This window comes from Ochotona curzoniae, unplaced genomic scaffold (assembly GCF_017591425.1).
Source record: "Ochotona curzoniae isolate NIBS_2020 unplaced genomic scaffold, NIBS_Ocur_1.0 patch75, whole genome shotgun sequence".
In the NCBI taxonomy this organism is placed as follows: domain Eukaryota; kingdom Metazoa; phylum Chordata; class Mammalia; order Lagomorpha; family Ochotonidae; genus Ochotona; species Ochotona curzoniae.
In genome coordinates this window covers 556,501-615,202 of record NW_024467056.1, presented here as the reverse complement: position 1 = coordinate 615,202, position 58,702 = coordinate 556,501, and the positions used below count along the sequence as shown (strand labels likewise).

General features: G+C 50.0%; 1 protein-coding gene and 1 non-coding gene across 2 annotated transcripts; one reads left to right on the top strand and one right to left on the bottom strand.

Moving 5' to 3' along the window:
• Positions 1-2,038: 2,038 nt before the first annotated feature.
• Positions 2,039-57,432, top strand: LOC121168193 (cytosolic phospholipase A2 epsilon-like). The gene is made up of 20 exons (XM_040998077.1): positions 2,039-2,206; positions 33,946-34,018; positions 39,228-39,364; positions 40,894-41,025; positions 41,769-41,809; positions 42,989-43,031; positions 43,715-43,778; positions 44,263-44,423; positions 44,522-44,611; positions 44,933-44,970; positions 46,818-46,953; positions 48,488-48,624; positions 49,749-49,971; positions 51,884-51,998; positions 52,533-52,670; positions 53,903-54,010; positions 54,788-54,991; positions 56,137-56,303; positions 56,653-56,836; positions 57,103-57,432. The coding sequence occupies exons 1-20, from the start codon at positions 2,039-2,041 to the stop codon at positions 57,318-57,320; spliced, it is 2,577 nt and encodes an 858-aa protein (XP_040854011.1). The 3' UTR covers positions 57,321-57,432.
• On the bottom strand, positions 42,626-42,727 carry LOC121168210. Its single transcript, XR_005885705.1, has one exon. It is a non-coding gene; the product is annotated as a U6 spliceosomal RNA (small nuclear RNA).
• Positions 57,433-58,702: the final 1,270 nt, after the last annotated feature.

Sequence of the window (58,702 nt, the reverse complement as noted above, 5' to 3'; positions counted from 1 at the left end):
ATGGGGTTTTTGACAAGGCCAGTGGCCAGATGTCCTGGAGGTGGGGGCATTTCCAGGTTCATGGTGCCTAACCTAACAGCATTTGTTGGACATGCCATCCTGGCTGAGGTTGGACATTCTCTTGCTTGGTTTGTAATAGGCAAAAGAGAGATACTGTACAGATCACATTCCTAAAGCAGAAACTCAAGGCCTAGCAAAGGCCCGCCTCTTCTGCTCCCCCTCTGGATCTGGGGATGGGATCCTGCTTTCCAGCTCTGAGGCTCTCAGTCTGCATGGAAGGGGTCCTTCTTTTACCCCCATTGATCCTATCACTCAGGGACTGGCCTGGAGCAGCCCTGAAGTCTGGACCACAGGAAGAAAATGGTCCCAAATAGCAAGGGCACCTTTGGGGGTGGAAGAGAGAAGAGGAAGAAAGGACCCCCCAGGAGGCAGGGGAAGGCAGCCTAACTCCTCTCTGCCTGGCACCACTCCTGGCCCGTGACAAAACCGTCAGTGTTATATCCTGGGCCCTCAGCTCTGGACGCCACCAACTGGCACAAGGTTAGATTCTTGACTGAGGGTCTCTCTGGCCGGCTGCTCAGAACCAGCACCATCTGGTGCTCTCCTTGGTGGCCTTGGCACTCATAAGGAGCAGATGCTACCCCTTTCAGGTGCCCCCAACATGCTCTAGGCAAGCTGAGCGGGCTGGCATACCCAGCTCATCATGTAATTTGTCTTGATTATGCTCCCAAAATATTTCCCAAAAGAAATTGTAATCTTCTTTCTATATTCATTTTTTCAAAAATTGTAATCAGATTGCTTCTTGGCATTTTGGCTAAGATTAAGCATAAAATTACAATCAGGAGATTTGGAGAATGGAGAGCCCCTAAGTACAGTATTTAATTGACTTCAGATGTCGCCTATCAGTGCTGTAATTCAGGTTTCCCTCTTACATTCTGAAAGTTCACTTAGAATCAACTTTAAAAGTGTCATATGCATAATGTAAAGGAGGAATGTTTTTCTTGTGTTTTTTTTTTACTATAAAATTTTTTGAAGATTTATTTAATTCTTATTTGAAAGGCAGAGTTAAAGAAGAGTTATTTTTTTCTTTTTGCTGGTTCACTTCCCAAATGGCCATCATGGCCAGGACTGGGCTGGGGCTAGGAACCTGTAACTCATCCAGGTCTCTCATGTGGATGCAAGGACCCTAGGACTTGCACCGTCTTCCACTGCCTTCCTGGGCCATTAGCAGGAGGCTGGATCATAAGCAGAGCAGCCAGCACTCAAACTGGAGCTTATATGGGATTTGGGGAGTATATAGGCAGCAGTTTAATACAATCACAATGCCAGTGCTTAAATTTGTTTGTTTTAGCGTGAAGTTGTGGTGATGCACTCTCATTAAGCTGCTGGACACTACATCTCTTAAACCAAAGAAAGAGCTGGAATGACTGGTAGACTGAATCAGTAAGTTCTGTTCTTGCCCTTAGGCTGCCACTCTCAGCTTTAAACACAAGGCCGGATATCTATTTTCAGAGCCAAGTGGAGACTTGGGGGTGTCAGGCAAAAGCCAAGCGATTGGCTTCATGTTCCAGGAGAGTGAGTCTCCTGCAGGGCCCTAGTTGGCCTCAGCTCTCTCTACCACCTGTCCTGGTGGCATATTGAATTTCATCCTTTTAAAAATAACTCTCTCTGCAGTGCGGAGCAGCATCTGAGCCTGGGTCCCAGCTGTGTGGTGCAGACCTCCCTTGACCGAGAGCTGCCCCATGTGGGCGCAGTCTCGGCTCCCTGCTTACCCTCCATGCAGCTCAAGAGATGTCTCCCCTGACACATTCTCCCAAAGTTGCAATAGTCACAGCCTGGGGGCGCTCTCAGCCAGGCACTGCCTACTTTCTGTTCCCTGAATAATTCATCTGGCTTATCTCCCAGAGGCATCTCCTGCCCTGGCTTTTGGTTAGCTGTGAGACTCCCTCAGCATGCCCCCGCCACAACAGAGGCACCTGGCTTTGGAGGACCAACCCCAGCTGCACACAGCCTGCTGGGAGAGGGACAGGCCATTGCAATGAGTCTGCAGCGTTCAGAAGGCTGTGTTGACCTGGGCCCCCAGCGGCCACCAGGGGACCCAGAGGATGACAGGTCAGGAAGAATGTGCGGTCAGTCTGAGGATGCCCAGGATCTGGATGTTCCTTGTCTCCCACCTTTACATGCTGTGGCCGCTGGGGGTTCTCAGGTATGCCTGGGTTCCTCACCCCCGCCTCCTTACTGAGCCTGCCTATCCTCAGGGTGAGGAGGTTTCACTTGCTAATTGCTTTTTGTTCCAGAAAAACTCCCGCTCCTTATCCTCACTCAGATCCCATCACCTGCCAGCCCTTATGCCCTTCTCTAGGTGGTGATCTTTCATTGACTGCATTCTGTGTCCCTGATATTCTGCTAGGGAGGGATTGTGTCTGCATTTGAAAATGCAAGGTTGCAAGTGGAGGGTGTTTCTTTTAAATTATGATACCAAGAAGTGTGGCTGTGATCCTGTATGGGAGGGACCTAAGAAAGCACCTGCCACATTCCAGTTGCTACATCCTGTGTGACCCAGCATAGTGTCAGAGCAGGGTCTTGAATGTGATCTCATGCAGTCTGGAGGAAATGTCCTGATTCACCTTCTTCACAAACCCCACCTGAATGAAGAGATACCTTCACTTGACTGCACAGTGTCCTTAGGTACTTATCAATTTGCCCACATCTGCTTCTCCCAGCATTTTCTCTGGATGGGTGTGTGAGCGCCTGTGGGGAGGGGGCAGTGTTCTTACGCTTGTTGGCAAGCCTAGCCTGGCTGCTCCGGCTCACTGGGACCTCCCTCCCAGGGAGCAAAGCCCATGATCCCTTGGCCTCCTATGGACCCTGCTGGTCTCTGCCTCCCCCTCCATGGCCTCTGGCTTGGCAAGTCCATTCCAAGCTTCAACCACAGGCTCATCCTGTGCAGCCCCAAAGGTCAACCTGGCATCCACCATACAAAGCAACTGAGGGGGATGACCTAGTCCTCCACAAATCTGCTTTCCATTCCCCTATCCCTTGCTGTTCCCCCAGGATTTGTTGATGTATGTATTTCAAAGGTAAAGTGACAGAGGGAGTGGGAGAGATAAATCTTCAGTCCACTGGTTCACTCCCATTTGGCCTACTCAGGGCTGGGCCAGACCAAAGCCAGAAGCCAGGAGCCAGGAGCCAGGACCTCATCCAGGTTTCCCATATAGGTGACGGGAACCTACATCCTGGGGCCATCACGGGCTGCCTGTCGGGCACACTGGCAGGGAGCCAGATCAGAAGCATGGAGGTAACCAGGACTCACACTCCTGATTCGTGATACAGGCGTCCCAAATTGCACAGTGGCCACCCTGTTCCCTGCTCTACCAGGCTGGCCGCCGCAGGAAGGTGGTGACCGTCCCCAGAGTCTCACCTAGAGTGATGGAGAGCCCCTTCCTTGTGTTGTTTTCTTCCCCACTCTCTGCCCAGGGTATACCCTACCCTTCCCACAGAACTTCCTGCTCTCCCTCAAGTGCCAGGAAACAGGCTTTTCTCAGCTTCCTCTGCCTGCCATGGCCACCTTTGCAAGGGCGTGGCCCCTCCTCAGCCAGGCCTGCTCTCCCTGCGCTGCCAGGGGAAAGGGCCATTGGCAGAGCCTCACTCTGTGCTGTCTCGCTGTAGAGGGCCTGTCCTTGCCTGTCCTGGCATCCTCTGCTACCTGACTCACACTTCGAGGAGGTAGCTGGCAGGTTGTAAGAGTAATTAAAACACAATGGTTTAAGATGTGTAAAAGTGCTGGCCTTATTAGAGTGGTTGGGAGAGAGAGCTTTATCCCTGCTGTGTCATGCATCCAGCCCTGCTAACTCAGACGCCTTCCTTAACCTCTTCCGTCTTCAGTTCCTTCCTCTCAGGGGAGAGTGCTGAGGGAAATCCATGACATGCTTGACGTGTTGTCTGCAGAGTCACAGCCATGTGGGTCATTGTTATGACTTTATTACCTCTTCCCCTGGGCCCTGTCATCTCCAAGCCTGCCAGGGCACAGGAATGAGGCAGCACTCAGCCCTCCTTGCATGCTTCTAGCTCCTTGAAGGGAGGGCAGAAAGGCCATGTGGTGGGGGGTGTGGATAACCAACAGCCCCACCAAGATGTGCTTGATGGAATGCTTTTATCCTTCAAGTGTTTATGAAGCACAAATCAAAAGTCTACCCTGGTGGCACTAACCCAATCCTATAACTCTTTCCTTTCGGTGTGACTTCTCCTTAGATAGTGTTTATAGAGCTGTTGTATTTATGTATCCAAGCATGGGGAGAAGGCCGGTTGTTAGCTTAAAATGTTAGTCTTGGATGTTTTCTAGGTTGTTACGTGAAGTTCATCATTACTCAGTTCACGGCTGAATGATATTCCATGTGTGTTTGCAGGACATTCCTCAGATTCACAGTGAAATGTCAGAATTTCTGTAGGGGTTTTAGTTTTGTACATTTCTTTGGAATTTCTCAGAGTCTGGTTAGTCGGTCATTTTCTGAGAGCTTTGGGAAATGGCCGAATAAGCTGAAGAGTCCGAGTCAGGCATGCAAGAGGAAAGGAATGCTGTTTCCATTCACTGGGTCACTTCCCTGATGCCTTCAGCAGCCAGGACTAAGTTGGGCCAAAGCCAGGATCCCAGAATCCCATCTGGGTCTCTCCTGTGGGTGGCAGGGCCTAAGTACTTGAGTCATCATCAGCTGCCACCTCAAGGGTGCACATCTGCAGAACACTGGTTCAGAGGTAGAGTAGCCAGTGGTTGTGTGGGTTGGGTGTGTGGAGGAGGCACTGTGGTGGAATAGATGAAGCCTCCACCTGCAGCGCCGGTATCCAGTATGAGCACTGGTTTGAGTTCCTACTGCTCTGTTTCCTACCTAGCTTGCTGCTGTCATGCCTGGAAAAGCAGAAGGGATGACCCAAATGCTTGGGCCATTGTACTCATATGGGAGACCAAGAAGAAGCTTCTGGCTCCTGGCTTTGGACTGGCTTGGCTATAGCCATTGTGACCATTTAGGGAACTAGCAAGTGGATGAAAGATGTTTTTTCTCTCTTTCTCTATCCTGTTTCTTTTTCTTTCTGTAACTCTGCCAGGGTTTTTTTTTTTTTTCTGCAAATGGTAAAATTTTATTTATTTTTATAGCTGAATAAGATTCCATTGTATATTTTTACCACATTTTCTTTTTTATATAATTTAAACAACTATTTTATGATACTGTTTCATAGGTTATGGGATTGCCCCCCCCAATCCTGCCTTCCAAATAAGTAAGTAAATCTTTTTAATAAGGGGAGAAAAGAAGAAGAAATAGAGTAACTAAGACTCAAACCAGGCACTCCTGTGCAGGATTTGGGTGTCCCAATTGACCACCTCCAAGGCAGGTCTTAAAGGAACCCATCAATATCAAACAGGCTCTTGTTAGCTCTCCAGACTGATCCTTGAGCCTTCCCCTCTGGGACATCCCTGTGAATCCAATCTTTTTGGTCTTTGCAGGCTCAGTCAGAGGATCTCTTTCCTGGGTAGCATGTTGGCAGCCAGCAACCCTGGAGCAAACCTCGGCTGTCAGCTGAGCTGTGAGTCACTTTTCAGAGTTGCTGTGTCCTGCCCTGGACTCTTAGGTAATCAGGGTGGCTTACTACAACTGCCCCAGGAAGCCCAGGAACCACATCCCAGTCATGTTTCCATTCACGGAGCAGATATTGACTGAGCTCCCACTCTGAGACTAGCGTGGTTCTAGGAGTGGGAGAAAGAGGGCGGAGCAGGTCAGGCAGGATCCAGCTGGCACACAACTTATACTCCACTGCAGGAACCAGGCAGTTCAGAAACATTACTACCACTGATGTCAAAAGCAAAGTGTGTGATTGCAAGCAGCTGTGAGCAGGGTGAGACCATCAGACAGGGTGTAGGCATTTGAACTCAGCTCTGAGCCTTGAGAAGTTGGGTGGAAAAGAGCTCCAGAGAGAACAGATCCTGAATGCAGGGGCCTCGCGGTGCAACACAGGGAAGAGCAAGAGCTAGGAAGTGCGAGGACAGGCCACGTGCAGATGGGGTGTGAGCCTGCTGCTAGGCCAGGTGGGGCAGGAGGCAGCTTTAGCTTTGTTCTGCAACACAGCCAGGCCCGTGGAGGGTTTCAGACTGAGGCTGTGCCTGATCTATTCCGTGTCTTGCACAGGTCTCTGTGGGCTGGAGTTGAGAAAGAGATGAGTGAGGAAGCTTTCAGTATAGCTGAGATGAACAGAGGTGGCTTGATTTGGACTGGTAATACAATGGAGGGTAGGAGTAAATGGACTCCTACCATGAGCATAGCAGCCGGGCTGCCACATCATGCATCAGAGCACGTGGGCTCAAGTCCCAGCTCCAGCCCTGGCAGCTGGCTCTAGCTCGGAGTGGGTGACCCAGATTGGTCTGACCTAACCCCAGCCACTTTGGGCACTTGAAGAGTGAACCAAGGAATGAGAGGCCTCTCTCTCTCTTACTTTTCTGCTCTCTCTCTCCCTCTCAAATAAATACTTATTTTTAAAAGCAATAGACTGGATTTTTCTGGAGGTAGAATTTATAGGACTTGTGGATGAATTGAATATGAGATGAGAAATCATAGATACCTCCTAGATTTTTATCTTAATAGTTAGGAATTATCCCTTATACATTTGAGGAAACTCTAGTGTAAAAAAAGGGCTGAGGTGGGTAGGGCTTGAGTTTCTATCTGGGACATTTGAAATTGGAGTTCTGGGCCCAGCACAGTAGCCTAGCAGCTAAAATCCTCGCCTTACAAGTGCCAAGATCCCTTATGGGCGCTGGTTCTAGTCCTGGCAGCTCCATTTCCCATCCAGCTCCCTGCTTGTGGCCTGGGAAAGCAGTCGAGGACAGCCCAAATTCTTGGGAAGCTGCACCCATATGGAAGACCTGGAAGAGGCTCCTAGTTTTGGTTTGGTGCAGCTCCAGCCATTGAGACCTATGGAAAATCTTCTTTGTCTTTTTTTTGTATATCTCACTTTCCAATAAAAATAAAATAAATCTTTTTTAAAAATTGGAGTTCCTTGTCCATGTGGAGATGAACATACAATCCTGGAGCCCAGGAAACAGGTTATTTGAACACAGAAAGCAGAACATAGATGATTTCTAAAGTCATGGACCAGCTTTAAAAAAAAAAGATTTATTTTTGTTTAAAAGACAGATTTACAGAGAGGAGAGACAAATATATTCCATCCACTGGTTCACTGTCCAAGTAGCTATAATAGCCAGAGCTGAGCTGATCCAAAGCCAGGAGCCAGGAGCTTCTTCTGGGTCTCTCACAGGGTGCAGGGTCCCAAGACTTTGGGCCATCTTCTTCTTCTTTCCTGGACTACAAGCAGGGAGTTGGATGGGCAGTAGAGCAGCCAAGACATGAACTGGTGCACAAAAGGGATGCTGGCACCATAGATTGGAGGATTAGTAAATTGAACCATCACACCCACCCTTAAAACTATAGGGTAGGACCAGCCCCATGGTGCAATAGGTTAAGCTGCCGATTGCAATGCTAGCATCCCATTTGGGCTCAGGTTCAAGTCCTGACTGCTCCACTTCGGATCCATCTCTCTGCTAATGTTCTGGGGACACTCACTCACACGGAAGAACTGGAAGAAGCTGCTAGCTGCTAGTTTCAGACTGGCCTAGCTCTAGCTGTTGTGGCCATTTGGAGAGTGAACCAATGAATGGAAAATCTCTCTCTCCTCTGTAAATCTGCCTTTCAAATAATAGTAATAATGATAATATTAATGATAATGATACAGCAAAAAAGGAGCAGAACTCTGCACTCAGCTATTGTCTTCCTCTTAGTCACTTGGCCCAAGGAAGACCCATTCAAGAGAACCGAGAAGGAATAGCTGATGAGGTGGAAAGAAAGTGGGTATCTTAGCACAAAGTAGGTGATTGGTAAATACCGTTGGAAAGACAAGCACTGTGGCTGTTTGGATGTGTCTTTTTATCTACTGGCACACACCTGCTTAGGTCACAGGTGGCCACCTGGTTTGCTGGCTTTTGGCCTAAGCTGCCCACTGTGTCTGACAGCAAGGCAGAGGTCTTGACTGGGTACCACGGCCCCAGCCCGAGTCCAGCCTTCCCAGTTTCTTACTCTTACACCCTTCCCTCCTGGCAGGGCCTGCTCTCCCAGTGCCACCACAGGGCGTGAGGCCAGCTTGTCCTGCCTTGGTACCAGGAGCCTGCTGCCTCTGCTTCTGGAGCACTCTCTCTGCCATCCCTCTGCTGTCTCCGCAGACTTTTTCCTCATTTCCAGAACTATCTCAAGGCTCAACTTCCTAGAGCTGCCTTGTATGCCTGCAGGTTGTTCTTGACAATTTCCCTTCGGGCCCACCCTCTGACCATAGCACCCCAGAAGCCCTCCGCTTCTTATGCCTCACACTTCTATGGAGCCATCCCATATTGTGTGGGTTGTAGCCAGAAACACCCCGGCACCTGGCACTTCTCTCTGTCTGAGGCCCAGGCCATCATTTGCTTTCTGCCTGAGTCCCTGCAATTTGTCTTCCCATGTGTGCTGGCGTTTAGTCTGGTCTGTCCCTACCTGGCAGTCACAGTGATCTTATTCACTCATTCTCTGTTCCATACCCTTCAATGGCCTCCAGTCGCCTTAGAGAAGGCCAAATCTGGAGGCAGCCATTTGGATACCCACATCCCATAAATGAGTGTCTAGATTCTTGTCGCAACAGCTTCCTGTTAATGCACACCCCGAGAAGCAGCAGATGATAGCTCAAGCACTTTGAGTCCCTGCCACTCATTTGAAAGACCTGGGTTGAATTCCAGGCTTCTGGCTTCAGCCTGGCCCATTCCCAGCTGTTGTAGACTTTGAGGCATGAGCCAGTGGAATAGATATTTCTGTTTATCTATTTCTTTCAAGCACGCAAACAAAAGCCTTACCATTGTTTTCAAGGCGTCGTGGGACACTTGTCATCTCTTCCCTCATTTCCCTGACGCATGTGTTTGGGGCCTGGATGTGCCTATCAGTCTTGCAGCTGCTATACCCAGCAGCCCACACGTGGCTCACTCCTAATCTTCCTCTAGGTTTTAGGTCAGGGGCTCCCTCCCCTGAAGGTAATGCCTGAGTCCTTCCCCAACATCAGTGAGGTCACCTCCGTTTCTCCTGTTATCCACAACAGCACTCTGTTCTTGTCCTCATTCTGAGCATAGCTGGTGATTCTGAATTGTTTTCCTGTATTTGTTCATTGTGAGTCTGTTTTACTCGACGCTCCACAGAGCCGTCACCGTGGTTATTTTTGTCCATGACCCCTCTACCTTGTGTGTGTTTCACCTGCGTACCTCAGGTGCCCCCTCAATACCTGATATATGTAAGAGTGTGTCAGTCAGCAGATGAGAGCCACACAGGTCCCAAAGTCCCCTGTTTCCAGACATCAAAATGGCCTCAAGAAATGGATTCCAGGATTGGTTCTGAGGAAGAGGATGATCACCCACCAATCCTGATTTATGTGTGCTGCTGGCATCCTATATGGATACTGGTTCAAGTCCCAGCTGCTCCACATGAGAAAGGAGCAGAGGATGTCTCAAATGCTTAGCCTCTGCACCCATGTAGAAGGCTGGAAGGAAGCTTCTGGCTCCCAGCTTCAGATCAGCTCAGCTCAGCTCAGCTCCGGTTGTTACAGCCACTTGGCAAGTGAACCAGCAGATGGAAGACTCCTTTCTCTCCTTTTATCTCCTTAAAAGTCTGCCTTTCAAGTAAAAGTAATAACTCTGGGAAAAAACATCTTTGGCTTCCAATTCAATCCATTAAAGAAAATCCAAACATTTTTAAAAATAATGTTGTATTATTTTTTGTTGTGATGTAGAGACACTCAGTATGTATGGTCAGAATTACTCATTTATTTTCCTTTATTGCATCTCAGTTTTTTTTTTTTAATCTTCATCACTACTAATGATGAAGTAATACTCAGCTCGATTATATTTATCTGGAATTTATATCAACGTAACGAATGATAATATGGACCCAGCCTATTTTTCTCCAAGTGGAGGATAATCTTTTTCAGAGAAACATTACTTTTCAAAATAAAATGTGAAATAACTTCTTTCCCCTATTAATTTTTTAAGATAAGATTTTATCTTCTTTTTTAGATTTTTAAAAAAGATTTATTTATTTCTAAGTCAAAGTTCAATAGAGAAAGGCAGGAACAGGGAGAAGGAGATTTTGTGTCTGATTTTCTGTTCCTAGCCAGGGCTGGGCCAGGCCTAAGCCGGGAACTCACACACCCATCCTGAAAAGAAGCTGGGAGAGGCAGATATGGGTAAGCTGATAATCACTTCAGGATGAGTGAAGTACAGATAGGATCTTCATGATCTGAGAGGCGGAGTTTGTGAGGAAGGCAACTCTGGACATTTCCTCCAGTTCCCTGCTCTCTGACGTGGTGCTGGGTCACACGGATTGAGCAACTGTCATGTGCCAGGTGTCTCACTAGGTTTTCCACATTGACCATCGCAATCACGGTCACATCTCTTCTCATATTAAAGAAACACCTTCCATCTCGGATCGTACATTGAGACTGGCCACAACGGTAGCCCCCAGGTTTAAGTAATTTTTTGAAAAGCAAAGATACAGAGAGAGAAAGAGAGAGAGAATCCTCCATCTGCTGCTATACTCCTCAAATGGCCACGATGGCTGGGGTAGAGCAGAACATTGGAGTCAAGACTACACCTGATAGACTATTTTGCTACAAAACACTGGGGACAGTGGGGTGAAGGGAAGAGAAGGGGATGAGAAGCAGCGAGAGGGAGGAATCCCTATGCCTGAAAATTGCAAAATAGGAATAAAAAATAGAAACAAAAAGAGAGAACAGTTCAGTGTAGCATCCTTTGTACCTGTTGTCATTGAAGCAAATGGGATCATTCACTGGGGAAAAAGCTGCCAGTTAAAATGTAACCTAGGCCTGGTGCGATGGTTCAGTGGTTAAATCCTCACCTTGCAAGCACCAGGATCCCACATGGACATCAGTCCATGTCCTGGTTGCTCTACTTCCCATCTGCCTCCCTGTTTGTGGCCTGGAAAAGCAGAAGAGGCTGCCCAAAGCCTTAGAACTTTGCATCCATGTGGGAAATCCAGAAAAAGCTCCTGGCTCCTGGCTTCAGATGGGCCCAGCTCTAGCAGTTGCAGCCACTTGGGGAGTGAACCAGTGGATGGAAGATTTTTTCTTTCTGTCTGTCCTTCTCTCTATAAGTCTACTTTTCCAATAAAAATAAATAAATCCCCTTTTAAAAAATGTAACCTAGCATTTACATTTCTTAGTTTATTTTATTTGAAAGGCAGACAGAGATAGAGAGAAATCTCCCTTCCCTGGATTCAATCCCCCACATGCCCACAATAGCCAGAGCTGGGTGAGGCTGAAGCCAGGAGCCAGGAACTCAGTCTAGGTCTCCCAAGTGGGTGGCAGGGACCCAGCTGTGAAACATCACATGCTGTATCCCAGGTGCACATTAACAGGACACTGGAATGGAAAACAGAGCCAGGACTCTAACCCGGGTGCCTTTGTATGGGACGCAGACATGCCAAACAATGGTTTACCCACTGCACCAAATACCCACCCCTATATATTGTTCCTTCTAAAGTACTTGTTACTTCAGAGGTTTTTAAATGGGGGGCAAATCTGTGCCTTAAAATTGACTTCATGTAATAATAGCAAAAGCTTAGAAATAGTTTAAATGACCATCACCCAAAGACAGGTAAATCATTTACTGAATAGTTCACAGCTATGAAAACAAATCAACCAGATTTATACCTGTTAATATAAGTGATTCATAAGCATAATGTTGAGTGGAGAAAAGCCAGGTTTATAGAATATTCTTTGTATGATATGTCCTGCACAGAACTTTACAGCATGTCCAGTTGTATTGAATGTAGTTTAGGAATATGCACGTAAGTAGGGAAAAGAATAAGAAACAAGGGGGGATGATAGATGGGGATTCAGGTTAATTCCCCCCGGGGAAGAGGGAGAAGCAAAGTCAGTGAGTGAGGGGCAATCGAGGAGGGGTCTTCAGCTCGGTCACTAATGTCATTTTCTAAGTGTTCAGCAGATTATTCTCTGTACATATTGTATATTACCAGAATTACCTCTCACTTTGTAAAGGGGGAGGACATCCGATGAGAAAATAACCAAGGTATGCTTTTCTGGGGAGACTGCTGTGTTTGTTCAGGTAGTCTCTGCCCCTGGGTTGCCACCTTCCATTCCCTCCTTTGGCCTCTCCCTGGCCCCTCTGTGAGAGACACCCTTAAATTCCAAGCCCATGCTGAGGCCCACGGGTGGGGCTCACTTGCAGATTTATTTTCTGACTTGTCAGGGATCTTAGATTTCCTGTGGTTGGTCTGCCCTCTGCTTCTGCGTGGGTTTCCCCTCCTGGACCTGCCCTGTCCTGTCTGCCTTTCCATTCCTCCAGCTCAGCCTCACTCACTGAGACGGGGTGCTAGCCTCTCCCACTCCCAGCAGGGGAACGGAAGTGAGTTTCACCCTGTGAGATTCTAGGCAGAGGTGATAACCTAAGCCATCCCTCCATCTCCATTGGCCTGGGGTGTTGAAGCAGAATGATTCAGGTGTGGCTTGGAGGCTTTCCCTGTGCTGGGGATGTTACGGGCAGTAAGCTGTGAGGGTGGGTGTGGACATGTGATTGTTGATTTCCAGAGTCCAGGTCAAAAGAAAGTCCAAAACAGATCCTTTGAATGAGGAGAAGCAGTAGGGCAGATGAAAGAAGGGGCTTGGAAGAGTTTGTGTTTGGGCCTGGCGCAATGGCTCAATGGCTAAATCCTCATCTTGCATGTGCCAGGATCCCATATGAGTGCCAGTTCATGTCCCAACTGCTCTACTTCCCATCCAACTCCCTGCCTGTGGCCTGGGAAAGCAGTTGAGGATGGCCCAAAGCCTTGGGAGTCTGCATCTGTGTGGGAGACCTAGAGGAGGCTTCTGGCATCAGATGGGCTCAGCTCCAGCAGTTATGGCTACTTGGGGAATGAACAAGCAGATGGAAGATCTTTCTGTCTCTCCTCCTCTCCTTAAATCTGATCTGCCTTTCGAACTTTAATAACAACAACAACAATGATAATGATAAGTTTCTGCTCCACAGTTCCTGTGTACCCTTATTTAAAGGTGTGAGGGACCCAGTTCAGGGAAGTCCCCATATCCACAGAGCCCTGAGTGAGACCTGCAACAGGGTATGAGAACTTCTCCAGCAGCAAGTTAGCAAGAAACTTGTAGCAAAAGAAGTGCTTTTGTTGGGCTGTGTAACTGAGCTATCCAGGAGATATGTGGTATTTGAACATAGCTGAATCTAGTGGTTCAGATCAGAGCTTTTGAACTTTCTGTTCTCTTTAGCTCTCAATTTTGTGAGGCCAGTTCTTACACATGGGACAAAGATGACCACTGGGATCTCAAAGTTTATCTCTCTACAGTTCATCATCTAGAGCAAAGAGAATATTCTGTCTCCCTTACCTTTCTCCTCTCCTCTCCCCCCGCCCCAATGGAAAAAAGGTGTTCTCTTATTAGAGGAAGGTGAAAAGTATTTTGGGGAGTGGGTCATGTGTATGTTTTACTAGGATCCCAAACAGACTTAGTCACCCCCTTGACCACAGAAATGGTCTAAATATTTGTCCTATATAGATTTTGTCTTTATTCTCCAAAATGAAACCAGAACATACTTAAATGAATTCTGCCCCAAATAGTTGCAAAGGCTGGGAGTACCCCAGGTTGAGCATCCACCTATGCCTTTGCATTAGTAACAGACTCCAGGGACAGACGTTTGACCTAGGGGTTAAGGCACCTGTGTCCTGCATCAGTATGCAGGCTCAATACTAGCTCAGCTCCTGACTCCATCTTCCTGCTAAGGCCTGGGGGGCAGCAGGGGAGTGGAATGCTGATACTGCAGGTGAAATCTTCATGTACCATGCCACTGCACTAGTCCCTGCTCTGGGTTTCTTGATCATCACAAACAGGACCTGAACTCCCCACATGCCCGTGGCCAAACACAGGCACCGGGGAGACAGCATAAAGGAGGAATAAAGTGTATTTGTACCTTGGCAAGGAATCCTAGCAGGGCTGCCAGCTCCCATGCACAGGACAATAGGTTTGAGCCAGCCTGAGAGCCCAGTTGACATCTCCAGGCAGTTAGGGAAAAATGCTCCAGGCTGTAGCTCAGATCCTCTCCTGATACTGACCCAAGCCTCCCTCTTTCTGAGTTATTTTAGCCTCACCCAGATGCTGCCTGCTTTATATCAGCTTGTACTGTAGGTCCAGCCCCACCCACTACACCTGTCCCAGGATGCCCTCTGCCCCAGTGCCCTTTGCTTCTCATGCATCTGGGTATCCTAGTTTTGCAGGCCCTGATTGGCCTAGGCATTGGAGTCCACAGTCCTCAACCAGAGAAGGAAGAGCTGGCTGGAGTCAGGGAGGGTGCTAGGAGCCAGGGCAGGTACACCTTTTCCAGAAGCCCTCACTGTGTCATAAGTACAAACTCAGCCACTCCTCCAATTACTGGTGAAACCTCTCTAGCCCAAATCCTGAAACCAACTATATAGCATTTTTAAAAGTCCTTGGGACTCAAACCTGTCTCAAGTCCTGCAGGGCAGGCCAGGGATGCCTAGGCTTATTGGGCCAGTTAGCAGTGGACCTAGGGCACCCAGAGGTAGGTGACTCCAACTCAGTTTGGAGCAGCAGGAATATGTTCTCTAGGGTCTGAGCAGCCCCTCCCCATCATGAGACACAATGCATATTGTTCACACAAGCACACAGGCACATGATGGACCCTGTACCATCATGTCCTTCACATGTGTGCCATCCAGTCATATATACAACACATACCCATGTAGCTAGAGTGTATGCCCACATAGGGCAGGCCAGGACAGGGGAGTTGCCAGCCCGTTTTGTCTGCTGAGCATAGACCACAAGTTTTGTTGTCACACATGCCAGCTGTCCTCTCCATAAGGTCTCGGTCTTGAGTAAGAAATACCAACCACTCAAGTTGCCTCCAGTGCTTCCTTGGCCATGTTCTTAGCCATCCTCCCTGCTGGCCTGGAACTCGCTACATTCACAGCCTGGGACCCATGTCAGATCTCATCCCTTAGACCCTGTGAATCTTGCTCCCTCCCCAGTTGTATTTTCTTTTTCTTTTTTTTTTAAGATTTATTTAATTTGTATTGGAAAGTCAGATATACAGAGAGAAGAAGAGGCAGAGAGGAAGATCTTCCATCTGTTGGTTTACTCCCCAAGCGGCTGCAATGGCTAGACCTGAGCTGATCCAAAGCCAGGAGCCCTGAACCTCTTCTGGGTCACCCACGTAGGTGTAGGGTCCCAAGGCTTTGGGCCATCTTCGACTGCCTTCCTCGGCCACAAGCAGAGACATGGATGGGAAGCAGGACCACCAGGATTAGAACTGGCACCCATATGGGATGCTGGCATGTGCAAGGTGAGGACTTTAGCCACCAGGCTACTGCACTGGACCCCGTACCAACTGTATTTTCATTCTATGCTGTTGCATGGAAGCATGGTGGGGCCTTACCAGGCAGTGAGGGACTGACCAGACTCCTGATGTTAGCAGCAAGAAAGGGCCCTGTGGCCTCCTGATTTGATAGCCTGGTTGTTGGCTGCATCTCAGATGCTCATGAACTAATGGAAATAAATGCCCTCTGACTGTAGACCCTGCTCCAGATTCCTTTCCTCTTCCAGAGATCCAAGGGTTTGTCTTTTCTGAGCCCCATCCCCTTGGGCTTAGAGGTCCTGCCTGAGAATGTAGGCAAAGTGTGTCCTGGCCGGGAACCTGCAGTGAGCTTAGAGCCAGGGGAAAAGGCATTGAGCAGGGCCTTGTGCAGGCTGTGGCTTCCCCGCAGGAGCCACACCAGTGGATGCCAGGCTCACAGTCCCCTGCTCTCCCCAGAGGAGCAGGACTTGCTCATTCTCTCTCTTTTTTTTAAAAACTTTTACTTCTTTTTATTACTATCATTTTATGATACAGTTCCATAGGCCTGGGATTTCCCTTATCCCTTCCCCAATTCCTTCCCCCCTCACTGAATTCCCTTATATCATTATTATAGTATAGTTCTTCATACACAGTCATATGTCCATCATTGCGGGCATGGACAATGGCAGAGTCAGCATCCTATTGTCAAGACATAGTAAACAGTTTCATTGGGAGTCCATCTTTGTCTGGAAGTAGAGATGCATACTGCATTGTATCCTCATATCTGGATATGATAGTCTCCATTACACAGTTATTATACATCCCCTTAAATGAAAAGCCACAATACAAAATCAACAACAGGAAGAAAAATAGAAATTTATAATGCCATGAAGTTAAATAACATGCTACTGAATGACTAATATGTTGCTGAAGAAATGAAAATCAAGAATCTTCTTGAAGAAAATGATGCTTCTGTATGATCTATGAGTCATTGAAGAATTTAATGAGAAGAAAGTGTTGCAAAGAGATGAGACTAGCAAAAAAAAAAAACCCATGAGATACAGTTTTTGCTGATCTTTGTTGGTGAAATGTGTCTCCTGTAGGCAACAAATAGATGGGTTTTGTTTTTTAATCCAGTCTACTAATCTATGACATTTGATTGATGAGTTTAAGCCATTTACATTCAGGGTTAATACAAATAGGTGGTAATTTGGTCCTGTCATTTTAGTAATGAGTGGCTCACTGATTTAGTCTTTTGTTATTTTACTGGGATGTTCTTTGCATTTGCTTTTAGTTTTGGTGGAAAGTATTCCTTTTCTCTGTAGGGAAGTTTTGCTGGGTACCTTAACCAGGGCTAACTATTTTTGCTTTTAGAATCTGGAATATGTCGCTCCATTCTCTTCTGGCTTGTAGAGTTTCCTGTGAGAGATCTCCTGTGAGTTTAGTTGGCATTCCTTTCTATGTCAGTTGACTTTTTTTCACGTGCACATTTCACATTTAAGGATCTTTTCCTAATGTTCAATTGAAGAGAGCTTGATTATCATGTGTCTTGGTGAGGATCGCTTTTGGCCAATCCTGTTGGGAGTTCTGTGCTCCTCCTGGATGTTGTTTCCCAATTCTTTCTCTAGATTAGGGAAATTTTCCTTTATTATTTCATTAAATACATTTGTAAACCCAGCTTCTCTTTCTGCACCTTCTGGGACTCCCATAACTCTTATATTTGGCCTTTTAATAGTGTCTTTCAATTCTTGAATACTTTTTTGGCCTGACCCAGCTCTGCTTCCAGCTTTTTGTTTGTTTCCCCCTGGTGACAGGAAATATCTTTCAGTTCTGAGATTTTTTCTTCTGCCTCCTTCATTCTATTTTGGAGACTCTCCATTGTACTTTTAATTTGCTCCACTGTATTCTTCATTTCTGATATATCAATTTTCATTTGATTCATTTCCAGTGTGACATATTCCTTGAATTTCTTGAATGCCTGCTTTATGTGCTTCTCATTGTTGATAAGAAATTTTATAACAAGTGTTTTGAACTCTATGTCTCTCATTTTCTTGATGCCTGCTTCAGTTAACTCTGAAATTTGCAAAGAGTTTTGCTCATTTGCAGGGGAGTCTTCTGTAATATTCATTGTGCCTTTGTCTCTTCTTTTGCTCTTGATCATTGTACTTCTAGTTATCAGTCTTCTCCTTGGGGCAGGTTTCTAAGCTGTGTCACTCACAGGTCTACAGTTCGATTTTACTTATTGCAGTTGGTACATGGCTCTTTGTTTGCAGTCATTTGTGCCACTCTCCAGTGAGTTCCAGGTCTGGGTTCTTATGTTAGATTTCTACCATGGTCTCCATAGCCCCAGCTCCTGGCTCACCAGTCTCTACCTCCTGTGATACTGTGCTGAGGCTGCATTGTTGTCTGTACAACCTTTCTCCCACTTCCTGTTAGAGTAGGTCCCACAATTAGGGAGACACCAGGTGCCTTATATAGTGAGGTTGTTGGTGGTGCTGATCTTGCCAGAATCTGTTGGCTGTTAGGTCTGAGGGCCACATGGACCTATTTTGACCTGTACAATGCCATAGTTGGTATTATTTTCCTGTGGGACCAGTACAATGCAATGAGCTCAGTGAGTTCTTGCCAAGCTCAGTGCATGCACAGCTCACTGTTGTCCCTGCAGTCTTAAATTCTTTGCCACACTGTAAGAAATGGTGCCTGATGTGCCACTGCTAGAGTTCTTGATCTGCTGGCCGTCAGGTCTGAGGATACCCGGACCTATCTTGGGTGGAACCTGTAGGATGCCACGTTGTTACAGTTCACTGAGCCAGAAATGAGTTCACTCCCAGCTCTGTGCATGCACAGTCCTGCCCCATAGCCCTTGTCTCCTTAAACAAAATGGTACCTGATTTGGCTCTAGGAGGTGACTGGGCTGTAAAATCCACCCTGTTCCTGTACCGCCCGGCTGGGATCTGCCATTCTGATCAAATCAAACAGACCAGCAGGACAAGCAGTTCTTTGTCTGGGTTCACCTCTGGAGCTCCCAGTAGCGTCCCTTCCCACCTTGTTGCTGGTGGAGTTCTGACTGCTGGTGGAGTTCAGATCACCATTTGCTGAATGCCACTGGAGTACTAGTCACTGCAACATCACACCATTGTTTTCGCTGCTTTCCTGTGTCTGTCAGTCTCCAGGCATTCGCCCCTGCTGTTGTTCTGTCCTCTCCTATTTTCTGGAATGTGCCCTCTCTGCTTCATACTGGCTAATATTTCTCCGTCTGTTTAAACGTGTCCTTACCCTATTCCACCATCTTGATTCTCCCCAACTTGCTGTTTCTTAAACACTCTGTTCAGAATCCTCATGTGGGTCACCCTGCCAATACAGTAAAAGTCCTAATTCCTCTACTTAATATCCAGGAGCCATGACTCTCCAAGCCTTCACACCGGACAAAAATGCCCTTTCCCCTTCTCTATGTTCACTGGGTTCTTCCCTTGCTTCAAGGGTGAGTTCAAGTTCTCCCTTCCTTTTCGGACCCTCCCAGCCATGGGTGGCCATGTTGTCTGCAGTTAGCTTTGCTTCTCTCCTCATAAATGACTTGATTGTCCTAAGATTATTTGCATAGCCTTTCTGTTTCATCCAACCCGGTTTCTGAGACCTGAGGGGATAAGTGATATCTTTGTCCTTATGTTACCATACCACTAGCAGCAAGGCCATCACCAAAGGCCAGTCCTGTGCTGTCTTTATACATTTGGTCTCAGCAGCCACCCATGAGGTGGGGGAGCTCTTTCATGCTTCCTGGTTAATGATAGAGAAAGTCAGCTTAGCGGGATACACTGACCCAAGTTTGTGAGTCTAAAGTGCAGAACTTGGCTTCCAATTCAGGCCTACTAAATTTGAAATCTAGGCCTTTGTAGGCATTGCCCAAGCCATTGTCACTCAGGTGACCAGTGGCAGAGTAAACTCAGTGAAGGCAGAGCTCTTAACATTAAGTCTTGCTACATGAACAAGGTCCAGGAGCAGCAAAATAGAGCCTTACATCTTGATGAAACGAGGCCACAGGGAATCGCACCAGATTGAGAAATGTGGAGCTGTGGACACAGGTGCTCGTTTAGCTCCTCACATCTTGTTATGGAGAAGAAACACGCAGATTGTTGATGAACCAGATATCTTGATGACACGGAGAGCGTGAACCTCACCTGCATGGGGTAAAGAACGTCTCATCATAGTCATCCCACTGTGTCTTGTTATCACAGGATAGAATCACGTCTGAATTGCTGGCCAGAAGTTCTGCAATGTCTCTGGGTAGTAACTTCAATGGTTGATTTTCTCTTGTTTTATCTCCCCATTACCTGGAGAAACTGTAATACTGTTTTACTTCAGATTGTGGAATTGTGTTTACCCCCTTACATGTCTGTTTTAGGAAATCAAGGAATATTGGCGCAGTGAAGGCACTTTTACAAACCACATGCAGAAATGCAGTTCCCAATGAGGCTGGCCAGATGGCTCAACAGGCTCATCCTCCACCTTACAGCACCAGAATCCCATATGGGCAGCAGTTCTAGACCTAGCTGCTCCATTTGCAATCCAGCTCTGTGCTTATGGCCTGGGAAATCAGTAAAGAATGGCTCAGGTCCTAGGGACTTTGCACTCATATGGGAGACCTGGGAGAAACTCCTGGTTTCTGGCTTCAGATCTGCTCAGTTCTAGCAATTTGGGAAATAAACCAGTGGATGGAAGATCTTCTTTCTCTCCTTCTGTATACAAATATGCATTTCAAATAAAAACATAGATAAATCTTAAAAACAAAAAGAAAGAAAGAAATGCAGTTTCCCAGGAGAGCCACTTTCCCCAGGGTATCCGGGTGGTAGCTAAAGCCAAAAGTTTTGGGGTCAAATTGACTTGCATAATAACTCTGTCACCATCACCATCATGACTGTGAGCAAGTCACTTATCTGCTCTATGTCTCAATTCATCTTTAAGCTGAGATAATAATGGTATCTCCTTCACGGGCAATGGGAAGTACCCAGAGTAATCCCCATCAACAGTAACCGTCCTTAAGTGTGAACCACTTGGCTCTGGTTGACCTCGTGTGTGGTCCAACAGGGCAGTGCACTGTCAAGGAATGTGAACTCGCCACACCCTTCCTGATGGGACTCTAAGTGGTTCCAGCTGACAGGCCAGGACAGGCCTGTCAGGACAGGCCAGTGCATGCTGAAAAGGGTCTCAGGTTGTTTGTCTGAAAAGCAGAGACAGAGAAAGAGAGAGAGAAAGAGAGAATCTTCCGTTCACTGATTTATTCTCCAAATGGCTGAAATGGCCTGGGATAGGCCAAAGCTAGGAGTCAAAAACACCATCTTCATTTCCTAGGTGTTTGGCAAGGGCCTCAGCACTTGGGCTGTTTTTGGCTGTTTTCTCAGGGTTATGGGCAGGGAGCTAGATCTGAAGTAGAGCCACCAGGATTCAAACCAGTGTCTCAGTGTGAGATGCCAATAGCAAAGGTGGCAGCAGCATAACAACAACTGTCCCAGGGTTCCAGTCTTAAAGGAAAGGCAAAACAAATAAATGACCATGATCATCCAAGATATGGTGCATGAGATTAGATTGAATTAGTAACCAAAGCCGTTATTGTGGTGTTGTGGTATAGTGTAAGTTGGTTGAACTACTGCCTTGCACACCCACGTCCTGCATCAGAGTGCCTGGTGGGTCCAGTTTCCAATGCAGCTTCCTACTCATGTGTACCCTGGGAGGCAGCAGATGATGGCACAAGTGCTTGGGTCCCTGCCAGACCTGGCTCCTGGTTCTTAGTTTTGGTTTGTCCCAGCCTTGGTTAATATGGGCATGTGGGGAGTGAACCAGCATTCTCTGTTTCCCTCTCGCTGCTTTTCTGTTTCTATGCCTTTCAAACAAGTAAAAACAAATAAGTAAACATTAAAACATTAAACATTAAAATCAGAGAAGTACAGACCCAAATGGCTGGATGAGAGATGGCTCATGTGGTGAAGGTGATTAGGGAGGGGCTGCGGGAGAGTGTGGCACAGGGGTGGAGCTGTGACTTGTGGAAAAGAGCCAGCTGTTTGTGAAATGATGAGATCAGGGCTTCAGACAAGGGGGCAGCAAGTGTGACACTCCAGATGTGGGAGGGAACTATGTGCTCTCGGGGTGTGGAGGGCTGCTGTGGCTGGAACTTGAACACAATGGCAGGAGTAGAAGGATCATGGGCAGCCAGACCCCACAGGAGCTTACACCGCCATGACAAGAAGTCAGAGTAGCTAGAGGCTTCTGATTACAGACCATTATCAGGGAAATCACATGTCCGACTGGTGGTTTTAAGAGATCCTTTTTACTCTTGTTTAGGAAATGATTGACAAAGGATATGAGGGTGATCTGGCTGCGACATCTGTCACCCCATTGATCGCCAGGGTTGATTCGGCTGATCTGGCTGGCTAGGCGGTGTCCCCTTCCTCCCTCACCACTCCATGTGCGTCCCTCCTGAAGCTGCGCGCTCGGTTGAAGAGGATGACCATCCCCACTAGAGGAGGACTGGTCTTCGGTCAAGGGTATACGAGTAGCTGTGCTCCCCTGCTAGAACCTCCAAACAAGCTCTCAAGGAAATGATTGACAGGAAGGTTAAGTAGAAGCTGTTAGAACTTGTTAGACAAATGTGGGAGTCTCGATGAGTGAAGGTAACGATTTGGATTAGAGCAATAGCAGTGACAACAGGAAAAAAGCTGGATGAAACAAGATTGCAGCTAAGAAATACAGGCTTGTGTCAGTCCAATGCCAATGGTCAGGCCCCAGGCCCATTGCCCTGTTGGTCCCTGGGAGGTGTGCCTTGGTTTTCTTGACAAATTACTCTTTTCCTGCAGCCACGTGACTCTCCCCATTCTCTCCTTGTGGGAAAACAACTATTGTATTGTGTTCATTACAGATTTTATTTGAGTAAATTATGTGACCACATTTTAACTTCTGTAGGTATACCTGATATAGACACTGCTGTGTCCTATCTTTTTCATGTCAGAATCATGTCTTCTAGATCATCCGTGCCATGACAGGTGTATCAAATTAGCCACCGTGAGTTACCTCTGTTTTACCTCTTCCTATTCACTTTCCCATTAACAGACACATACACCTTGCTTCTGAATTTCTGAACCATGATGATGTAGTGTGAATGCCCTCCCAATGTCTTTCTATGAGCTTTTGGAAAATGGCCCAGGGACATACATTGTTGAGTCAGAATTGCTGTGTGCACCTTCACACTCTGGGCTCATGGCAGCAGAGTGCCATGGTGCCAGTCTGCTCTCAAAGTACAACATGATGTGACTCTGTTCCCACATCCCCACCGTTTGTCCTTGTCCAGCTTTCTTATGGCTTCCCACAGAAAGAAGCTGTAGCAGAATCTCACTGCTGATTGAATTTGCATTTCCCTAATTTTTTCCCTGTCTTGATTTATTTTAATGTGACATGAAGTAGGGGGTGATAGTGTTTTATTAACTTGTCTTTGTCCTTGGAACTTGTTAAACAGTTTATTATCATCCTGTTGACATGTGGTACCTATTTTCTCATATATTAAGCTCTCTTAAATAGCAGAAATCTGGCTGTGATTTCTCTAATTTGTTCCTACTGGTCCTATTCTTGTGCCAGTGACGTGTTGTTTGCATTGGTATGGCTTTATAACATATCTACTAACTGCTAGGGCAAGACTCTTCCCTTTACTGATTTTTTTTTTGAAGTATTATATATAGGAGAAGGAGAGACAAGAGAAATACAGAGAGATCTTCTATCTGTTTATTTACTCCTCAGATTGCCACAATGACCAGTGGTGGGCCAGGTCAAAGCCAGAATCCTGGGGGTCACATAAGAGATCTGGAAGAAGCTCCTGGTTCATGGCTTTGGACCTGGCCATGACAGCCATTTGGGGAATAAACTAGCAGGTGGAGAATCTATCATTCTCTGTGTGTGTGTATCTCCTGTCTGTAATTTTGCTTTTTAAATAAAAATAAAAGATAAATGTTTAAAACAAAGACCAATAAAGAGGCTAGTACTGTGATGTTGTGGATAAAGTTGCTGCCTGCAACACTGCCATGCCATGTGGGTGCTGATTTGAGTTGTGGATGCTCCACTTCCTATCCAGTTCCCTGCCAATGGCCCAGGAAAGCAGAGGAGAATGGCCCAAGTCCTTGTGTTACAGGTAGGAGAATAACCTGCTACACCACAATGCCTGCCCATTTACTATATTTTTAAAAGACAGTGTTGTTATTGGTGGCCGTTTGTTCAGAGGGAAGGTGAGGTATATTTTTTAGATAGGACTGTGCTGCTAGTGTTTTGAGCACTATTGAGGGTTTAATTTCTACGCATTCTAGCCTGGCATAAAGTTTTATACTTTAGGAAGGTACAAAAATCCTAAAAGGATTTTAGGAAAATTCTCCTTGCCCTGACATTAGATGAATGCAGCCTAATATTCTATTTTAAAGATACTGACTTTATTTTAATGGTTAGATACTTCATCTGTTATTTATTTTTTTGTGTAGTTATAAAGCTGGCATTTCACTATTTTATTCCAATACTAGGCTGGTTTTTCCATTCTTTACCATATATCCTCACATTCCTTGTGTACATACAGTTCTTCCTGGGCTCTGCTTCTTACACCAGAAAACAGAGTCTGCTGGCAAACACTAGAAAGGGTAGAGGTTTTTAAGCAGGAGAGGGGGAGGTCACAGGTCTAAAACCCAGTCAGGCACAAGAGTGTGAGTCTTAGACAAGGAGGATACTGGGATAGGCATCTGAGGCAGCATCCTTGCTGGGCTGGGGGCAAGGGTGCCTGCTGAGCCACTGAGAGGAACATACATCTCCAGGTTGGGTAAGCTGAGGTCAGGAGGCCACTGACAGAAGCAGCTTTTAGTTACTCTGTCAGTGGGAGCCAAAATGAGCCCCGAAGATATCAGTGAGGCCAGCAGACTCAACAGGGCAGGTTGGAGATCTCCAGGGGGATCCTTGGGCTTCCTATTCACTAGGAAGGAGGGGTGCTGGGTGGGAGGGAACCCAGCACTGTGGTCAATTTCTTAGAGACAACTCCAGGTTTTCCTCCTGGAAGGGGTCTGGAGGAATGGAACACTAAGGCACTTGCCTTGGGGAGGCCATGCAAGCCCACAGGGCTGTCCTGGCTTTCCCTGTGTATTCACTGAGAGTCGGAGGAGAAGAGCTCAGACACCCCTTGCCATGCCATGGGGATTTTGCTTTTCTGCTAGGCACCTGGAGCTCAGCATCCCTGCCAACTGCTGCCTTCCCTGGATCCCCCATCCCCCTGGCCTTAGAGACAGCACCAGACAACTGACTGTGGCCTTAGCCTGTCCTCTGCTCTCCCCAGATTGTGTCTTCTTGGTTGCTTTCTTCTGGGATCCACTCTGAGCAGCTGGCACAGAGGTGGGTGTATAGGAGGACTTAGTAGTGCGTCGGCCCACTCAGCTCCAGGCTACACTGGCTCTGAAAGGTACCAAGGTAGAAGCCTCTACCTGATCTCCCTTTAATCTCCTACCCAGTGTTCAGCCTTGGGGAAGGAGGCAAGGCCCTGCCTGTGAAGAGCTAACAGCTGCTGAGGAATCTGAGGAGTGAAGAGTTGGACTTTCTAGGAGTAAGGGAGGGAGGCGGGGTAGAAGTTTGGAAGACTCACAGTACAGAGGCTTGGGTTGCCATAGCAAGACCTGGACTTACTTCCCACCAGTCTGGTCTAGGCTCTCCCTTCGTTTCCCATATCCTGCATGATTTCCACTTTTCCCCCTCACTCAGATTCAGGTTCAGCTTAGATCATGTGGTTGCCCATTATGTAGGAAATCAGTATCATTTTAAAGGGTGGCCTTTGAGGGTCATGATTGTTGGCCCCTAATCTGTCCTTGCAGATTTATCCCTTCCCAATGCCTGCCTACTCTATATCCAGCCCTGCCCACTCCCTGGGTCTTAGACTCTATGCCCCACACTTCCTGCCATACTACTCACTACCACTCAAAGGTCACATAATTTGCATACCTAAGTATTCCTACTCTGGCCTCCTTGTCCTCCCTCCCACCACCTCCATTCCTTCCTTCTGGGATGCCTTTCCCTCCTGTCATGAGCTGTTGAAACCCTGTCCAGTCTCTAAAGCTTGATTCCATTTCCACCTCCTCTGTGAAACCTTCTCTATCCCAGTCTTTGCCTCCAAAGCCCGAACCCATTTTTCATCTTCCTTGCCCCCAACTGGGGCTTAGTTGGGGAGCAGTGGAGCTCTGGAACCTGGAGGTCTTTACATGTGAATCAGGGTTTGCATTGTTCTTTCTTGGATACCATGCTCCCCTTCCCCCATCATCCCAGAACCCAAAGCCTAAGGGCTTGCATGCATGTGATTCCCCAGCCTCAAGCCTAGGGTTTCCTTTCAGTAGCATGTGTACAGTAGGTGCTTCCTTGGTATGTGAACTGAATTGAGGCTATGATTTCTAAGAGTTGTGGCAGTAAGTCTGTGTTTGTAGCAGTGGGGTAGCAGGGCACCAGGCTGAGGCCCCAGCCTCTCTCTGGAAGGCAGCACATGTGAAGAGGTTACACCAATAATAACAACATGGCTTGATCCCTGTGCTCTAGCCCAATCTGCCCACCATTCAGAACTCAGTGTCAGTTCAGTGAAATCATTCCTGTCTGTGGGCCAGAAAAGCCGGTTGTGGGGCCCCAGGGCACTGGCCCAAATAGGAAACTCCCATGTGTAGAGCTGGGCAGCTGAGCAGGCAAAGCCGCCCTTGTCAGGCCCTCAAGTGAACCAACAACCAGCCCCAAGATAAGAATCATCTGGGTGGAGTGGGGTGGCCACCTCTCTGAGCTACCCAGAGACCAGCAGGGGCTGGGCACACCCTCCTTCCACCTGTCCTTCCTGCGGAGAGCACAGGGGATAGTTGCCCTGGACTCTTCTCATTAAGAATTTGGACAATTATTTTCTTTCTCCACTCAGTGGCTTTGGAAGTCCCATCCATGGTCCATTCCTCCTGGAGTACCGAGCACTGGGACTGCAGTGGAACTAGGAGTAAGGGCTCTGTCCCCCAGAGGGACACCTATCAACCTTGACCTTTGTGAGCTGAAGAGATGGGCTTTTCCAAGTCATGGCTGGGCCAGTACTAAAGTAGTGGGAGCCCTACATCATCTTATTGCCCCTCACCATGTCCTTGGATGACCTGGTTGCTTTGGGCAGCTGGCACTACATATTGTTAGCTTTAAGGGCTAAAACCCCTGCTGCTCCCTATGTCTCAGATCTGCAGATCTGTGGTTGCTGCTAAGAGCCCTGGCACAGGCACCTGAGCTGTCTGCCTACCCTCACTCCTCCCTGGGTGATCCCAGCCACTGCCAAGAGGTGGCCAGGAGGCGGGGCTCTGAGTCAGAGTATAAGTTGCTGATCTCTGCCAGCTGGCTGGAGAGCCACCGTGATGCTCCGCAGGCAGATGCCCGCCTGGATCTCCCACAACCTGCCAGACCCGTGCCAATCAGAAGATGACAGGCCTTGGGCCACCTGTGCATCGAAGGTGAGGGAGCTCTGTTGGGTGACTGGGGCCAGAGGCTGAGGGTCCGGGAGGCATGAGTGGGGGCCAAGGGGCAGGGGCTGGTACTGAGGGCAGGAGATAGGCCCCAGGAGGAACTGGTGGGCATTGTATACTCCAGAGACTTTGTCTTGGGACTCTGTGCCTAGCACCTGGGGGAAGGGGTTGAGCCCAACTGGGGCCTGGGTTGCTGGGTGCATGGCCCAGCCAAGAGCTCCCCCAAGCTTTATAGTCCTGTGCAGTTGCTCTGGATCAGGGGCCAGCCAGCACCCAGGGTGGATGATGCTCAGGACTGCTGGGGGGAGGGGTCCACATTTGGCCTGTGCACATGGCAAGTGAGTGTTAGCTGTACTTACTCTAGACTTCTATGCTATCAGTCTGTGGCATGATGTGTGGTGAGATCAGTGGCATCATCAGACTCTTCTCACTTGCCACAAGGCTGTCAACTGCACTGGGTTTACACTCAAAGTTGTTTGGTCTGTCTGGTTCCTCATAACCTCACGAGGCCTCTAGGCTCTAGAGTTGTAGATCAGGTGGTGTGTGCTCTGCCTTGGTCTTCCCATCTAGACAAGGGGGAGGGAACCTCAAGCCTCCAGCTCCCTGCAGATGCACATTTACCTTGTTAGCTGGGGAGGATGGTTGCTCTTCCAGGACAGGACCTTCCTCCTCACAACCCTCCCCCCAACCTGCACTTAGTCACTGAGAGGGTCTTAGCCATTGGGGCAAGGGCTTGGAGCCTTGTTCCATTTCCAAGGAGCCCAAAAGAGGAACTCCATACTGTGTGGTGATTGGAGCCCTTGCTGCCCTACCAGGACCCTCATTGCCACCCAGGTGTGTCCACAGTGCTCAGGTGGCTGAAAGGAACTCTGATGGACACCCACCCCTGCCTCTCCAGTTTTGCTGAGCTCCCAAGAGGGAATGGAGCTTACCTTGAAGCGGACAGTGAAGCAACAAGAACTGAGGGCCCAGAGTGTGGTTCTAGGAGCTCCACTTCCACCCGTACCATGAGCTGTGCTTATCCTTTGAAGGTCTTGGAGTGTCCTTATCACTCCTCTCCGGAACTTCTTGCCCTAACTACTCAAGTAGCTGAGGGTAAGAAGCAGAACAATGTGGGGGAATCCTCCTGGATATTGCCCAGGCTTGCTAGGACATGTTCTGGGGTCTCACAGGTCCCCAAACCAATGTCTCATATTTGGGCAGAGCCTGTGACACAGGTGTGAGGATTGGATGGCTACACCCAACGGTACAGGGAGGGGCAGTTGGCAGCACCTGCTGACCTATCATGACAAACCCTTGGAGGGGAACTAGCTTTTCTCCATAGGAAGCAGGTGCCTTGGGAATGGTCTGATGGCCCAGGGATGGGGATTAGACCTGTTGCTTCTGCAGCCTGACCAGCCCCTGTCCCCATCCCACCCAGGAGCCTGCCCCCAGGAACCCATCTGTAGCTAAGTTTTATCTTAATTCATCTGTGGTAACAACTGGACTCTTAGGGATAAGGAGCCAGTGTGCGAACTGAGGTCTTCTGCTACTGACTAGTCTACCATGTGACCTGGAGTGAACTAACTGGTTTTGTTGATTCTTGGTGAGCGCCAGCACCTGCTGGAATGTGCATCAGCAAACAGATCACCTTGCACCTGGGTTGTGGCTCTGCTACTCCTGGTCTGCAAGGTGTGCATGAGCATGTGCAAGATAGAATCTCCTAAAACTCAGGCCTTTCCAATGCAAAGCAGGGCTACAAGTGCCTTCCTCAGTGGGTAGCTGCCCAGCACAGCAACACCTATGCAAAGCACCCAGAGCAGATCAGGGCTTGGCATACCAGAGAGCATTATCAGTGTTGTCCTCCGCCTCCACCAAAGCACTTCAAGAACTAGCGCCCTGCCTGTCAAGTAAGGGGAGCACTGCTTTGGATAATAGTCAGTCCTGAGAACCAAGGAGCTGCCTCTTTATCCTGTGAGTGCCTAATACTAAGCAGATCTTGAGAGGAAAATGCAATGATGGCAAGACCAAGCGCAGAGGCCAACACTGGGGGAGATGAGGCTGGGACCCCATATGTGTGCATATGAACAGTGGCGCTCTCTCTCTCTCTGAGAACTCTGCTCCCCAGACTTGCATCCTGTATAACTGCACAGAGTGGCGGGGGTGGGGATGGAGTTGAAGTGGTCTCAGACATCTCAGAAGCGCTCACCAAGTAGTTCCTGCCGTAATCTCCAAGTCCCTGAGTGTTCATTGAGGCTTGCCCAGGACCTTGCTCATATCCTAATGGACTGTGGGAAGGTTGCTGACTATTCTGACATTCCTCTGCTGCTTGATCCCAGCCAGGACATCCTTTTCTCAGGATGGGCTTGTCCAAATCCCTCAAGGTTTGACCCTTACCACACTGCAGGTAACTCCAAAAACTTGGATTCCATAGCCTAAATGGACTCTGGTTCCCATTCGTCTACCCACAGATGCTGTGGTTTGTTCTGCTGCAAATCAATGACCTGTGTAGCTGTGGATTTTTTTTGTGAATTTCTAACACTACTCTGACTGAGCTGTGACCTCAGAAGCAAAATACTTCATATCTGTGGTAACCCCTGGTCACTTTTTCCTAGATTGGCTCCTGGAATTCACCTAGGCCCTTGACCCATCATTCTGTTTCTGGTGCTGCTATAGAGTATCAGGGACTGGGACTTATTCCAGCCCAGTTTTGGAGGCCAGAAAGTCTGAAAGCATGGGGGATTGACATCTTGCTCATTTTCTAATACTGGCCTCTCTTAGTTTCAACTTACAGCAGAAAGCTAAAGGGCAAGCAGGTGTGATAGAGACAGAGCGAACAAGGGACAGCCTCACTGTATAATAACCTCTCTGGCAGTGCGGTGCTCATTTGCTGGAGAACTGCATTAATCTTTCTGAGCAACAAATCACCCCTTAGGGGCCTGCCTCCCCACCCTGTCCCAGTTACAGGAATGAATTTCAATGGCAGTTCTAGAGGGTACAAGCCATGTTGAAATCTTAGCATCAGCTTCTTTCCTGCTAACCTGCTTCTCCTTGCATTACTGTCATATATCCTTCTAGGGGCAAATGTTAAGAGCACTGAGTGGGGGTACTTTGCTCTTTGGTCCCATGAAAACTCCTGAGCTGAAAAGGGTGAGCTGAGCCCCCATAGCAGACCATAAAAGAGCCCTCGTGTCTGCTAGAAAAAAAAAAAAAAAGAACTGCTTCAAGGACCCTGACGGCTATGCTGTGCTGTGGAGTTTTACAAAAGGAGAGTGACTGTGGAGCTGTTTGGGGCTTTGTGGGAAATTCAGGATGCAAAATGAGGACAATGCCAGGGAAATTGATTCCAAGAAGACCGAGAAGAGATGAAGATGAGCCACACCTGACAGTGCAGTCAAGGATGGCAGTGGTTAGAGACACATGTTGGAGAATTGGGCTTGGATTCAGACTTGAGTTCCTTTAATTCTACCCAGAGCACCACATCAAAGGAGTTAGCCCCAAATTCTCCATCTGTAACCTGAGGCAAGTAACAACTGTTTCAAGGGTAGCTACAGGGATTAAGCAAGATACCACGTGGAACATGTGTATGCAGCAACACGTGGCCCATGACAGGGCACTCAGTAGGTGATGTGGCCACTGATACTTGTGAGTTAGAACAGGAGGAACTAGTGAACCTCACTGGAAGTTTCTGGGGCTAGATGACAGGAGAGAACTTTCCTGGAAGGCAGAGACCTTGAGTGAGGCCCAAAGCAAGCCATGGTTCGTCCCTCCCTTGCAGGGTGGACCCTGCAGGGCAGTGCTGGGCCATGGGAAGCCCTTGCTAGGGGTGGGAGAAAGGACCAAGATGGCCATGAGGCCCACAGTACTGGGCTCAAGAGTCCTGCTGGTGTAGAGAACTTGACCTCCATTTGCCCTCAGACATAGTGGCCTTTGCCAGGGCTGCTGTCCTGTGAAAGTCAGCTCTTGTCCCCTCACCAGGCCAGACCAGGACCAATTCCTGCCCAGTGGGAGTGAGAAATAAGGAGTTCACCATGCTCAGGTAGGTGGCTATGGTGGTGGAATATCTGGCCCAAACCACAGTCACAGTTCTAAGACCAGATACACTGAATATGGGCTTTGATCCAAATCACCATGTCACCACAGAATGCTTTAACTTCAAGTTGTTTACCAAAAAGTATCCAACACTTGAGCGCTAATCCCCTACAAGCATCCCTCAGCCCTACAAATGACTCAGTTTCACATTGAGGCAGCTGCTAGCCAGAGAGAGGGAGGCAACCCTAAAATCTGCTTGTTCCTCTAACTCAGGGACTAACTAACTGTGCTTTCCCAGAGGCCTTGTCTTTATTGCTGATTAGATTTAAGGCCCAGGAAGTTCCCAGATAAAAGACAACAAAATGATAATTGAGTGGATGGATTATGAGGACTGTATTTTTTGTTCATATTTTGTTTTCTTCTAAGCCTCAGTATTATTAAAACAGAAGAGTTGCAACATCCTTTTTTATTATTATTTATTTTATTGGAAAGAGAGAGAGAGGGAAAAAGAGAAAAGTCAACTTTGTATCTGCTGATTCACTTCACAGAGGGTGCTGTTATTTGGGGCTGGGCCAGGCCAAAGCCAGAAACCAGGAGTTGTCTTCTGATTCTTCCACAGTGGGTACAGGGGCCCAAGTACTCAGTCCATCTTCCACTTCTTTCCCAGGCACATTAATAGGGAACTGGATAGAAAGTGGAGCAACCAGGACTCAAACTGATGCCCTTATGGGAGGTCAGTGCTGAAAGTGGAGGATTAAGTTACCATGCCACAATGATAGTCCCTGCATCATCTTAAAAAGGCACTAAGTGGTTCTAATGGCAGACAGACACAAGTAAGATGACATGATAAGTATTCTAGTTCAGAGGCCTCTGTTAGATGTTTGGGGTGTCTAGTGGCATTTGCTATGGGCACAGGCTGGGGGTGGGCAGTAACAGAAGTTGGTCAAGACTTGAGTAAAACTCTAAGGAAAAAGACTTCAAGTTCATTCAAACAGAAAAGGCACAAAGTGCAGAACAGGGCCAGGCTGCCTGTAGAGAGGAAGCACGAAGCAGCCTCCCTTCCTGAGTGTACTGACTCCACGAGGTGCCAGGATGAAAGCCCTTTTTGTCTCTCAGCCTTGCCCCAAAGGGCCAGGAGAGTCCTACCAAGTTCAGGTCTGTGGAGGAACCTTCTAGAGCCAGGGAGTAGCTCCCAGCCCAGCCAGTGGGAGCCCGTGACCAGCTTGACCTGCCTCCCCTTCAAGATCACCCACCTTCCTTGCCTTAAGTTCTCTCTTCTGTGTAATGTTTACTCTTGACTCCCAAGCAGCCGGGACAGGCCCTGGCCCACATCAGGTGCTCAGAAGTGATGCCTGGAAGTCTAGGAACCAGGGAAACCTGACACCTTCCTGCAGAGAAGCAGGACAATACACTAACTCACCTCAGCAAGCATAGCAGGCCCCAAACTCTGGAAGGCTAACCTGAGATGAAACTGCTGCTCTCACAGACTATGTGGCTGGGGCAAGGGCAGTGGGCAGGGGAGGGACTGTGGGGAGAAAGAGGGATGGGTCCCCAGTGGGTAGGAAAGACGAAATGAGGTCATTGCAGCTGCAGGATATGGAAGAGCTCGGAAGTGTGGGAGAGGTGGTTTAGGGGGTCTGGGAAGCTGAGAATCTGCAGTGAACAGAAAGAGGGTGGGGAGAAGGTGGCAGAGGGCTGGTGGTTAATGGGTGATTCACAGGGCACAGGGGAAGGAGCTGGGCGTGCCATTCATACTGCCTCAGATACCATGGCCCAGGGACTTGTCATGGCAGGGCTCCCCGGAAGTGGAAGAAACCCAGGAGGAACTGGCAGGAGAGTGTGCCCAGGGTGTGTGCATGTGGGGAGGAGGTGGGCAATTGGTTCTGTAGCATGGCCAGACCTCGGGGCTCTGGCTGCCTGAGGTTAGCTACTGACAGTGGCTTCTGACAGGCAGGGCACCAGTCATCAGATGGGGGATGCCTTGGCACTTTTGCCAGCATGACAGAGAAGTCATCAGGGACCAGCCATGACATCACAAGTAGCTTTTGCAAGACGTATCTAGGGGAGACAGGCACAATGTCCACTGTCAGGAAGAAATGGGTGGCTTTTGGGGACAATGCCCTGGGTAGAGGGGCTCATGAACAAGGGCAAAACAAATGTTCCTGGGCTGAAGCTAAGCCACTCTGCAGGAGTAAAGAGCACCTGCCAGGAGGACTCCCAGCTCGTCCAGGCTGAGGCTTGATCAGTGTCGGTCACCTGCCAAGCCTCCCCAGGCCTGCCTCCCAAGCATGCTGCCATTGTGGGCAGGTGGTGTTTGTCTCAGTGGCAATGCCAAATGAGCAGCTGTTTCTTGAGGAAAGGATGACAGTGGAAGCACCAGGCCCTCCTTGTCACTAGTTGTCATTTTGTGATTGGGGTTAAAGCTTTCATTCATGGTGTCACTCTGTTTTCTTTTTTTTTTTTAAGATTTATGTATGTATTTGAAAAAGAAAGTTTGAGATCTTGCATCCACTGGTTCATGCACCAAGTGGCCTCCATGGCTAGGGCTGGTCCAGGTCAAAGCCAGATGCTTGGAAGTCCCCCTGGGTTTCCCCACATCAGTGTTGGGCTCAAGCACCCAGGCCATCTTCTGCTACCTTCCCAGCCTTGCAAGTAGAGGCTTAACCCACTGATCCACAAAGCCAGCCCCATAGATTCACTCATTTAACAAGCATTTGCCAAGCATCGTCTGTCAATTGGTGTGCTACTGGGACTAGAGGTACAAAGATAAAAATCTAGGCATGACCCCAGGCTCTCAGGAGTGTCGGAACCTTCAAGATTGAAAAGAAGGCAGAAGTTCAAACAATGCCAAGCACAGGCAGTAAATATAGTCAGGTTGACAGGTCTGGGGAGGCCTTTCCTCCATCCCCTCCACCCTGGGGGCCTGGGTCTTGTGCCGATGCTTGCAGAGTGAGTCCATGTCTTCTCAACCCACAGGAGGGGCTATCTCCATGCCACCTGCTGACAGTGAAGGTCATCCGGATGAAAAATGTGCGGCAGGCCGATATGGGTGAGTATCTTCCTTGGTTCCTAGGGCCTGCGTGGACAAAGAGCCTGGCCACACATGTGTGTGTGTGGTTCTGCTGTGTGTATGTGTTTTGCTCTGTATTCCAGAATTTGAGATTCAGGTGTTTCCCAGGCCTCTCACTCTTATCAGCACTGTCATTATGCCTGAGCCCATCTGAGAGCTCTGCTTTTCTCTCTGTCCTCTCCCCAAAAGGAATTTCCCCATTTAGAATTCCCCAAAATGGAATCCATTTTGAGGGACACTAGCTTCTCTCACGCTCAGAAAACTTTTAGGTGTAATTTGACAGTTGTGTGTGTAGTGTTTTCTTGTTGACTGAACTCCCCTGTCCTAGCTCCTGCAGTACTCCCAGGCCTCGGGGGCCCAAGGAAACTCCTGGCTTCAGGAAGAAGCAAAGGCATTGGAATGGGGCAGGATACTCCCCCTTTCTGTCTTTGGGGTGACATTCCGAAAGGTCACAAACCAAAAGTCCCTCCTCATGCTGGCCTTGCCTTGTCGCTTCTAGAGAGGATACTTGACACCCAAAGAGGAGAAAGCTCCATCCCTGGCCCCCACAGCTGAGGGTTGTATGCACAAAACAGAATTGGTTCAAGGACCACAGGTTGTCTAGGGAAGTCTTGAGAGGGGCAGAGAAGCCACACACTAGATATTGAGCATACATTTCAGCAGATGGAAACATCTGTCCATAACAGATGGTAGACCAGAAGATGGCATTCCAACCTGGATTTATGGCATCAACCTGGATGAATGACATCACTCCTGGATTTAAAAACCAGGAAGGACGCAAAGAGCCATGGGGGCCTGGAAGGGCTGTATTGGGAGTCTGGTGTCAGAGGGACAAGGTGTAGGTATGAAGGCCAAGGACATTTCAGAGCAGGGCAGCATGCCTGAGCCACTCCCAACACCATCTGACCCTGTGAACTACTTGAAGGCAGTCCTGGATGATCTGCTTTGCAGACATGGAGTTAATAATGACCTAAAGTAGAATCAGTGTTAGATCTTGGATCTGGAGGAGTAGGGGGCAGGGCCAGAGGGTGGAGAGCCGGAAGCAGCAAGCTGGGAGAATGCATTGGAGCCTTCTAGGTGAGGAGTGATTGCATCACTTCCTGAGGGCTGGAGCACTGGGAGGGAGAGGCAGGGATGGGGATGGAGGGTGGAGGCAGGAAGGCCCTGCGGCCTGGAGACAGCAAAGGGATCTGCAGGGTTTAGATGGAGCCTCGGTAGGAGGAGCCAGTTCCAGCAGGAGCAGTTCCAGCCATTCTTGAACTTGGACCTACATCTGCTCAGTGACCTGCCAGAGGACCAGGACCTGGCCTTGGACTTATTGGGGCTTTTGCAGCTCATCAGGGTGACTTAAGGAATTGAGACATGCCTCCTTGCATTACAGGCACTTCTTTTGTCTTTCTTGTTGCTGCCTGCCAAAGTTCGTGGTACATAACTCAGATACTTCCCAACTCTGTCCTTGGGCAGACATCACCCCTCCCCTCGGTGACCACCCCAGATCCTATAAACCCACAGCAGTGCTCACTTTCCTGCAGTACTTCCCAAACTGTGTGTATACCAACCGCTGGAGCCACCCTGGCCACAAACTCAATCTGCATGCCTGCACCTGCATGCTCAGACTTTCCCATCATCCAGGCCCTTTCTTCTGTCCCCTCCCTGCCACACCTGTCACCCAGAAGTTGGAGACAGGTAGCCAGAGAGACAGGCTGAGGTCTGGCTTTACCAGCCTCTCTTCCTCTCTACCTTCCCCATGTAGCCTTCTGGCATGTAAGCTGCTGTTTGGAGGTGGGTACCTGATCCTCTTTGTGGACCCCCTTATTATTTATGTTTCTCTTTGCCATTGCTAGTTAAGCTGAAAGGTATATGTGACATCTGAGGGAGCCACACTGGTCACATCATGTCTGAACTCCAGTAGTTATCACAACTGGGCCCTCTTGTTGCTGTTGAACTCTCCTGGGTTATGGGTGCTTGAAATTGTTGCCATCTACCTTGAACTCAAAATGGACAGCTTCTTTCAGTGCTCTAAGTTGTGTTTCAATTCCCAAGGTTTCAAAGAGCCAGAGGACAAAGGAAACACAGATTCTGGGTAACACCCATTTTCAGGAACTAAAGCTGTGCTTCACCCACCCTGGAGAGACAGACCTCCAAGCCTCCCACTCATCAGGAGTTTCCATTCCTCTTGGGAAAGGAAATTTAAACCCAAATCAGCACCCCAAAGTTACCAGGCAGGTGTCTCCAGGGGGATGACAATGTCGTGAACATCTATCGAGATAATTGAATCATCGGTGCCACCCACAATTCAGGAAAGAAAACCTGTCATTCAGATGACCAGGCCCTCAGTCACGGGGGCAGGAACAGAAACAGAGCCTCTCTGAGTTTAGGAAATGCTCCGTATTCCACGAAGGTCTGACAACTGGGTCACCACAGCTTAGCTATTCCTTACAGCCAATATGATGTTCACCATCATCACAGTCAGCTCAAAGTGCCTGCCCTAGCTGACCTGCCCTGCTTCATATGCCCCATGGTTGCAATCCCCTTTGGCCACACTCTGTTTTCCAGCACAAGGGTGTGTGTGGTAGGGATGAGGGGCAGAGGAAAAATGGCTCGCAGCATGAAAACTGAAACACAAACCACCAGGAGTACTTTTAGATTAATCAGAACTTTAAACCTTTGTACAAAAAATATTGAGATGTTGCTTAATGGGTCTGATGGGAGGATTCTAGGCATGGATTGATGACAGAAAGTGATTTTACAGGAACAGGTACTTTTATAGGGTATATTAAATCATGCATACTAAGTGGAAATTGTGAAGATAATGGATTTAGAGTGGTTGGTACCTGCCTGTGGGTTCCTATTATATAGGAGGTTGACCTGACAGGAATGTTACAGACCTAGAAGGAGAAACTGGTATCTAGGAAGCCAGAGGAGGGGTCTGAGAGGGGTAAGCATGTCCCTGATTTCTCAATTGGTGCAGCAATTAGACATGCTGATTTGCTTAGCTGTGTCTGCAGTGACTCAGCCACAATTTCTTGGGGGATCTGATAGAATTCTTCAGTGGGAGGTTTGGTTTTTTCCATTTACTCATTTATTCAGTAAATATCTAGGCAGTGCTGACTACATTTCAAGATAGTGCCCCAACCCTTACCTTGTTCACAGCATGGAGGGCACACTTGAGTCTACCTCCCTGTACAGCACAACAAGCAAGTGCTTGGCCAGTACAGGGTGGCAGCTGGCCCCAGACTTTGCACGGTGAAGACTTTCAGAGAGGGCTACTTCCAAAACCTGAAGAAACTAGCCAGAAGAAGGGATGAAAATAGAAGAGAATGATATCCCAGGTGGAGGGGACAGCATGTGCAAAGGCCTGATGGCAAGACAGCATAGCAGCTTTGAATATTGAGGAGTAATGGAGTTTGGCTGTGGTCCAGAATGTGTGTGTGCATTGTGTGTGTGAAAGAGAGAGAAAGAGAATATGTATGTCTGCATACTTATGTGCCAGATGAGGCAAGATCAGGAGGTTAGGAAGATAATACTGAGGTAGCCATGTTGGTGGTTAAGACTTCTCCCTGAGAGCATATGGAAGCCATCAAGGCCTGAAACTTGGAAGGGACGTGGCAGGCTCATATCTAAAAAACTACCTCTACATTCTCTTGGGAGAAAACTCAGGCATAGAGCAGGACATTGCCCATTTGGGAAGTAGTCTTAGAGACAGTGGTACCTGTGCCAAGGCCGTGGTGGTACAGATGAGAAAAGGATGGGCTTGAGAGAGGGGAAGAGTTGAACTATTTAAGTGTAGAAGGTCAAGGATGATACGTGGTTTCTGGCCTGGACATCCAGGCAGATGGTGAGAGAAGCAGGTTAGGCATGGAGAGATGGGTGGGGATGATGAAGTCATCATTGTCCTTTGCTTCTGTTAGTTCTTGGTCTTTCTTTTGTCTGGATTATATGCTCATTATGGTATCTAAGGGAAAGCATGACCTCACCTTTTTTTTCAATAGAAGGAGGGCTGTGGATTCCAGGTCACTAAATGGTGAACCCTCAGAGATTAACCACTCATCACAGGTGAAATCTGAAGCCAGGAATAAGTGAGGCACAGAGTGTGAATAAAGCATTCAGGTTAGCAACAGTGTCAGGCTAAAGTCACAGGTGGCAGCCCTGTTCCCTCTTTGATGAGCAATCATTAGTAGTTATGGACTAGTTTGGGACAGTCATACCAGACTAGAACTTCCATGCACAAACTGACCTGACCACCTAGAGGACTCTCTGATGCCGGAAACAGTGATGACTCAGCATTTTTGGTTTATCTCATGTGCATCCTGAAACCTATACCAATAGATTGCCAGGAGAATGAAAGTCAGTCATGATCCCTCACCTTTCCACCTCCCAGGCTGAGTGGAGGGAGCGAGCCAGTCTGGGATGCTGTTTTTCACCCCAGTTTGTCTGCTTTTCCAATTGGAAAACTCAGAGGGTTTTCCTTCCTCTAATGTGGATGGGCACTCTGGGGTCAAAGCTTTTGTTCCTTCTCAGAAAACAACCAGCAGCATCACACTGGAATTGCTCATTTAGAATGAAAAGGGATGTGTGAGTCGTGGATGCAAAGGCTTCTTGAGTCATAAACTTCCTGCTGGAAGACAAGGACAGTACAGGGAGCCTGACCAGGGACAATTGAGCCTTACAGAGACGCTGCTTCTGCTCCAAGATGCTGCTTCCACCTGCTTCCACCTAAGCACTTCTGGACTGGCTTGGCACACTGCATTCTCTTCCAATTCTCCTGTCTCCTCAGCTTGGAGGGAGAGCTGGGCCCTGTGCTGGCTTTCCAGGGTTGAGGCCAGAAGCACACTGGACCCTTTGGGGATAGCCTTCTAAATCTTGCCCTGGCTGAGGGAAAACTGCATGGCCATAGCTTGCCCAAGACTTTGAGCTGTTTGCTCAAAGACCAGGGTACTTTTGTTAAGAGCCAGAGGCCATCTGTGTCCATGAGAATGATCAATGGGACCTGGGCCAGCCTGTCAACTGTGATCTTCTCAAAGTTCTGGGACAAAACTGTCTCTCCAAGAGCCAGAAAAGCAGCTGGAGCTCACGGGGTCTTGCTCTGGAAGAGATTTGTCTGAGATTCCATTTTATGTCCATACTCTCTCGCCCTGGGCCTGAGCTGGTTCTCACCCTTGCTGTGCACCCTTTTCTCCCTGGAAAGTGAGCCAGACTGACTGCTATGTAAGCCTCTGGCTTCCCACTGCCTCTCACAAGAAGATGAGGACCAGGACCATCTCCAACTGCCCAAACCCCGAGTGGAATGAAGCCTTCAACTTTCAGATCCAGAGCCAAGTAAAGGTGAGACCCAGAGCTGACTCTGTCTGCCCTACTTGCATTTCTAGCCCTTTTTCTCCTTGTCCTTCCTTCTGTTTGTGTTCTTCCCTGGCCCATGTTTTCTTCCTTCTGCCTGCTTGTTTTTCTCCCCACTCATCTTCCCACTCATTCACTACTTCCTTCTGCCTGGTTCATGCTTATCTCTGTCCATTTATCCTTCTACCTTCCTTCTGGTTTCACTCGACCTTCCATCCAACTGTTGATGGAACTGGGCATCTCTTCCATCCAACTGTTGATGGAACTGGGCATCTCTTGCCCCCAAAACATGGTTTCTACTACTTCCCAGAGCATGTTCCAAGCAGGAGAATGCACAGAGGGGAAAAAGCCATTCTCTAGTCCCAGGAACAGTCTATGTTCCAGCCAAGGGTTTTGATTCTTTTGAATCCCTTGCAGATTAATTTGCTATTTTTGTTTCCTTGGGTGTGTGTTCCTGCTTCTTCATTTGTTGAATTCTTTTTGGAAGGGGTGGTGGTGGGGTCTTCTTCCAACATATGGTGACCTAAGTCAGAGTCACATGTCTGGTGGGAGAATATCCTGAGTTGCCACAGCCTTAGCAGAGAGCTCCAAAGAAAAATGTGGCCTCGTCGTCAAGGCCTCGGCCTATCTTGAGGCATCTTGGACTCTACAGCTCCAGCCCACTGCAACACAAATGCCATGTCTAGTTCAAGAAGTCCTTTTTGTATTTATTATTAAAGAAAAAAAACACCACATTTTCTGTCATGTCTATGTGTTTGGTGAAGGAAGAGGCTTTCCTTCTGCCACTGTGAAATCAGCGTGTGGGCCTTCTTTGTCTTCAGGATGATATACTGGTGGATGGGCTCTGGGGTGTCCCGGGTTTCTGTTAATGACAAGGTCAACGATCTCATCTGCTTGGGAACTCCAGAGCCACATTATGGTCACTAGATTTGGACCTAAGAGGCAAACTCAGCCCTAGCCCCACACCTCATAAGATCCCTGAGACAAGAGCTGTCAGGGACCAGCCCAGCTCCTTGAACTGTTGGCCTCAGAGTTCAGGAAGATGGCAGGGTGGCTACTTGACTCGCTTTGGGGAATACACAGGCAGACGAGCTCAATTGTCAGAAACCCCACCATCTTTGCTGCCTCTCTCCCATGCAATGCTGGGGGATTAGCATCATTCATTATGGCTTTGCAGTACAACACATGCTGTTTTGGGTTCCGCGGGGTACATGGCTGGACACCTTCTGCACTTCTGTCCTCTGCTTCTGTCCTGCCCTAGAAGGGAAATCCCTCCAGTCTTCACAAGGCTCTGCAGTGGGAGACTCAGAGCAGAGGGAGGGGAAGGCTCAGGAGAGGTCAAAAGGGGGGAGTGGCTGCTTCCTTCCCTTCAAAGTTCATTTCCCCTTCAGTGTCTCTCCCACCTAAGGAGGGGCCTCTGTGCTGGTACCCAATCCCTAAGAAGCAGCACTTTGCAGGCGAGGAAGGAGCTAATGCAACAATGGCAGCCAGACTTGAGCCCTCTCCCTCCCCCTTAGAATGTGCTGGAGTTGAACGTCTGTGATGAGGATGCGGTGACACCAGATGATCACCTCTTGACAGTTCTCTATGACCTCACCAAGCTCTGCTTCAGGAAGAAAACCCACGTGAAGTTCCCACTCAACCCAGAGGTAAGTGCAGGGGCTCAGAATCCCCACCTCCTGTCTCCTGTTCAGTGAGCTGTCCACTGCACACATCCATGCTGGGGGAAGGTAGGTGACACCACTGGTCCCAGTCCCAGTGCTGCCTCTCACTAACTGTGTGATTCATGGAGCTCGCTTGGTTCCTTCACATTATGTCTGCTCACCCATCAAATGGCAGTGATGGAACCTACCCTACATGAGAAAGTACAGAAGGCACCTAGCTATAAGGCTATACCAGATGGAGGGATAGTCAGCGCTGGCCCCTTTCTTCTCCTTCCCTCTTCATCCTGTTGCTAGGACAGCTGAGGGGAAAGGAGGGCAAATCTACCAATCAGAGAAGGGTCAGGCATGGATCATACTGCAAGCCCCAGAGCATCTGCTACAGGCCTAGGGGTGTGGATGGGGAACAAGCACTCCAGAACTCACCTAGCCTCCATCCTCATGGAGAAACCAAGGTCAGGTGAGGTCAGGAGTGTGGTACAGAAGGGAGCCCCCATGCCCTGGGCCCCTGTGTGGGCTGGGAGAGCAATGGGAGGCTGGGGCTGGAGAGGGGAGGCTTCAGGGAGGTAGAAGAAGTGGTAGCAGTGGCAGCAGCAGCAGCCAGGAGTAACTCTACCCTGCAACAGCAGGCAGAGTGGGGAGGACAGGGTAGCCCTGCAGAGGCCCCAGCTCACAGAAATCACAGACTTGGCTCACAGCTGCCTTTCTTTTCCTTCCTTTCACCCACCAAGGGAATGGAAGAGTTGGAGGTGGAGTTCTTGCTGGAGGAGAGGTGAGTAGGCCCAGCCCTCAGGGTTGGCCAAGGTCCTGGCCTCCTAGGGACCTCCTGAGCCACAGCTGCCTCTTAACCTGTCTCCTGGCACTCACCCTGGGCTCCTCCCTGTGCCTGGGAATCACTGCTTGGGTGCCTGGGCCCCAGCCTGATCCACCCATTTCCTCTGATATCACATGATTTTAAAGATTGATTGTCAGACTACAAAGCCTGTCTCAGCTTCCTAGTATGGGTGGCCTCTGGGCAGAATTTCTATCACCAGGTCTAGCACTGTGGCACAACAAATTCAGCTACCTGTGCTTATGATGTCGACCTGCCGTCTGGGCACTGGTTTGAATTTGGGCTGCTTCATTTCTGATCCAGCTCCCTGCTAATGTGCCTGGGAAAGCAGTAGAAGATGGTTCAAGTGTTTGGGTCCCTGCCACCCATGTGGGAGACCTGGATGGAGTTCCAGGCTCCTTGCTTTGGCCTGGTCCAGCCCCAGCCATTGCTACTATTTGCTTGCAGGTAGCAACCTTACATGCTGTTCCATAGCTCTGGCCCCTAATGATAGTCATTCATATTTCATTCTGGCAGGGAAGACTGTGGACTTACCAAGCTAAATGTAACCTTCAGGGTTTATATCCTCAAATTGTAAGGGTCTCTGAGCATTGACCAGACCTGTCTCAGGCTGGCTTGGTGCTGCCCGTGAGATGTGCTGTTGAATTAAACCCAGGATGGAGGCTAGGTCGTGTTGGCTCCTGGAGCTGCTGGCAAGTCATAGCCCTGTCTTGCAACCTCATTCTAACTCTAGGCACTTGCAGTTGGCTGGACATAAAGAGCAATTGTCCTCTTTTTTTTTTTTTTTTCTGCACAGGGGCCATGCTAATCTTCACTGTATCATCCCAAATTTACTGTATGTGCTGCCGAAGCAAGCACAAGCAGTTATCCTTCTGATGGAAAACAGGAACTCTTTTAGTCCTTCCATGTTGTTGCCATCTTTCTTTCTGGGTGTTTGTTTAAAAGGGTACCTGTTTCCTCCTGGAGGAATCCCACATCGCAGGTTCCTGCCTAGCTTGCCATGAGCACCCAGAAGTCCCTGCCCCTCCATACCTGACCCTAGCTGTACTCTGTGTCACTGTTGTGAACTCTCAGTCCAGAACAATGTAACTGACCATTACTTTGCATCTTGTTTTTCAGTCCCTCTCCGCCTGAGACCCTCGTCACCAATGGCGTGCTGGTGGTAATTGTCCTTTCTGGTTCTGTAGCTACATGGGGCACCTCATATTATCAAGCACTGGGCCTGGGTTGTGTCCTTGTCCCATTCAGACCTAGCAGAGTCAGGCTAAAAGAGAACAACCCCATGGGACACAGGCAGGGGCATTGCTCAGCCCACCATGCCATAACCCACAGAAATGGGTTCCTACTCATGGGAACCTCCCCAGTAAAGGGGGATGCTGAGGGCAGCTTCTGTCCCTAATCTGTCTGCAAACACAAGGCCAATACCAATGTTTTCATAATCCAGCTGTAGACAAGCTATTTTGCTTAAATGTAACCATTGGGGTCCAAGGAGACTTCTCCCTCAGACAGCAGGGCTTCAAGGGTTTGTAGCTTGGGTTTCTGCCAGCCTGCTTTCTCCTTGTGACTGCTTTCTTGGCAGCTCTCACTTCCAGACTCCTCAGCAGAGCATTCCATCTGGTGGGTCCTGAGCCAGCAGCTGACACTGCAGCCACGGGAAGCTGTGGAGCAGCCCCATTCCTAGGCATCCTGCTTCCCAGCACCTTGTGGCAGGCCATGATGGGGTTCAGAAAGCACTCTCAGCATGTCCCCGGCATCAACCCCAGTTTGGCACCTGTGTCCCCTGTGAGGCCTGGAGGTGGGGGAGGACCTTTGCTCAGGTCTCTGACATCTCGGCTTTTGTTGCAGTCTCGACAAGTCTCCAGGCTGGAGGTCCATGCGGAGTCCAGGAAGCGGAAGAAGAGAGGGAAAAGTGAGCCTCGGTTTGGCTCTGCATACTGTCAAGACAGGGCACAGCTTTCACATCCCATCAGCAACCTGGCCCAAGCTCACAGGGAATTGGGGCTCAGCCAAAGCTGTGAGCCCATCTCTTCTCCTCTGCCTGCTCCATCAAGGGCTGGCTTCCTCTTGACCTGCGAGCTCCCCAGGCCTGGCCACTGTCCTGAGCATGGGTTCTGCCCCTATTGGGACCTCTGGCAGCCTGCAGTGAGGGACCCTGAAAGCCCTGAGGGACCCTATGAAGGCTGTGCCCCTTGTTCTAGTCATACCCAGCACTGTTCGTAAGCTTTATACTAATGCATTTTCCTGGGCCAGCCACTGTGGGCCTTGTACCAAGTGCCCAAGTGACTCCTGACAGACCCCACCTGGGCCACTCCAGAGAGCTGTCAGCTAAGCCAGGTTGGGGGTGGGGAGCAAGCGGCTTCCCAGGGACCTGACACTTGTGTCCTGTCTCCCAGTGAAGGACCTCTTGGTGACAGTGAGTGAATCCTTCGAGAACACTCTTCGTGTCCCACCCTGCCGTGAACTCTGCCACCCAAACCCTGCCTGCTTCCACTACCCCAAGTACTTCCAGCCACAATTGCATGTGGAGGTGCCCAAGAGTCACTGGAGCTGTGGGGTACAAAGCAGCTGCCATGGGGCAGGGGGTAGGGGGAAAGGGGCTAAGCCCTGCTGCCGGTGGGACCTCCCCCTCACAGAACCCTCCATCCCCTCCAGCTTTGCTGCTGCTGCAGTGCGTACAAGAACGACCCTGTGTGCCAGCCCCTTGACTGCCTTTGTGATGACCAGGCGGTGACCATGCCTGTGGTGAGGACCTGCGCCTGGGAGGGCCCTGACCGTCTGGCCTGCAGCTCCTGAGGCAGGGAGATGGGGAGAGGCTTGGGAGAGGCTGGGAGTACAGAGGTCTCAGTGCAGAGGGGTCTTGCACAATAGGAACCAGAGGGGAGACTGAGGTGGAGATGAAGATGGGGGAAGGGATGTGGGGATGGAGCAAGAGTGGATGTGCATGTGTGTGTGTGCTGAGTCAAGCTGGCAGGGTGGCAGGGAGGGTGGTCACCACATCAGTGATTAGCGTCACTCGGCCCTGCCTCATCTTCCCTGACAAGTTTTTCATCTTGTACTCCCCAGGGTAGGAATTACGAATTACACATGAAGACCACACCCTGGTAAAGTACCCTCTTTCTGTCCTTCTCTGTGGAGTGTTCGTGCCAGCAGGTGGGAGGTGGCATCTCCCTGTGGCTTGGCCTTGTGTGTTCTTGATGGCTGAGACATTGATCACTCCACCCACCCCTACTGTAGCTTGCTGGCTATTTGTGTATTTCCTCTTTGGTGATGGATCTATTCAAAGCCTTCGCCTGCTTGCTAAGTTTTTAGAATTTTACCTTGAGAAATTCTAAGACTTACTTGTATATTCTAGGTACAAGTTCCCTGTCAGGTACCTGATTTGAAAATGTTTTCTCTTAGTCTGGGGCCTGTCTTTCCATGTTCTTGATGCCGTCCATTGAAATGGAAACGTTTCTCATTTTGATCAAAATCAGCCTTTTTTTTTTTTTTCAGTCACTTGTGCTTTTGGTGCCATAGCCAAGAAGCTGTTACCTAATCTAAAACCATGATGTTTTCTTCCAAGACTTTTATAGTTTGATCTCACCTTGCAGTATATGGTTGATTTTGAGTTATTTTTGGCTGTGGTGTGAAATCAGGGAGTCAGTACTACTTTTGTGCATTAGGTGGGGAGGAGATCTGGTTGTTCCAGCACCATTTGTTGAAAGGCTGTTCTTTCTCCCCTGAGTAACCTGGATACCCTTCTTGAAAAAGAGTCATTTACCATAATCTCTACTTACAGCCCAATTCACTGTTTGGTTCAGACAAATGGTTTAATCTTGCTAAGACTCAGTTTTCTTCATGTGTAAATTGGGAGCAGTAATGAGAATCCTTGCATTAGTGGGCTGCTTTGCCAGTCCAGCGAGACAGCACATGAGAAACACTCAGTCACCTGCCTGGCAGGCAGAACCCAGGCCAAAGACCAAGCAACACTGCTGTTACTGCCATCGTCTTGTTATGCTTGTCCATGGAGACCAAGGAAAGAGGTGTTTCCTCTAAGCTATGTCTGCAGTCTTGTGCTAGCCATGGAGATGAACCAGGAGGGCTCCACGCCCTGCCTTCACTGAGATGGGATGCTGCTAGTGAGCCATGGCTTGGATCAGGAATTGTCCAGATCCACTCACAAGTGATGGGGCAGACAGAGAAGCTTCTAAGGAAGGTAGGGGTCCATGTCATTGTACACACGTAGAACACATGCTGCTCTTGGGGGCCCCCACATTGGCTAGAGGTGAAGCTGGCTAGGGCAGGTAGGGTTCCAGGTTCAAGGACAGGGATGAGATCAAAAGAGGACAGCCTCTGAACATGTTGTGGTGGCTCCTGCCCCAGCTGCCAGCACCATGGGGTAAGGTGTGTGAGGTTTTTATCAGCTGCACAAACACACAGGGAGGTGATTATTCTGTGGGCGGGACATTCTCCGTGAGGGATGGGAGCACAGATGGGAGCACAAAGGAATGTGTGCTTATTTGTCCAGCTCAGGGGAATCCATACTCCAGGGCCATGTCCAGCCACTTTCAGAGCTCCTGTCACCCACAGCTGGCCATGGGCTAGAGAGGGCAGGGCCCCTGGGGGAAACCTTTCTGGGCCTCACAGCCACTTGCTGGTCTAGGAGGCAGGGAGTTTGAAGGGTCCCTGAGATGAGAGCCAACAGTGGTCTTTGGCCAAACCCCAGCTTACAGCATGCCCCCTGAGGCTCAGGAGCTAGACGTTTGTCATCTTTACTGTTGAAGACCAATGCTCAAGTTAAGTATCTTCAGCCCATGACATACATGAGAACAAAGAGGTCCAAGGTCACAGAAATGGTACGTGGCAGTACTTGGCCTCCAGCTTAGTAGGTTCCACTGATCCTAAAGCCGTATCTGCTCCTTAAAGCTGGAGGCAACAGGTCTACTAAGCCCGTCCCATCTTCCCACAGCCCCAAGACCTTAGATGTACGGCTTGGCTTCAGCCTGTGCCCAGCGGAGCTGGAGTTTGTGCAGAAACGAAAGGTGGTAGTGGCCGAGGCGCTGAAGCAGGTGCTGCAGCTGGAGGAGGACCTGCAGGCGGATGAGGTGAGTGAGACTGGGCTCGGGGCCATCCTGGGCTGAGCTGCTCTGCCATCTCCATGCCTTGCTAGCCTACCCCTCCCCTAGGCTTGCTCTGTTCCAGGGCAGCCTGACCCCAGCTCTGCTCCATGGTTGATCCTATGCCAAAGCTCTGGGTGCAGGGATGTGGCCCCATGCAGAATATGACTCTGGTGGCCCCCAGAGCAGGGAGGACAGGCAGGAGAGGAAGGGGCTCCTGCTGCTTGTGTGAGCTCTAACGGGCTGGGCTGCATGCCCTGTTTGCATCGGTGTCAAGCGGCCTGCTCACCTCAGCCAGGAAGCACTTTGAGCTCTGTAAACTAGTACCTGACACACCTCCCAGAAGGCCATCTGTGAGTCTCTAACCTCCAACAGGAGCACGCAGACACATCCCCAGAGATCACAGTGGCAGCATGCACGGGAGAAGGAGCTTTAGCTCCCAGACCCATCACTTCCTCCCAGGAAGCAGGCATTGGGGCCTTTGTCACAGGCCCTTGACCATCCTCAGATGGGGACCAAGACCCTCCACTGTCCTGGACAGCAGGTCAGCCCTCCAAGTACACACCTTCCAGCCTGGCCACAGTGGGCAGGGGGCTCATGCCTACCTGGGGAGGCCTCATGATTGGGCTTTAGCTGATGTAAGGCTCTTCCAGTGCTCACTCATAGGAAAGCAGAGCACCTTCTCTGTCACCAGTGGTGAGCTCACCCAGGACATCTTAAACCTTTCACACCCAGAGGTGGCTACTATCCCCTCCCTACCACAAAAGTTAATCAGAAGCGTACCATACAGGGCAAGGGTGGAGGCAGAGGCTAACACACTGCTTGGGATGCCCGTATCACCTCTCTGAGTGCTGAGGCTGTGTTCCTGCTCCTGGCTCCTCACTCCAGCCCCACGCTGATGCTCACTGAGGGACTCACAGGTCATGGCTCAAGTGCTTGGAACCCTGCTACCCACATGGGAAACCTGGATTGAACACCAGCCTTCTGGTTTCAGTCCAACCCAGGCCCAGATATTTTAGGCATTTGGGAAGCAAACCAGCAGATGGAACACTTATCTCTCTCTGCCTCTGTTTTTCTCTCTCCATTTTTCAAATAAATAAAAGATGAAAAATCAACAGTACAGGGTATATTGAGCATATACCCCATGCCAAGCCTGGGCATGGGCCTAGCTTAGATATGTCCACAGGAGGTGCATCATTGGCACCACTAAGGGGTCACAGGTGAGCTGGGCCCGAGGTTGGTCATCTGTTACCTGAGGGGTAAGAATTCTGTGGGTCATGACCGTGAGCTTTACCAAACTGCCTTAGGCCTCAGGACCCTTCACCCACATCACCACTGGGCTTCAAGGGTTCGAGACCTCCTAGCAGCTGACTGCTCTGTGCAAAGGAGAGTTTTAAGGTTGCTCAGCAGTGCCTTGCCTCAACTGGCCCTCTCGCCAGCTTGCCCTCCTCTGCTGTCCTCTCTGAGCTCTGTTTGCCATCCTAAGTTGTCCTTAACATTTCTGCCTCCATGCACTCCCCAGGTACCACTGATAGCCATCATGGCCACTGGGGGTGGAACGAGATCCATGACCTCCATGTATGGCCACCTGCTGGGGCTGCAGAAGCTGAACCTCCTGAACTGTGCCACCTACATCACTGGCCTGTCAGGGGCCACCTGGTAAGGAGGCCAGAGCAGGGGCTGGGTGGGCTGGCCTGGGGCCCTTTGATGTGTGTTGTCCCCCATCTCACATGAGACAGAAGCTCCGTCATGAAGGCACAACTGTGTGGCTTCAAACACGTAGCCAGCCCCTCAAGAGACTCAGTTTCTGGATCTGAAAAGTGGGGACAAAATAAGCACTGGCCTAGTGGGCTGGTGTGAGGAGCTGTCTCCATACCAGGCACTGTGCGTGCTGACCAGCACTGACATGACTGTTTCCCTGAGGCTCTGGTAGGGGCTTGGAAAATGGCCCTCAGCAGTGAGTGGACCACTGGCACTATTAGCCCCAGTCTGCTAGGGAGGGGAAGCTGTTTTCTTTCTGGGCTGGGCCGAATCTTCTTGAAGGATGCAGGTGCTGACTGCTCTGGCTCTGGTGTGTTGGGACCCACCACCTGCTCCCTGCTATGCCTCTGCCTGCTAGGCTTCCTTCCATGTGCATGGGAGGCCTGGGGGCAGCAGCCCCTGCCCTGCGTTCCCACTCTTCCCTATGGGATGTCAGTGCATCTCCTGAGACCCACAGCACGGTTGGGGCACAGAAAATGTGTCATTTCTTTCCATCAACAGAAAACAAAAGAACTTCTAGACTAAGGAAAATATTTTACTAAATGACACAAAATATATTTGCTTTTCCACACCACAGTTAGAAATTTAATTTGGAATATTGTTTATTGTGGGGGAGAACCATAGGTACTCCATCAAACCTTCCATGTGGGTGACAGAAATTCAAGTATTTGGGCCTTCACCTACTGCCTCCTAGGTACTATAGGATACAGACATCCCAACTGGATGCTGAGCCTGCTGTGTCAGGATGCCCACCCAGAGCCTGATTTTGAATTCAGAAAAATCCAGGTCCTAACTAAACCAGTATGCTATAGCTGGCACATAGTAGGCCTGTAAGAAATGAGAGCTACTGTTCACACACACATTCCAGCCAGGCCTGTGCCCCCACTCCCTTCCCTCCAGGCTCCTCTCCTGGCAGCTTTAGTGTTCACAAAGACCTGCCCACCTTGCCCCCTGCCCTGGGAGGCAGAATTAATCAGACCAAGGCTGGACCAAACCTGTTAGCCATGCCTGTCTCTCTCCAGGACCATGGCAACCTTGTACCGTGACCCCGATTGGTCCTCCAAAAACCTGGAGCCTGCTGTCTTTGAGGCTCGGAGGCATGTGGTCAAAGACAAGATGCCCTCTCTGTTCCCGGACCAGCTTCTCAAGTTCCGAGAGGAACTCCGGCAGCGAAGCCAGGAAGGCTATAAGGTCACCTTCACAGACTTCTGGGGCCTGCTAGTAGAATCCTGTCTGGGGGATGAGGTAAGACTCGGCCTCACCTGGGGTCTAAGCTCACCTGGCTGGCAACCAGCTCTCTTTCATCATGGGAGGGGGAGGAGGATCCCGGATGTCTAACACAGCAGAGGGAGTCCGACTGGATCTATAGGTGTATCCTGGGCTTTAAGAACCATAGGTGCTGGGCCTAGCATAGTAGGCTAGTGGCTAAAGTCCTTGCCTTGTATGCGCCAGGATTCCATATGGGTGCCGGTTCTAATCCTGGCAGCCCCATTTTCCATCCAGCTCCCTGATTGTGGTCTGGAAAGCAGTCAAGGATGGCCCAAAGCCTTGGGACCCTGCATCCATGTGGGAGACCCAGATGAAGCTCCTAGCTCCTGGGTTTGGATCAGCTCAGCTCTGGTCATTGTGGTCACTTGGGGAATGAATCATCTGACAGAAGATCTTCCTCTCTGTATATCTGACTTTGCAATAAAAATAAATAAATCTTAAAAAAAAATCACAGGTGCTGAAATGCACTGTGGAGGAAGGTGGGGGCTCGCTTTCCCACCTCAGTTATGGAGGCTGACTGAGACTGTCACATTGAGAACACCTCAGGAGAGACCCAGTGTAGGCCAGCATGTGCCCCCAAAGCCTCATTAAGGCACATGTGCAAGAAAACGGACAGTAGCTGGAGAAGGCTAGGAAGGCATTGTCTGTGGTCATGCTTGTCCCTAAGTGGGGACAATAGAAAGAAAGACAAGTGGAAGCTTCTGGGATGACTGGCTCACCTTGGAAGGAGTAGAGAGGTCGTTGGGAAATCCTTTGGAATAGTCCTGTGTCCCCCAGCATGGGCCTGCTTCAGTGTCCCCAGCACACTTGACCTCAGGAGGTGTGGCCTTGGTGCAGACTCAGCTACGGCATTCGGAGCACAGCAGCTCACTGTTAGGGCCACCACACAGGGATGGGCCTGGCATGTTCCCTTCCTGCTCTGAAATCCAATTTTCTGAGCACCAAGTGCCTTAGACGAGAAGCAGCAGCCTAGGCTGGGAGGCAGCTGCTGGGAGGGCTCCCAGGGAGTGCCCTGGACTTGGACATCAGGACCTGCTCAGCTATTACAGGCCCCCAGAAAGGAACCAGCCTTGGCTGCTGGTTGACCTCTGTGTGACTTTTCCTCCCAGCCTCTGTCCAGCCCCATGGCCCTGTGCCTTCCTCCCAAAGGTGCTGGAAAGTTCTGAGTGCACACCAGGAGGACAGGCAACAGATTGCTCCACGTTAGAGGTTCCACTTCCAGAAAACCCAAGGTTCCCCTTCCGAAGTCACTCATAACTCCCTCTGCCCTTTCAACCTCGTGACCAAGTACCTGTGCTGGCCCGTGGGGAATCCCTTCTCACCATTGACCCTGCCCTGCTCTTTGATAACTGATCACCTTTAAACCCATCCTCCTGATGGACAGGGCAGGCCTAGGGCCAAGGGCATGGGCTCCTGGGCTCAGGCAAGATTCTAGCCCTGCTCTATACTGTTCTGAAAGAGTGGCTTCTGCCAGTAGCAGTTAATACCCTTAGCAGCATTTTTCCCAGTGGTCGTGCACGTGTGATAAGGAGGCAAGCACCAAGGCTTCTTGCACCCACCAGCGGTCTGAACACTGGAGGAGCAGGCCTGGGGGTTCTCAGGAAAGCTGAACTAGGTGTGATGTCAGGAGGTCCCTGGTTGGCCCACTCAGGATGATGAGTGTGGGCTGAACTAACTGTGCCCTGATTTGCAGTTGCCCTGTCCCCATCCTGTCTTGGGGTCTGCAGCATGATGGCCAAGGAAACCGTGCCCATTCTCCAGGTGCAGGTTTGCTGGTAGCTGCTGTGCCCTCCACAGTGGCTCAGGAACTGGAACATAGCTGCTGGCGGCCCAGGGCTGCCCCCTTCCTTGTCAATGGCTTCTTCTTACCCCTTCATTCACCTTGCAGAAAAATGAATGCAAACTGTCAGAGCAGCGTGCTGCCTTATGCCGGGGCCAGAACCCCCTGCCCATCTATCTCACTCTCAATGTCAAGGATGGCGTCAGCAACCAGGACTTTAGAGGTAACATTGGTGACTAGGAACTGAGGGGGAGGGAGCCCTTCTTGATGGGGGGAAGTGGGTGCAAAGGTCCCAGCACCTGAGGTCTCCTCACCCCACCTCCTCTGCCAACCCTTGGGCTGAAGCAATAGGCTTTGCTGCCCAGTCTGCCCTGCTCTGAGTGGGACTGGTGGCATGATCTGTGGCTCCCTTGGATATACATTTGATCATACAGGGACAGTAAAGGTTCTAAAGGGAAACTACCCAGAGGGAGGGACCCCAAGGCCCTGCCCTGTGTCAAGGGCCATTTCCACCCCCACTTTTGCAGCTTTGAGGAACTCCTGAACTATGCAGTTTGCGGTTCAGGCTTTCCTAGCCACAGAAGCCGGCCAAGGGTGTCCCCAGGTGTCCTGCAGGGGAACTGCAGTTTCTCAGTCCTAACAACCCCCTTCTCCCCAAGCCCCAGGAGCTAGTGAGGGAGGGCTGGGGCAGAGGACCTTCAGGGCAGTGCGGTTGGCAAACCAGAGTCGACACCTCCCCTTGCTTCTTTGTGAACAGAATGGTGCGAGTTCTCCCCCTATGAGGTGGGCCTGCAGAAGTACGGCGCCTACATCCCCAGTGAGCTCTTCGGCTCCAAATTCTTCATGGGACGGCTGATGCAGAGGCTCCCAGAGTCCCCGATGTGCTACATGCTAGGTGACTCCTGGTGGGGCTCCCCTTAGCACCCCTGCCCAAGCTGGGATTTGAGGAATGATTGGGTGGCTCTTTGCTGTGCTGGTATGCCTGTGAGTTAGCCTGTAACAGGGAGATCCTGAGGAGGTTCTTGAATCTAGCTCTAGACCTCCAGAGACATCCTCATCTCCTCAGGGCCACTTGGCCACTTGGGCCCAGAAGGACCTGACTGGGGACCAGAGGGAACTCTCCCATTGTGCAGATCTCCAGTGGTCTTCCTGGGATCTACTCAAAAACAGACTGGGGAGGCAGACTGGGATGGACTTGGGAGAACAGTAACTCCCCTAACACCCACTCACTTCCTCTCTGGTTCTAGACAGAGTGGTGTCTGGGTTTACAGCGGGAGGGTGGGGAGCAGTGAGGAGCGGTAGAGGCCAGCCCTTGGGGTCCAAGACCAGGTAAAAGAAGATGGCCAAGTAAGGGGTAGAGTTTGGAGCCCAATGAGATAAAGAAGAGAGTCTGGAGATATAGGTAAAGGCCCAACCCTAAGCTTCCCCATCTTTCAGAGGCCAAACCCAGTGAAAGTGAGGGTCTGACCATGACATCCACTCTCACAGTGCCCACCTTCAGAGCCCCAATTACACCCATCCCCACTGACCTCGAAACAATGATGCCTCTTCACAGCATCCAGAAGTTGGGCCTTATCTGTGTGTCTACACTTCTTCTACCTCTCCCAGTCCAGCCCATCTCAGAGGGTTCCACATCTGCTTTGAAGCTTACCCAGAAGCACCCAGCCCACAGTGGCCTCTCCTTTCTTCTGAACACCCTTGTTTGGGAGCATATGGCTTGAAGAGCTACTGTTACAAAGACACTTGGGCTTGAACTCCAGCTCCTTGTCCATGAGCTGTATGACCTTGGCTACCACACCTAACCTCCCTGAGCCTTAGTTTTCTTGTCTGTACCTCAGTCAAGGTTGTAGAAGCAACCCTGAGATGGATCCCAGTGCTTCAATGCATGTGAAAGACTTAATACCTTGTTATTAATATGTTCTGTTAAAACCATCACAGTGAGAGGGCATTCCATTTACTGAATGCCAGGCACTGTCCTGGACGCTCTGGGTGTGAGAATTGCTGAGAGGCATAGTGTGCATACAGGTTTGAACTCGACGCTCGCACTTGTCAGCCTCAGAGTGCTGCCGCGGCTGCGCTGGAGACCCGGGTGGACCGGGAACCTCACAGCTGGCCCTGGATCCCCAGGTTTGTGGAGCAGCATCTTCTCCCTGAACCTGCTTGATGCCTGGAATCTGTCCCACACCTCGGAGGATTTTTTCCACAGGTGGACAAGGAGGAAAGTGCAGGACATCGGTGGGTAACTCACTGGCTTACCTTGCGGTGGAGGGGGTTGGGAGGGTGGGTAGATCATGAACCAAGGGCTGTCACACCCACCACGTTTTCCCATGACATCCCTGGAACCCACAGACATGGAAGGTAGCCGGGGTATGGGGAAAGTGTTAGGCGTAGGGACCCTTGTGCCAAGGTCCCATGGCATCCCAGCACCTGAGAGAACCTAAAAGGGAGGATCAGCAAACAATCAAAGGATGCTCTTCCAGACTCTCTGTCATTTCTGGGACCGTGAACATTTTGTTGTTGTTGAATTTGACTGAAAGGCTGCCAGAGGGCTCCCATCCACGGGCCCATTCCTTCAGTGCTCATGGCTGAACCAGGCCAAAGCTGACACACACGCAACTCAACCCAGGGTCTCCACCGTGGGTGGCAGGACTCCCCCATGCGTGGCAGAACTCTTCATCATGGGTGGCAGGAGCCATCCCCTGTTGCCTACCAGTTAGCAGAAAACTGGAGCTGACTCAAACCTGGGTCCTCCAAAATGACATGAAGGGTTACAACCTCTGTGCCCAGTGCCCATACTTTGGGGACCTTTCTTACCTACATCTCCCTCTCCACTCACCCACCCCATTCTGTGTCTCTTACCTGGGCACTCCTGGCACCAGTGACAATAGAGGGAGGTGTGAGGTTCACCTCTCAGTGGCTCACCTGCATGCTCGTGTGACCAGATAGTACTCGGGCTGGGCAGTCAGGCCCCCAAGTCTTGTGACCTGTGCCTCCCCCCTCAATCCCCTGCAGAAGATGACCCGCTCCTGCCAGAGATCCCCAAATGTGATGCCAACATGCTGGAAACATCAGTAGTGATCCCAGGGTCATGGCTGTCCAATACTTTCCGAGACATCCTCACCTATCGGGCCTTCGTGTCAGAATTCAACAACTTCCTGTCTGGGCTGCAACTGCACACTGGCTACCTCCAAAACAGCGAATTCTCCAAGTGGAAAGGTACACAATCCTGGCTGCTCTTCCAGGCAGGAGGGAAAAGTGGTTTTGGAGAAAACACCTTGGCCAGACCCCTCAACCCCAACCCAGGGATTCTCCAACCCAAGGATTCAACCTTAAGCCTGCCAGCTTGGGCAGTGTGCAGCTCTACCAGCAGAGGGCGGTGTGGCCATTTAATTAATTGAATGCACAGTGTACAGAATCTACATGGCAACCTTTGGGGAGTTGACTTCACTGCACAGTCAGGGACACACAGCCCTGCAGCTGGGCTCTAAGAATGCCCCTTGAGTTGGGCAGGGGTAGCCCAGCTCAAGAACCCTATGTGGTAAGGAGCAGGGCCAGCCTTGCACTGTAGTCTTGCAACCTCAGCCTGTTGCAGCCCTGCACCCATGACACCAAAGTTGATTTTCCAGTTTGTTTGATATTTAATTTGGCCATGACCTCCTATTGGCTACCTAAGCCTAGCCTTTGCTATCTGGGACAGGAGGGGCTGGTGGCTCTAGGCCCAGGTTTGGCACTAATTCATAGTGCTATTTCACAAACTACATCTGGATTCTAACCTATGCAGCCCCGTCCAAGGCATGCTAAAACCCCAAGGTTGGACTCTTCCTTGTTAGTGCACCCAGGGAGAGCTGGGGACTCCATGGTACCCCATCAAAATAGGGGAGTGGGGGCCCGGCGCAGTGGCGCAATGGTTAAGGTCCTCGCCTTGCACGCCCGGGGATCCCATATGGGCACCGGTTCTATCCCGGCAGCCCTGCTTCCCTTCCAGCTCCCTGCCTGTGGCCCGAGAAGGCAGTCGAGGACGACCCAAAGCTTTAGGACCCTGCACCCGTGTGGGAGACCCGGAAGAGGCTCCTGGCTTCAGATCAGCATAGTATCGGCTGTTGCACTCACTTGGGGAGTGAATCATCGGACAGAAGATCTTCCTCTCTGTCTCTCCTCTCTGTATATCTGCCTTTCCAATAAAAATTAACAAAAATAAATCTTTTTTAAAAAAAAGGGGGGGAGTGGGTGGGGCTGGAGGCCCAGGCTGAGGGGTGGAGACAGCCACAGGCAAAACACCAGATCCATGCCAGGTACCTCTGCCCGGGACCAAGATTGTGGTGGTCCCAGGTGTGTGGGTAACCGGAAGCCTGGGCTTTCAGACACAGTACTGGATGGCTTCCCGAACCAGCTGACGACGTCTGCAAACCACTTGTGCCTGCTGGACACAGCATTCTTCGTCAACTCCAGCTACCCGCCCCTGCTCAGGCCAGAGAGGAAAGCTGACCTCATCATCCATCTCAACTACTGCGCCGGCTCCCAGACCAAGGCAAGCGTGGTGACACTGACATAGGGCTCCTTCTGGGCACAGTGCTTCCTATATCCACACCATGGCTGGAGTCCTCTCAGATGTGGGCCACACCTGGCTGGGCCTGTGTCCATACATAGCAGCATAGAAAGGGCTGTAATTCGTGTTGCCCAGGGAAGAAGACCACGTCTGGCTGTGCACCTCTGGTTCCAGCCTGGCTTTGTTCTCACAACATCACCAGTTGTGGCTAGGTGGCTGGGGACAGGAGCTGTTGGTTAGGGCAATGGGAAAGCCACAGCTGAGAGTTCCATGTTCTTCCCACTGACCTGGCCTTCACGATCCTCATGCATGTCTTCCTGTGCCTTTCTAGCCCCTGAAACAGACATGTGAGTACTGCACCACACAGAACATCCCCTTCCCCAACTACGAGATCCAGGAGCCCGATGACAGCCTCAAGGAGTGCTACCTGCTGGAGAACCCCCATGAACCTGAGGCCCCCACCGTGGTCTTCTTCCCACTCATCAACGACACCTTCCAAAAGTACAAGGCACCAGGTAACCTGCCTCCGCTTCCAGAGCCTGACACCCACCGGCTTCCCCTGTCTGAGCTGTCCTTGGTGTTGGCAGTATCCTGCCTTCCTGCCTTGCTAGAGCAATCCTGTCCTAATGAGGGCACGCTGCATTGCTTAGAGGTGTATGCACATACACATACGAAAGCAGATGCTCAGCTTTGCACATGGTGTGTGTGTGAGCGTGCTGCCAGAAGAAAAGTGGGAACACGCCCATGCCATATATCTGGGAAGGTCTTCTGCTGCCCCCAGGTGTGGAGCGGAGCCCTGAGGAGTTGGAGCTGGGCCAGGTTGACATCTACGGCCCCAACACCCCCTATGCCACCAAGGAGCTGACCTACACAGAGGCGGCCTTCGACAAGCTAGTGAAGCTTTGTGAGTACAACATCCTGAACAACAAGGACAAGCTCCTGCAGGCCCTGCGGCTGGCTGTGCAGAAGAAGAAGCTGAAGGGCCCATGTGCCAGCTGAGCTCTGGCCAGTTCCTCCCTCTGCTGGCTGCACCTGCTGCCGCCACCCCTGCCCCAGCTCTGCTCTCTGGTGAGGGATGCAGGCAGGCCGGCTTGGACTTTCTCAAACAATTAAAGGGAAAAAAAGAGAGAGACAGTAAGGATACTACCAAGGAGCCACGCTTGATTTCTTTCCATACCTCTTTGCAGGGAGCAGGGTCTGGTAGTCACAACCTCCCACATGTGCCTCGGGCTGGAGTGCAAAGGCTTGACCAGAGACAGAACCCAGAGGTACAGGGATGAAGTTTGGGGTCTCGTATCCCAGTCGTATGCTCTAATGGCAGACAAGGGAAAATGCGGGCATACTGAAGATGCGCCTGAATTTCTCCAGAAAAGTGCCTTCTCCATTCTGAGTCACTGTGCTCTCAGGACTTCTCTCAGTGGTTGTGCTGTGTGATTTGTATTTCTGTGAATCTGTATCACTAGGACGAGTGACACAAGAAGGTCAAGATGCAGTGCCAGACATATGGCTCTGCACCACTATGAGGGTGGCAGCATCAGAGCTCCAGAGCTGGCAGCTCGTGGGATCCCAAGTGGACCACCAGCTCCAAAGCCAAGTCTGCAGCCCAGGCTGACAGCCCATGGCCCCGGGCTGCCGTAAGGGAGGGCTGGAAATGGAGCCAGGTGCCAGGTAGGCAAGGCAGTCTCATGCTGCTGGCCTCAAGGTTCTCTCAGGTTCTCTCACTGCCCCATCTCTCCGGCTCCCAGGTGGGACTTCTTATTTCTTCTTATTTCTCACTTATCACATGCCCTCCCAGCTCATAAAAAAAAATGCCTTCCCAATCCGGGAAGTGCTTCCTACACTGGGAAGCAACTGTAGGGAACACCAAGGTCTACCTGCGATAAAGTAGTTTGGCCTGGGAGATTTTCCAGAGCCTATGCAGGCAGCCTGTTCAGCCTTCCAACTGGGAACCTGGGGGATCTCTCCTGGAGATGCCTGGCTGGTAGAAAGTGAAGGCAGAAAGGTATTTGGTATTGGGGGGTCCAGTGTGCCTGAAAAGTACAGCCATGGGGGTGGGGGTAAAGGATAGGTGCCAGACCCACAGACAGCCCTGTGCTTGTTAGGAGGCAAATGCCCGCGGGCCCTGAAATCTGGGGAACATCGGCCTCCTGGGTGCATCCTGGCCTCGCCAAGAGTGGTGGAAGGTAGTTGGAAAGCAGACTCCCAGACCTCCCCCTCGCCATACTCAGCAACTCAGGGTGTGTGTGTCTTTCAGGGGGTCCTCCTCCCCGACTCCCACCCCATGGACCCAGGTGCCTCCTACGCATGTTCCCATGGGAAAGGCTGGACTAGGGATGTGCATTGGCACCTGAGTTTGTGAGGCATGAATGAATCAGCTCCCT

Coding starts and splice junctions, on each gene's coding strand:
- LOC121168193 (XM_040998077.1), top strand. CDS start 2,039: ATGAGTCTGCAGCGTTCAGAAGGCTGTGTTGACCTGGGCCCCCAGCGG. Junction 41,810..42,988: donor GAGTTCTTGCTGGAGGAGAG/GTGAGTAGGCCC, acceptor CTTGTTTTTCAG/TCCCTCTCCGCCTGAGACCC. Junction 54,992..56,136: donor CGAATTCTCCAAGTGGAAAG/GTACACAATCCT, acceptor CTGGGCTTTCAG/ACACAGTACTGGATGGCTTC.